Source organism: Anser cygnoides, chromosome 1 (genome assembly GCF_040182565.1).
Source record: "Anser cygnoides isolate HZ-2024a breed goose chromosome 1, Taihu_goose_T2T_genome, whole genome shotgun sequence".
Lineage (NCBI taxonomy): Eukaryota > Metazoa > Chordata > Aves > Anseriformes > Anatidae > Anser > Anser cygnoides.
Window position 1 is genome coordinate 194,245,499 of NC_089873.1, and position 72,089 is coordinate 194,317,587.

The following is a 72,089-nucleotide window of genomic DNA, read 5'->3' on the forward strand; positions in this document are numbered from 1 at the left end:
GGAATTGCTGCAAGACTTCTAAAACACCAGTGTTGTTAGTGCTTCTAAATCTTAACCACACATCTTATTTGCTTATACTCAGGCCCTGGAAGCTCCCACTTTCTGTGCCAGCAAATGATTTGTGTGGGAAGCAGGCTGCAGCGTAAAATTTGATGTGGTGTTCCGATGTGTTACGTGCTGTGGTTGCGCTAGTAAACACGAAACTGTGCTTTGAGGGCTTCTTACTTCTAAATAGCAATTCATTCCCTGTGCTTGTTAAACGATGAAGAGAGTCTGGTAATTAAAAGTCTTTTCCTGATTCCCTCTGAATAAAATTTGGGTTTATTAATACTCACTGATGAAACATTTCTTTAAAACAATCACAATGAGAGGTTGGCACTATAAATCGGTATTTTAAATTCAGCATTCCTATTCTGTGTGTATTCAGACTATAGTGTATTTAAGGAAGATCATTGTCAAAAAAGAAAACATTTTTCAAGCCACTTCAACAATGAATTTCCATAAGAAATAAACAAGTAAAATGCGCATTTTTTTGGTATCTTCACCCAGAGACACAATAAATTTGACTGACTGTGGAGATTTCAATCAGAGAACTTCAAACTTCAGGAGAGAAGTAAATTTGAGAAATTCTTTGTGCTGTTCTCACAAATAGTAAACATTTCTCAAAAGGCAATAAACTGAATAAACTAAAACACAGAGCTTACACAGCTGAACCAGGGCTTACCCAGCGAACAGCACTTGTATGATGCTAAAAGGAAGAGATGTCTGAAATAGTATTGGCTGTGATTGAATGTTCTACAAATATGTCCTGTATCTTGTGTATTTATCCACAATGCAGCTTATTTCAGCCACCTTTGGAAGCAGTTTTAACAGTCTTACTAACGTCGTGCTCAGTCGTCATCTGTGTTGTCTGCATTAGCAAATTAATCCTGTAAAACTATTCCCTGAGTGGATTTTAGGGTAGGTGCTTTGTAAGGCTAAAATTTGCCATCAAAACTCTACTGGTATATGCAAAAAATAAATAAAAAAAAAAATGACTTGGGCATGCAACAGTTGTTGAACAAAGTTGGCCCTGGTTTTTGTGAGTTGACATTCAATGAAGGTTCTCCATGTTCTTGGGGGGGTGGGTCTTGGCTGCAGGAAAAACATTTTTCTTAAATCATTCTTTTCTGGTGCTCCCTCATTCTGCTGGCATCTTTAAAACAAAGTTCATTCAGACATTAAATTCAGGAATTTGATACTTCAGAGCAGTTACGGAGAGTGAAGTACGGCTCTTACGATGTTGCTGCATGACTCTGTTTATTGCTTTTGTTTAGTATCTTTGCTAAATCTCCTTGACTTCTCTGTGTCTTTCTGTGCAGGTTACAAAAGTACGATCTCTTGCAGCCCTTAGGATAGGAACGAGGTAAAGATCAGCAGAAGACCTGGGGTCTGCCAAGGCCTGCCATTGCGCTTCTGTAAATCTGGACAGTTTACAGCACTTTAAATTAGGTGCTACCTGGTCCACGAAGACTTTTCTGCAAGGACCAGGAAGTGCTATTAAAACATTTCATTAATGCTTGGTTCTCTCTGATCTCTTTAAATCCTTCCTTTGTTGTCTTTTCCTGGGAGAAAATCCTCTCATCCTCTCTTAGAAGTACTTCAGTTGTTGTTCTCCCCCGTAAAACAGGAACTGACACTAAGCTATCAACCTTTAACATGCGATGGGACGTGTTAGAGCGAACGGTGGTGTGACCACTTCGGGGATCCTGAAGGCTTGGACCACAGATGACACAGTGTGGGAAGCCTGCCTCTATATCCAGCCTGGGTAAAGCGAAATGAGAGTAGATACTTTCCAAGTTTTATTGGTTTTCTACACAATTTCTAATAGCCTTGATGGTACATGAACAATGTCAGGTAACTTTTTTAATGTCAAGCGACTGATTTAGTATGTCTGTACATACATTTCCAGTGTAAGATCCTGTTGCTACCTGCCTTTTTGTACGCTATTAGAACGTGCATACTGTGTATACGTAACTGCAATGAATTGTGCACCCTGCACAAAAGCCTGAATAAATGGGTTTTAATGTTAACCTGAAGAATCACTATTTTTTCGATGATCAGTCTTGCTAATTGTTAGACTGTGCCGTTTTTCATTTCACTGGGAACTTTCAGTTTGTGGTACCAGTCCGTAGTGGAGTTTCCATCTGTGTGTTTTGTGCTGTGGTCAGATAAGCCGTGAGAGACTGGATTTGCAAAGAGTGAATCACTCCTGAAGGAGAAGATGGGGAGTGGTAAATAAGGCACTTGGTAATTAAGCTGATGGACAAGTGCATTGTTGGGAATATACCAAACCTCGACAGCATTTGTGCTGGTCACGTTGCCTTCATGCACAATGTCTTCCCAGACTGAGAACTGTGTGGGTTGATCCCTTGGAGGAATTATCTGATCCTGTAAAAAGTGTAAAGCACGGGTCTGAAATTATTGGCCAAAACTGCCAAGCGAGGGAGCTGCCCCAAGGCCCACGAGCCTCCCGTTAAGCCTGGGTGCTGTCTCGGTACCTGCACTGTGCCTCGTGGAGGCAGCCCGTGGGGGCGGTGTGCGACCTCCACCTTCACCACCAGCTCAAGCAGGACCGCCACGCGCAGCCCTTGGAGCACGGGGTTCAGGCTCAGGACCCTGAGAGGGACCTGAAACCCTGCGCGGTGGGATTTCAGCCTCTGCTGTGCACATTCAGGCCAGCACTGGGGCCTGGGACCTGCTTGCCCAGCACCCATCGATTCCTTTAAAACCACTCCTGACGCCTCCCGTTCTCTGTGTGGCCCATGCTGGCGATAGGGATGTTCTGGGGCTGAGGGGAATCAAGGCACAGCAGCCTCTGAAATACAGGTAGCAGCAGCTTTATTTCTCAGTTGCCTTCTCTAAGAGGGCTGGGGGGAACACTCGTGTGCACATCTCAGCTTTGTTGTCTCTGAATTTTACTGCGAGCCAGACTTTGTGTTTCTGCAGTAGCTGCACCTGGGAACAGCCTCCTTCCTCTAAGTTGTTTACTTCAAGTTTCTAATGGTGAAAGGTAACGAGGCACTTTCATGCAAATGCATTTCAGTACAACTGCAAAATGTTCCCGAGGATTTTATTTACCATTACGTTGCCTTTGCTGATCTCTGCCCACAGCGTTTCTTGGCTTCTCTTGTCAGTGTGCAGGTTCCCTGGTGGATGTGCTGCGGAGAGGGAATTGTGCAAGATGACGTGTAATATATTTTTAAGAGCTTGATTTAAAAAAAAAAAAAAAAAAAAGTGATTTTGACATAATGAAAGCTTTGGGCTATTACCGCTGCCGATGGCTTTGTTTGAAATGCAGCAGCTCTGCCACAGCTGTAGAGGCTGCCTGTTTGCCAAGGGCCGGCAGGGCTGGACGCTCCTGGGCTGGTGGCTGCAGATGTGCAAGGTGAAAAATGATGCCTGGGGTGAAGACCACAGGACGTTTCCCATTTGGGGGTCAGGATTTTGCCCCGATGAGGATTTTGCTATTGCTGAATTTAGCAGGTGGGAGGTTACCCCTCGATGCAGGTCTGTCTGAAGTGTCTTTGTAGCGGATCTGTGTGACGACAAACGCTGCGTGTCGGTGATGGGGTGTCCTGCGTGGACACCACACCCGTGGATAACCACCGTGCGCGAGCACTGCCTGCTCTGTAAGGCACAACACAGCCTGACCTAAAGCCGTGTTCTCCTTCCTTCTGCAGTCCCCGTGTTTCAGACCTCGGCTGCCTCCATGCTCGGCCTGGGCAGGGTAGCAGCAGCAACCTGCGTACGTCCGTATTTCTGTATTTTGTTCCGGTCTCCGTGTGGGACAGTTCCCGTTTCCCATGCAGCCCTGGCCAGCCCCCCCATGCGATGATGGCTCCTCCAGGCCCCAGCCGAGGGCTGCAGTATCAGGTCACCGAACGTAGGGCAGCAGCCCTGGGTCCGGGCCGCAATCGGGGGATCTCTGTAACGCGAGCCCGGCTGACGTAAAACACCCGCCGGGCTAGCGCTGATCGCCATCTCCTCATCCCCCTGCTCCTGTTGCCTGCGCTTCAGCAGCTCATGTAAATTAATAGCGGCGTTTAATTTCCCCCGTACCCACCTGCTGCTCTTGGCAAGCTCGTCCGTGGTGCGGGGGGTGGAAGCAAAAGGCCAACCCTCGCTTTGGGGGCTGTTAACCGGGGACGCCAGCAGGAGCTGCAGTGATGCCGGTCAGGCTCTTTTTAAAGACACCACGGGATGCAGCCGGAGCCTGGTAACAGCTTTTCCCAGGTAGGTTTCCCAAGCCTACCTTGCGTGATGCAGACGGGCGGCTCCTCGTGGGAGAGGGCACCCGAAGACCTGACTGCGCCAGGGAAGCTCCTTCCCGTGGTGGGCCCCAGGGAGAGCTCGGAGCCCTGCAGGGGAGGCCTGGGGAGGCCACACGAGCACCAGCAGTTCTGAGGCTTGAGCCGAAAAAAAAAAAAGGCTGGATTTGGCATTCTCGATGGTGACTTAACTACTCCCCTGGGCAGCCTGCTCCAATGCCTCACAACCCTTTCAGTAAAGAAATGTCCCCTAATATCCAACCTAAACCTCCCCTGGCACAACTGGAGGCCATTTCCCCTTGTGTTATCACTTGGTGCTGGGGAGACGAGCCCGACCCCCAGCTCCCCGCCCCTTCCGTTCAGGTAGTTGTAGAGAGCAACAAGGTCCCTCCCGAGCCTTCTTTTCTCCAGACTAAACAACCCCAGCTCCTTCAGCTGCTCCTCACAGGACTTGTTCCCTAGACCCTTCACCGGCTTCACTGCCCTTTGGACATGAAGGTCCTGGTTTTCCTGCAAACAAAAGACCTCTGGGTCTATTGTGTGGAGACACAAAGGAATCGATTTTAGAGAACAACTTCAAACACGTGGCCAAACCACCGGCCAGCGCCGTGCAGCTCAAGTACACGGCCAAGGTGACCCGGCCTTGGGTCACAAGCTGTCTCCTCTACCAAGTGGAGGCAAAGTCATTCACCTCCACCCGGCCCTCTGCTGACACACACAGGGCTCAGGCTACAAGCATTGGTTTCCTGAAAAGCAGCAGTGGGAAGCCAAGAAACCATGGTTTATCCCGTGGGGCACCCGCCTGGTGCAGAGCAGCCGGTAGTGCCCCGCTGACGGAGCTGTGGACATCCGGGACAGCCCCACCCTATCCTATCCCGGTTTCAGACAATAATGAAATCAAGGTGCTTGCAGTCTAGCAGCAGCTCAGGGAAAAAAAAAATAAATCTGTACAAGGTAAAGGCAAAACCTCGGGGAGGTTGTGAGGTTGCTCAGGAGCCAGGCGAGCACCCAAAGGGTCACTTCCCCTCCCCTTGTGTAGCATTAAAATTGCAGGGATTGGGGGGGGGGGGGGGGGGGCGGGGGGGGGGGGATAAATTAGGCTTTTCCATCACAAAATGCTGGTTCCACTGGGATGGAAACATCAAAGGGACCTTTCCAGTTCCACTCCAGTGCCCCTGTTTGCCCCGAAAGGAGGCAAAGCCACGCGCTGCGCTCAGCCCGGGTGCAGTGCCACAGCTGATGCGCACAGCCGTGCAGAGCACTCCCATCAAGCGTGTTACCAGTGGTCACAACTGATTCAGGGCACCGCTACGGCATTTCTCAGGCCAGCCACTGGCTCCATCTGCATCCACCTCAGCCCTGCCTGGCGCCTTGCTCCAGGGCTGGCAGGACGAAGGAAGGGGCCCAACAAACCCGGCACACTGACCCCCGCCAGGCAGCCGAATTCAGCAAAAAGCCAGCTCGGCAGCCCCGTGCCTTTTCACGTCTCTTTCACCACAGCGCAGGGCCTTCTGTCCTATCTTTGCATGCACCCAATAACTTTGCAGTAGTCTCAGATAAAGCACTAGGGTTACGCAGTTAAATATACAGAGATGTGTAGCAGCACTTGACCGGAGACCAGCTCCGCTGGCACAAAGTCTCCACCCACATTCTGCCACTAAATGACCGGCGTTGCTATTTCACCCTGGAGTTTCAGTCTTCTCACTAAGGGGAACGGCTGGAAGGAGCCTACTAAATATCAATTACTGCATTAAAAATGAACTATGATCATTTTGTGTGTGTGAACCTCTCAGTCGTGGCACTGTCATGCAAATTTACCCCAAGTGAGAAGATTGCTGTGCAGGTAAGGACACGAAGCTCTCTATGCACTCACTGCTGACTTCTGCGCTGCTCGAGATTTTTACTTTATGAAACAAAACCAGCCCATCAGTGAGGAAAATGTATCTTTATTGTTTTCTCTAAAAGCAGAATCTGAGGTACGTTTCTTTTTTTTTTGTATGGTTTAGACGGTGGTTTTAAGATGTGAATTGTCACCTCACAGAAACAACACAGAACAACCAGTGAAGGAACAAGGAGCAAGTCTGACAATTGCTTTATCACGTAGTCCAAACATGACTTTTAACTAACGTTTTTGCCAGAGCTGGCTTCAGGACAATACTAAAATCTCGCCTACTCAGTACAAGTACAGAGATAATGAGGGGAAAAAGAACTACAAAACACAATTATTGCTGCTGTATCTGCATTTCTGTTTCCTTGCACGATGTTCTGTAATATGCTGGTAAAACATTTCTTAAATACCAGTATAATTAAGAATGTTGTTCATATAAAGTAACCAACCAGCCAACCTCACTTGTTAAATGAGACTTCATCAGAGAACAACAACAAAAAGGCTGTCTTACAAAAATGGAGAGGTTTTTAGGAGGTGTAATTGTTACACCTTTGAAACAGTGAGGATGAGATGTGCAGAAATGGCTGAATAGATTTTGTTTTCTGCGTGCTTTCAGTGTTGGCAGCAGCAGTGAGACCTCACCTCTGCAGGGCAGCAGGCGTTCCCCAGCTGTTCCCGATGTGCTCCTCAAGGCCCTGACTCCTCCAGCACTTGCACACATGCCCACCTTTATTCGGGCCTTCTCCAATTCCACCAAAACCAGCCAATGCAAGCACTCGTGCTGAAGTCAGGCATGTGCGTAAGCACTCAGGAGATGGGGCCCTCAAACGGCAACTAAAGCTGAGCGAGGGGAGGAGACCTACTGCAGCCACTTACACTTTAGACGTGAACAGATAGGCAGAGGAATAAACAATTCAAGCACGCATTATGCTCATCCCTCGGGACCTGAAAACAGAAGATGGAAAATGATTTGCAGCACGCTCACAGCTATCAACAGCTCGGTGTATTCGGTAGTGCCTGCATAAACAGCTCCTGTATTTCCCAGACACCAGCGTACCGCCTGGTAACGCGCTGCACAGAAAACCCAGCGTACGGGAGTAGGATCCACACGCGTGGAGACGTTCTACGTGTGATAGATCACGACACCACCAGCTCCTGGTGAAGCCTTAAGATATCCATGAAATGTATGAAATGCATGCTAGAACATCTGAACGTGAAGTCTGAACACAGCTCGCGTTATCTACCGAAAGGTTAGCTGGAACAACCGTTTCATCACACAGATGATTTTGGGATTAGTTACACGGTTAGTCTGAACAATGCACACACACACATTGAATTCCAACAAAATTCTTAGACTAAACTTCTCTATAATTTACAAAGTATATAAAATGCACGATTTGACATTTAAAAAAACCTCAGCCCTTTTGTAAGAAAACAAAACAAGGCCATAGGGTTTTGTTTTGTTTTAAACTTTAATCTGTTGTTTTTTTATTTCCAACAGCTTAAGTTCCTATGCTAAATAAAAAACATAAACGGCACTCCACCACGGCCTTATAATGCAAGGAATAAATTAGCAAGAGTCACACTGTAAATCAAAATAAATAATTTCTAAATTATTTTTATTAAAAAATGGTCTCTTTAATTGCACAGTATTTTAATTTCTCAGTAGCAATGCAAAGTCAGTTGGGTGTTGTATTATTCTAAATGCTTTAGACAGTACAAAAAGCATCTCGCTTTTTTTTTTTTTTTCAAGCTTCACACGTCAAAAACATCAAAGTTGGTCAAACCAGCAACTGATAGAACTGACAAGGGTTTTGGTAGTCTCGCGAGGTGCTGCGGCACCTCTCCCCCGGGCACTGCGTCCTCCCTCTGTCACCCCGCGGGGACAAGAGCCGCCGGCTTCCCGCTCCAAGTGAGGTACTCCGGTTTGCACTGACGGGTTTGGTATTTTTGGAGAAGTGTTCACCAGTAACTACTACTTTCACAGCAGAAGGTCGGCAACAAGTCAGCAACAGTCCGCATACTCAAAGGCTGCAAAAGTCCCCTTCAAGGGCATCCCCAGGCTGGCACTCCTCCTTTTTGGGGTGTTCCACGAACACGGCAGACTTCTGGCTCTCCTCGGAGCTACTCTGCAGCGGAGCACCGAGCGACAGTTCAGACATACCACAGACAACGGGACACCTGAAAGGATGTGGCCTTACCTCGGAGCATTAGCGGTAGTTGGCAAGTGAGTTTAAGGTATTAAAAAACAAAATAACAAAACAACAACATGACATTTCGGGATTTTTTTCAAAAAAGACCTCTTAGTGATTAACACTGTCGCAGCCCGGGCACGTTGAGCTCAAAGTCAGGTATCCACGGGGCATTTTAAGAACTCTAAATGTTGGCAACACACTTCATACACAAAACTGTTGTGGGCAGATGCCTAATGTCAACGTGCCCTCAAAACACCGTGTATCTACACACCATTACTGAGGGAGCTATAATGGCTTGGATTGTATTTAAAAATACGGAATTTCTGCTAAGTATCAAAACAACTCTTGAGTAGTGAAGACAAGGGAAAGCGCTGCCCTCTTTTTAGGGGTGGGACAGGCCTAACTGTGCTTTATTCTCTCTAACTCCAGCACTTGCAGCAAAGACAATGTTAACGAGCCACCTTTTACTGTTTAAGATGCTACGGTTCAGTTATTTGCATCAACGCAACTACACCAACAGGCGCGGTACTGACCAGTACCATTGCGTTCGTGCTTAGCACTGGTTTCCTCTCTACAGACTGATCTCCTCCTGGAGGGGGAGGTCACACACACCTCCTCCTTCCCTCTGCTACTCACAACAACAACAAAGGAAATACCAAGGCCAACGCTTTGTCCGCTGCGTGTTTTCTTTACCCAACATAAGAGCCTAAGGGGAACTAGCACATCATTGCACAACACTAAGAACCACCAAATATCTCCCGTTCTTATACTTTTAAAGCATTTTCAGTGCTTCAGCACAAAGCACAGAACGTACGGCAAGGATTCCCCCGCCACCACCACGCTTCCGGGGGCTCGACACCGCACGCGGCGGCGCCACTGCCGGCAGCTCCGACCTGGGCACGGCGGCGCTGCTCGAAGCCTTCTGAGGCTCGCGTGACAGGGAGGAAAGATGAAACGCCTCTTCTACACGCACACGCTTCTGTTCGCGTTTAAGGAATTCATCTTTTGGCAGAAATGAATTCCTACATAAAAATGAATGTAGAAACTCATCAAAAACACAAATACAGTAACTGCAGTACTAAAACAGCTGCATCTACACTATGGTGTAGTACTTCAGTGTAATTCAGTTTTTAAAAAATCTTAGAGTACAACTGAGATGAGACCCATTTACCACTCCAAACCTCAGCGCTAGCGCTGCACCAACGTCTACGTTCAGACATGCTCTACAGATAGCGACCCACCAAACCAAGGGAAAAACTACTGTCAAACAGACAACTCAGGCTAGATTATGTACAGCACCTCCTGTATTGTCACAGGGACAGGCGAATGCAGATCCCACGCCAAATCAGCAGTAAAAGCCGTCTGGAACACTACTTCCTGAATTAGTTTGCTGAACATGGTTCAGATTATTGGATATGTCTATAAGCACAATGCTCTTTAGAAGCATTTACTGTATACCCAAATCCTACTCACCGCAACACACGGTGTCGCGCAAGTAGTGAAAATGTCTTCGTATTCAAAGGTGCTTGGACATCATTTTCAGGCAGCATTTTACCTTTATTTTAGTGAGTTTACACTACAAAGATTTTAGAAGGAAGAAGATCCCAATAGTTTCTTTCTTTCTTTTTTTTTTTTAATATGTTAAATTGAGACAGACACCTAAATAAATATCTATTTTTACTCGCCTAAGTCTATTCTATGTCTGAAAACTCTAATTTTCCAATAAGGGATAAAATGTTGCCCAAAAGACTATAGTTATACGTTTGTGTTTCTACTAAATCTACAAATCAAAATAGTTCTCAGTTAAAAAGATACAATTTGTATCAACAGTAAAAGGTACTTTCTGGTTCTTCAGGGCCTTTAAATTCCAGCAAGTGTACCAAAATTATCAGCAGTAATAGTGTAAACTAGTGGTTTTTTTAACACTGAAAAACATTACAACGGATGGAAACCTAAAACTGTAGGTAACTGACTATGTCACGTTAAGTACAACTGACATCAATTGCAAGATCTATTTCTATTTTATATATATATATATAAAAGCTTACGAGGTGCTAGTAAAACCCATGACTTTAACCAGAAATATCCCTTACTAGTACTAAAACAGACTTGTTTTGTCTGTTTCTAAAACTACACTATTTGTGGCAAGAATCAGGCCTCCACGATGCAACAGGCCAAGGACTAACCTCAGGAACACATACAGCCTCTTCTCTCCCCGCGACCCTCCCTCCCCAACCGAAACAGAAAAAAGTTTAAGTTATTATTTTGAGCTACAATATCATTACCATAGTGCAGTTAATAAACGTTGCATATCCTCAACACACAAACCCTTTTCAGGCCAGCCTTGATAAATAGCAAGAAAAAATCAAACAGTATCTTAAATACAAAACTTGCATTGAGATAATTAAATTCATTTAAAAACAGGTAAATATTTTATGAAAAGCGTATTTTATCCAGTACACTGGTGCAGCAATACAAAGAAAAACACATAAAACAACTAAACAGAACCCTATGATTTCAGGCCCCTTTCTACTGACCAGGAGTACACAAAGCTGGAAAACAGCACATGGGAATTGAAACAAGGTGGCCTGTTTTTAGGAGGTACTGAGTGTTTGCAGTTTGTGGTAGGTTCAAAGGGGGCTGCAAATTCTCAGCACCTTTGAAAATCAGGCAGTAAGGCTTTCCACCTTATCCATAAATTAGTAAAAAATAAAAATTATAAGAAAAAAATTGTCCTCTGATTGCATTTGATCTTACTAATCAACTGCATCAACAAAACATGTAGCTATTTAAACAAAACAAAGAGCAATGAAAAGTGCCATACTATAAATTACTAATATATCGTTACCCATTTCACCGTTAACTGGTAACTCAATTATTCGTTTAAAAAATAAAGTCAGTGCTGTAGTAAATCTTTGTTTCCTATAAATATGATTATAGCACACAAAAAAAAAAGCCCACAAAAACAAACAAACAAACAAACATGGTGTTGTAAAAAGTTCAAAAACTTGGCTTGAAAATTGTCTGCTGGAAGAAGCAAAATCCTCCCTCTGCAGGTCGTTTTGACACCCCGCAGCCCAAGGACAAACATCCAGCAAGTTAAAAAACAAAACCGAAAATCGCAACAACATGTAACAAGGATAGAAAGTGCTGCATATAAACCCCTGATGCACCAAAGATTATAACGAGAGACGACAGATTTTTTTTTTTTTCATATATATATATATGTATATATTAATTTAAACTGGAGCATCCTCCAGCCATGAAAATAGCCATTTAAAAATTTTCAAACTAGAACACAAAACATACCGGGTACTTCGGATGCATGGGGCTATACATACAGACTCCATGATACAGTATTTCACATAAACGGATTACTATATAACCTCCTTGCTGAGAAGGAGATCCCAAATGCTATTGTAGCAAACCTCCCTCAGCATTAGAGCTGAGCTGAAAAACTACTAGACACCACAAAGATGCATCATCTCTCAATAACCTAGCTGAGATTTCTCCACTAAGATGGCTGCGGCGAGCTGCTGCGCGTCCGTCACGTGAGGGTTTTTTTTCATGACAATCCTCACAAGATCGGGGGGGAAGATGTTGCACAGGTTTATGTAAACCTTCTCCCTGGTGTCTTGGTGCCTCGGGGGGTCTTGAGGGATTCCACAGTAAGGTACGCGCCAGGTCTGCTCCTGCTGTTCGGGCAGGCTTTGGAAGGCAAACTGCTCGTAGCACGGCTGCGTGGGGTTACTGGGCAAGGAGTAGGTCTGACGGTAGCCGTAGGCATCGACCCCGTAACTCTGCCTGTCCCAGCTTCCAAGCCCGTCTTGGCCAGAAAAAGGCTTCCTGTGTCTCAGTGGAGAATTATCGTACAAGCGCGAGTCCGAAATGCTGTCGATTCTGGTGGACACGAGGGCTCTGCCCAGGTGCATGGTCTTTGAGTGCGGCGAGCTCTGAGACGCTGGGTAGTCGTTTGGGCAACTAGAACGAGCACCGACTGCTGGATGCTGCAGATGCACAGCCATGTACGGAACTGGAGGTTTGTGGTGATGCTTTGGTTCTTCGTGACTGTAACTCTGCACTCGTGTTAGAGGCTCGTGGTAGCTCTGTAAGAAGGGCTGAGAGTTAAGGCGGCCGTGGGGGTGCATGTGCTGGCACTTCAAGTTCTCCTCCAGCTGCGGGTCAGGCGAACTCATGTAGGAGCGGTCGCTGTAACCCACGTAGGAATCACTGCTGCCACAACTAACGCTCCCTTCACTGCTGCAGTCAGAAGCCACAGAGCTGATCCTATAATCTGTGTCCAAGGAGAAGCGCCTTTCGGGACTACGTGGACCAGATATACTCAGATTTGAATACGCATTCAGCATAGAGTAATACCCTACATCCACGGGAGACTCACATTTGGGATACTGGTCGTAAGGCATTGGCGTTCCGTGATTTTTGGTTGCCATCATCACTGTAGGAGGATATTGTCCCTGTGGTCTTTGATCCTGAGGTGGGAAATGGACTCCGGATGGAAGGCCGTTGGTTAAAGGTGCAGTACTTTGGGGTTTTGCAGCAGAGGAACTTGGTATGCTAACTAAGGAAGGTACAGACCTGGTTTCCAATTTGTTTTTGGTGGGAAGCTTTTCCTCCAAGTCTTGATAGACTTGAGTCCTTATACTAGGATCCGATTGCCTTTTCGGAGCGGCACGCTTAAGTTCAGAAGTGCCATCATTCTTAGTACTACAGGGAACACTATTGCTTTTTACCAGTCCTCCTTCACTTGTAGTTTTGGCAGCTGTGCTTCTAGACATGGCACGAAGCTCATCAGCTACAGATCGCTGAGGCTGATTTCCTCTTTCTGGATGATAGTATTTGCACTTGTGTCCATAGGTACATTTCTTCCCTGTTAACACAAACATAATGAGATTAAAAACGTGCAGTAAAATCTGTTAACTGTTAATGAAAATGCCTCTCATTTAAAGTTTTGCTGACAATTTGAAAGATTGATCAGAGGGCTGCAGCACCTCTCCTATGAAGACAGACTGAGGGAGTTGGGGTTGTTTAGTCTGGAGAAGAGAAGGCTCTGGGGAGACCTTACAGCAGCCTGCCAGTACCTAAAGGGGCCTACAGGAAAGCTGGGGACGGACTGTCAGGGAGTGTAGTGATAGGATGCATGGGAATGGCTTTAAACTAAAAGAGGGGAGATTTAGATTAGATATAACGAAGAAATTATTTGCTCAGAGGGTGGTGAGGCCCTGGCATAGGCTGCCCAGAGAAGCTGTGGATGCCCCATCCCCGGAGGTGTTCAAGGCCAGGCTGGATGGGGCTTTGGGCAACCTGGTCTGGTGGGAGGTGTCCCTGCCCATGGCAGGGGGTTGGAATTTGATGATCTTTTAAGGTCCCTTCCAACCCAAACCATTCTGTGTTTCTAAAAGGATCGTGCAAATGGTTTTGTGTGACATGGAGAGACGCTTAACGCCTTCTTCGCCTCTGTCTTCAATGCCAATGATGGGCTTCGGGACCCAGGGTGCCCTGAGCTAGAGGACTGGGACGGTGGGGATGACAAACTCCCAACCGACCCTGAACGTGTGCGGGATTTGCTACTCCACCTGGATCCCTACAAGTCCATGGGTCCGGATGGGATTCATCCCCGGGTGCTGAAAGAGCTGGCGGACGTCATCGCGGAACCTCTCTCAATTATTTTTCAACGATCCTGGGAATTTGGAGAGGTCCCGGTAGACTGGAAGCTGGCAAATGTTGTGCCGATTTACAAGAAGGGTCAGAAAGAAGACCCTAGCAATTACAGGCCTGTCAGTCTCACGTCAGTGCCTGGTAAAATCATGGAGAAGATGGTTCTCGAACTTATTGAGGCTCACCTGGGGGACAAAGCAGTCATTGGTCCCAGCCAGCATGGGTTTGTGAAGGGCAGGTCCTGCCTAACTAACCTGATTTCCTTTTATGATAAGATCACCCGTATGATGGACCAAGGGAAACCAGCTGATGTGATTTTTTTGGACTTCAGCAAGGCTTTTGACACGGTTTCCCATAGGATCCTACTGGACAAAATGTCCACCATACAGCTAAATAAAAACATCATACGATGGGTGAGCAATTGGCTAACGGGCAGGGCCCAAAGGGTTATGGTAAATGGGGCTGCGTCAGGCTGGTGGGCGGTCACCAGTGGGGTCCCTCAAGGCTCCATTTTAGGGCCGGTACTTTTCAATATTTTTATAAACGATCTGGATGTAGGAATAGAAGGTATTTTGAGCAAGTTTGCTGATGACACCAAACTTGGAGGAGTTGTGGACTCGAATGAGGGTGGAAAGGCCTTGCAGAGGGATCTGGATAGGTTGGAGAGCTGGGCGATCACCAACCGCATGAAGTTCAATAAGAGCAAGTGCCGGGTCCTGCACCTGGGACGGGGAAACCCTGGCTGCACATACAGACTGGGCGATGAGACGCTAGAGAGCAGCCTAGAAGAGAGGGATCTGGGGGTCGTGGTTGACAGCAAGTTGAATATGAGCCAGCAGTGTGCCCTGGCGGCCAGGAGGGCCAACCGTGTCCTGGGGTGCATCAAGCACGGCATCGCTAGTAGGTCAAGGGAGGTGATTGTCCCGCTCTACTCTGCGCTGGTGCGGCCTCACCTCGAGTACTGTGTGCAGTTCTGGGCACCACAGTATAAAAAGGACATGAAACTGTTGGAGAGTGTACAGAGGAGGGCTACGAAGATGGTGAAAGGCCTGGAGGGGAAGACGTACGAGGAACGGCTGAGGTCACTGGGCCTGTTCAGCCTGGAGAAGAGGAGGCTGAGGGGAGACCTCATCACAGTCTACAACTTCCTCGTAAGGGGGTGTCGAGAGGCAGGAGACCTTTTCTCCATTAACACCAGTGACAGGACCCGCGGGAACGGGGTTAAGCTGAGGCAGGGGAAATTTAGGCTCGACATCAGGAGGGAGTTCTTCACGGAGAGGGTGGTTGCACACTGGAACAGGCTCCCCAGGGAAGTGGTCACTGCACCGAGCCTGTCTGAATTTAAGAAGAGATTGGACTGTGCACTTAGTCACATGGTCTGAACTTTTGGGTAGACCTGTGCGGTATCAAGAGTTGGACTTGATGATCCTTAAGGGTCCCTTCCAACTCAGGATATTCTATGATTCTATGATTCTATGATCTAGGATCTCCTTTCTTGTATTGTCAGTAAAAGAGGCAGTGGTAATGTGCTGCAGCAACTGCTGTAGGAATACAGACCAACACCACCAGCCACATTTTGAGCTGAACACGATGCCATCTGCATGTATGCACACACTTGCTGTATTGCGCTAAGGAGATATACAAGTGGGAAACTTAACATGAAAATCATAGAGTCATAAGAGCAGCAAACGTTCAGCTCAGTCAAGATGCTGGTGTGCCTGTAAGGAAGGCGAGTACCTAAACGTCAGGCAGCTCAATCCATTTTCTGGCAGAAAACTTAGATGTGCTATGGACAAAGCACATTATAAAATGGCTTTCTGGAGACTGAGGAATTTAGGTGATGTTTTGGATCTCTTCCTACCAATGATTAATGAAGTTGCTCCTTTAGTTCAACTGGTACACAGAAATGTTCTTTAGCTAGCACATGTAAAAAAATCACTAACTCCAGTGCTCAGCTCTTCAAACATTCTAAGGCTAAGATAATAATCTAAGAACCTCTGTTTAAAAGTTTTATTTTTGGCAGCGTTAAAATAAAGCAGGAGTTCAGTCCCCAGTCCCAGCAGTACAGAAAGCACATGAACAGAAAAACAAATTACCATATGGACAAGGTTGCTTCTTATGTTCTGGCACAATAGGCTTCTTCCTAAGAAAATTGTCCAGACTTGGGCCATGGCGGCCAAGAGGATCATCAGGAGGCATAAATCTGTAAGGCAACAAAAAGGTATTATGGAAGCAAATGCCTTTTCATATTCCTCATGCAATGATCAAGAACCTCACGACTGCGTCCCACACCGTAAGCTGCCATGCTAACATTTTTAAGCCTGGGTACTTTCAGAGCTGCTTTGAAATCAGCTGCAGCTCTTGACGTCCCTGTCCTGCAGCGATGCAAGACCACCTTTCTGCTGCGGGTGCTACCTGAGAGACCAGTCACACAAACAGACTGTGTGGACACCCCTCGTCTGCTTCAGGCACCTCTAATCTGGCCCAGCTGACTGCCCTGCAGCAGGGCAGGGCTGCACACAACCCACCCCTAAACCAGTGCAAGGGCAGCAATTTCTTAAAACAGCACGACTAGATTTGCAAAACTGCTGATTGTCAAAGGCTTTTTCATCATTACTGAGGCACTCAAATACAAATGTCTGCTTGGCAGAGGACTGAGATCTTCCCACTACAAGAAGACACCAGTATTAATTGCAGGTGACACTTAGGCCAGGGGTATGAATTTACCAGAGATGGATCTAAGTAGATGGTTCAGCTAGAGACCTCCTGAAGTCCATTCCAACTTGGGTTGTTCTATGACTTTATGATTTAGGAAACTAACCATAGGTACCCAAAAATGCTGGCTCAGTACATCAAGAAAACTGAGATACTATACTGTAGCATACGTACAATATAGCATTTACATTGGCATACACCAGAAGAGGCAAATAATTTTACAATATAAAGATATAAACATATTGCCATAAAAAGGTCTGGCAAAAAACAAACAAACAAAACAAACAAACAAACAAACAAAACCAAGTTCAAGTACTTTTATTCAGAACACCAAATCTATGACAAACTATTCCTTCTATTTTCCTGCATCTACTTTAATGATTTTGGTGGAAGACAAATTTGTACAAGTCTTCACACTGTCGTTTCCTCATTTATTTTACTTAGTTATTTAGTTATTTTAGTTTCGTTTTAGTTATTTTTACTTTTCCTCAGTTATTTTACTTAGAAGGATAGAATGACTTACTTGTCATTAACAAATGAATACATCAGCAAGCGTTCATCTATGAACTTCTTCCATTCGGGCTTCTCATTAGCTAGATCCCTGTAGTTGTCATTAGAAACAATGATGCCATCTGACTCAAAGGCCAGCTTCACTATGAACCGGTCATCGTAGCATACCACCCTTCTCCCTTGCACTCGGCGGGACGGTGTGAACACAAGAATCTTCTCTTTTTCTAATTTACGCAAGATCTCTTGATCTACAAGGAATAAGAATCAAAGGTCAAAAAAAAATAAAAAGAAAGTAAAGAAAAAGATGTTTGTTTCACCTCTGAAGACATTAGATTTTAGGAAGAAAACCCAAGCATTTAGGACTAACCATGTCTTAAAAGGCTACAGCCCTGCAGAAGATGTGTGATGTGTGATACTTGAAGTTACAGGCAGCAATCAACCAGCAATACTTTCAAAACCAAACCAAAGCAAATGAAAACCTTTCGCTACACAGCATTTCTCTAAGAGCAACACAGGGGACCTTGTTCACTTCGCTGTGGTTAAAAGAAACACTGCTTACCAAAACTCCTGTGAAAAACCTCTCTGCTTAAGGGAAAAAAGTCTTAAATCTTACTTAATGTCCGTGATTAGGAAGGTTACACCCAGCTACAGCCAAAGGTTTTCCGTAACTGAGCTCTGTGGTAATGATACAACTCTTCCATCCTGTTGTGGTACCCCGCCAGCAAGAAATATCTTTTGCAACAACTTCGGTAGCTTAAATTAATGGAACTGCCTCATTAAAGTCTCTCCCCATCATGAGAAGGGTACTCCTAGTACCCGTAAGGACTAGAAAACCTATGTTGTGTACAGACATTCAGGCTCTCCACAAATTTTAATAATATCTGCTAAAAAGACTTCTGATGTCATCTTGTAACCATATAAAAAAAGCAACAGAATATTTACTTATTTTTTTACTGCCAGTATTGGCTCAGAACTTATCTTTCACTGAAGTGTTTTCAATGTTATGTATGAAGTCTTACCAAACCCAAAAAGGTTTCTCTTCATCCTGCTGAGTAAGTGTTTAACATCTGATGTAATTCCTTCTTGTCCTACACAGTCCTTCAGTCACCCCTCCAAAAGCATTCTCTCTTTCTTTTTATTGAACCCGGAGGCCCTGAGGAGCTCAGACTACCAAGGAGGTGACCTGGACTAAGACTCCAGGCGTAGCACCAGTGCACCTAGCGCTGGGGCACCCCTGCCTTCTGTTGTTCATGCTAGCTATCACTCTCCTCAGAGCAGACAAGCTACAAAAGAAAAATAAGCAGAAAGCTAGGCAACACCTACAACTGCAGAAGACACTTGCATGCTGAATATGAGTCATGGCTTTTAATAATGGTTTAAATCTCAAATAACTCAGCTCTTTTGTAGCACAAGAAACTCGACAGGGAAGATGTTCCATCCAGAAAAAAAAAAGACTCCAATACAGCACTAATATTACAAATATGCAATATATTTCATGCAAGCATTTATCTGCTTACTAGAAAAAACACAAGATTAGAAATGATTTTCTAAGGAGCCTTTTTGTAGGCATTTTTCTCCCTGTGTGGTAGATGATGAGTGAGAGTCTGAAGGAAAGTGATTTTTCCCCATTAAGAACAAAAAATCTGCCAAGTCTAGATGAATGACAGGTAGTAATAAGAAAAATTCAGTCATTACATAGTCCAAGAAGTTTCTTATAAATATGGACAGTCTAGAACCATTAGTTAGTCATTTGAGACTTTTTCAAAATTCCAGATGGCCACGTATTTCAGATACATCTCTCCAGAAATGGAGTGTCAGCACAATGTATTTCGCAAGACTGTTGGCCAACAGGCTCCCTGCATCCTGATTAAAATTTTGTTTTACAGAAGACACAATAAACTGCTTTGGTTTTCCTCCCATTTTCAGGGTCCATGATGACACGCAGGAAATTAGTTTTTCATGGTAGACAACTGGTCAACTCTAAGACTTCCTACTTGCTTGAAACTCCTTTCAGGGCTTCTAGGCCTAGCCACAGCTCCAGCAGATGTTATATTTCAATTCTACATAGTCAACTCTTTATTACTTAGCCAATGCTCTTCTCATACCTCAAACACTAGTACAGTGAAACAACTTGATCAAGACCAGCTCTTATGAAAGGCAATATATCTTCTTTCTCGGGGTATGGTTTTCTGTATTATCTTTGCAATAGCCTATAGCAAACATTTACCTGACTACCTTCAAGAGAAAGGCTCCACACTGCCTCTGTTGAGGGGATGACAACAGCTTTCCAAATGCTTTCTTGCACTAACATTGCATGCTCTTGTAGCAATAGGGCAAATGAAACGAAGAGTTGTAAAGACCTTTCCAGCTCTTCAGAAATGCACGTGCAAATCAAAACATGCTTCCATATTATTTTAGAAATCATAGCTACTATTCTCATAAGCTTCCCTTCCTTTGCACCAGGGGAGGTCCAGGTTGGAAATGAGGACACATTTCTTCTCAGAAAGAGCAGTCAGGCATTGGAACGGGTTGCCCAGGGAGGTGGTGGAGTCACCATCCCTGGGGGTGTTTAAGGAAAGGTTGGACGTGGTGCTTAGGGACATGGTTTAGTGGGTGACATTGGTGGTAGGGGGATGGTTGGACCAGATGATCTTGGAGGTCTTTTCCAGACTTAATGATTCTGTGATTCTATGTTTAAAATGAAAAAAAAAAAGGCAAAAAAAAAAAAAAGCCCTAATTCTCCTCTGCTTCAGCTTTAGGGCAGAAGTGGGACAACTCTCCATACTCCATACAGAACAAAGAAGCTGGATAAAGAAGTAAATGCCTTGACAGCTTTTTTTTTTTTTTAATAAGCACATTTAAAACAGACATTTTCAAAAGCTTTCTCACTTGTTAACAGTAGCGTTCAAAAGGAGAACTGTTCCCTTTCTGCCAGGATCATTCCTCACTCCCGGCGCAGGGCAGAGTGACTCACCGCAGGTGACTGGCAGACAGGCCAGGCTGGCAGCCTGCTCACCACAAGAACCATCTCTTGGTGAATCACTGCCTTCAAACCTTTGCTGCCAATGCTACATGGTTGGAACAGGTTTAAAAAATGGCAGTAATGTTCTTGAAGAAGTAAGTAGCAATATTAAGGGAAAACTTATAAGGCGAGCAGAAAGGGAGGACTTGGTGATAACATTACTTTGCCTTTTTCCTTCCTGAAGATTGCCATGAAGTTGCTACACCAAAGATACTTTCTATTACAGTCTTTCATTTTTTATGATCTGTTCATTTGTGCAGTAGCATTCACATTGTACAAAGCATCAAACAAACCATTAAAGGCAGAACAGAGCTTACCTGTGATGAGAGCATCGGGTCTTGACTGTTCTTTCCTCCATGCTGGCACAAACACTGTAACATCCTTATGGCCTCTTTCCAAAAACCAGTCTACTGCCAATTTGATTCCTCGACAAGAAAATACTTCTTTATTCCCGTGGCTGAAACACACATTAAAATTCCTTGTTATATGACTTTGCTTTTCTGTGAGCGCACAAGGAACACAGCGAAACACAAATCTCCCCATCCAGGATCATGTTGTTCACTTGTTTCAGGGTTTCTAAAGGCAGCTGGGGGTCAGTCTGAGACTTGCCCAAACGCTGCTATCACTTGCAAAATGATATGGCAGAGGGACAACGAATCTGCTGAGTATTTTTAATATCTCTAAACAGATTAGACAAATAGGAAAAATACAAGCACAGAGTGTTAAAAATCCTCACAGCCCAACCAAAAATCTGTGTATAACAACCCCCACAGAGACTTGGTAAGGGAAGGCTGAAATACCCCATGAAAGAGCGCAACTTTTTGAGGAAATGCAGGCAATGAACACCGAGCCCCTGTGTGCACGGGGCCTGAAGGGCCAGCAGGAGCTCGGCGAGCTCCCACCTGAGCAGAGGAAGAGGAGGAGGACTCCTAACCCCAGGGGGAGGCAGGAGCTCTGCAAGACAGATTAGGGCAAACTGGAGACTAAAGTCAACAAAAGAAAACTAAGAATTTGCTTAGTGCTGCACTTAGGAAGGTGAAATTAATTGTGTATTAAAAAAAAACACAGAGAGACACAAGTTCAGCAGAATACGATCAGACACAAGCAAAACAAAAGATGTGCGTCCATTGTGCAATAACTGTCTGAGGTAAGGCAAGGGATGCAATTATTTCATTTTCTAAAGGCAGATGAGTCCTCAGCTGACTTCCACATCCAATTTCAGGCACTGCATATTATGAAAGATAGAGAGAAACTGGAGAGGATCCAAAAGAAAGCAAAACGAAACCTATGGGGAAAGGCTGGAAGAACTTCATGTAGTTAATCTGGGGAAAAAAAAAGTCTTAATACACTGGATGCAATCGAAACGTAAGACAGCAACCAACCACTGGGCCTCCATGGAAAGGTTCTAGTCCGGGGAGGCCGCAGGGCTGGCTGCTGTGAGGAGAGGTCAGAGGCTCCCCATGCTGGATACAGCTGATTCCAGCTTGCTGCCCAACAGGCCTGTCAGAGAAGCTGGTGGTACCTCTGTGAAAATACACTTAAGAAAGGCCAAAAGCACGGCACAGTCAGAGGAGAAGGTAATGAGGGACCCCCAAGGCCAGAGGAGGAGGAGGTGCTCTGTGGGAGAGCAGGTACCTCCCTCAGAGGGACTGCGACCAGGGATGGGGCCATGCTGGAGCAGGCACAGCCCCGGAGGGACTGCGGCCTGTGGAGGGCCCGTGCTAGAGCGCAGGAAGAAAAGCATGAAAAGGAAGGAGCAGCACAGACAGATGTGTCCTGAGCCCAACCCCCTACACCACTCATGGCCTCACGGAAGGGACTGAATGTAACCTGGGGAGGAGAGGTGCCTGCAGTGAGCGTGGGGATAAGGAAGCAGGGAGGAGAGGGGGCTGACGTGAAGCGAGTGTGGAAAAGGGAAAAGAGAGACATTTTCCCTCATGTATTTTAATGTTTGTCTTTTTTGTTTTCCAGTATCTGAGTAAGTAATTAGATAATTATTAACTGCTTATAAACTAAAATAAATTTCCCAAGTTGAGACTTTTTTGCTTGCATCAATACTTAGTGAGTCATTTCCCTGTCATTATTTTGAGTTTTCTTGCTGGTGTTCCTCCTGTTTTCTCCCCTGTCCTGCTGTGGGGTGGCGGTGAGCAAGCAGCTGGCTGGGTGCTTGGCTGCCAGCTGGGGCCAGCCCATCCTGGTCCCACTGGGTAGGGACACAAAAGTCACTATAACGTGTGTATGGAACAGCTAAGCAATGCACTAGAAAAATCTTTCTAATCAATTAACGGGACAATCTGCCTAGGGGTGTTTTGAGATCTCCTCATGGGACACGTTTAAGAACAAGCCAGATGGCTCCTCTGGGGCTGGTCCGAGCTTTGTCCCCACACAAACAAGAAGGCTGGCAATTTTTCTAAGGTCTTTCCCAACCCCACAGGTCTATGTAGCAGAAGAGACATGCGGGCACAACAGCAAGCCACCAGCTTTCGCCTGACATGCTTGTTGCATACACTGCATCACCTGCTTTTCCAGAAAGGTAGGAGACAATTCATTCACCGAGGAGCGGTTTGCGACAGGGACAATATGATGACACACCTAAAAGTTCTTCCTACTTTCAAGTTGCTAAGTAAATATAAACACAAGAAAAGTTATTAAAAAACTTTTTTTTTTTTTTTTTCAGTACAGCCATTCTAAAGTATCCTTTCTAAACCACAGCACTGCCCTATGTTCCTTGGTAGTTTGAGGAAACTTGAGTAACTGCACACTGGATGAAGCGCTACAGGAATAATGAGGAAAAAAATTAGAAACTGTGTTCAGATTCCAGAAGCCTGCACAGGATGTGGCCTACACCTTCGTATGTGTCCGGGGGCTGAGAGATGTTGAATCGTGGCTAACACCCTCACAAAGAACCATCCTCAGCAGAGGCTGTGTTGAAGGTCACAGGCCCCACAAAAGAAGAACAAAAAAAAAAATAATAGAAAAAAAGAAGACTACCACATTTCTGTTTTAAGGAAGTACTTGCATTATTTCCTCTCCAATGATACTGGAAACAGGACCTGGGAACGTAAATCAAGATATTGCAATTGCTGCAGACTGCAACAATCAAAGTTTGCGGGTTTTAGCTGGCACAAGGAACTCTCTAAGGATTGCTTAAGTCCATCTCCTTGCCTACAGGGCTATACTAGGAAGACTGTAGGGCACAAGAGATTTATGTACCTTCATAGACTGTTTAGCTATGGGTAGAGACCTCTGCAATAGTACATTCCTTGCTTTGTACATTACTGTAATGTAATACACTATTACATTGTAATAACACAATAATAATAAACTACATACAATATTTTTTCTAGGCATCACTTTATATCATACAATTATTCTTGCATTTGTTTAGCTGAAAGAGCAGTATGTATTTTGTAACTTCCCAGGAATGGGAAGCCAAACCATGCACAGATGCATCACATTTAAAATCCACACATATGCACAGAAAAAAAATGGCCAAGAGTATTTCCAGCTATGGCAAATGTAATTACACCCCCCTGTGATAACACACATGCAGGACTCCTGGGTGTGTTCAGGGGGCAGGCCAAGCACCACGTTTTTATTTTTGCTGAGTGATGCAGGGTTTCTTCCCTGCATGCATCAGTCAGCCTCCCTTGTGGAGCCTGATACAAGAAGTTACTGCTCGTGCTATCAGCAGATCGTGTGCAACCACGCACATATTGCAATCCATTTTAAAACAGTCAGGAAGGGTTTCTTCCAGCTACTAAATTCCAGTGAAATCACCGTGCTGATATTACTCCAAACAATCTCCATGGTTTCAAATGGATAAAACCACTTTTCACTCCTTACGGTGAACCAGCGTTTTGTTAGAGAACATTTTACTAACAGTATGAACAGTATGTTTCTCCCCATAAATCGGATAAATCACTTCTGGAAGGAAATCCTGGCCTCTCTGAAAGAAATGAAAATTCTTTCCTGCTGCTCTCCGCTGGGTTGGAATTCAAGCCACACTGTTCAAGGCAGAGCAAGGATCAGGCAGTTCAGCTCCTCAGCTTTCTCTTTCCTAACACAGACCATTGAAATATTCTCAAACAGAGCATAAATTTGAAATATACTTAAACTCCACATAACAGAAATGGGAAATATATTACAATCCATACAAGCTTTTCAGCATTGCTGAGCAAGTGGATTTACAGCTCACATAAGTCTTCACATTTTTTTGCTTCTCTTCAAAGGCATGCCTAAGCTAGTATCTGAACCGATAAAAATTCCCCCCCCAAAAAAATTTGAATTATTAGTGAAAAAGGCTGAAAAATGTGATTAAAATTTGTTCTTTTTTTGTTTTGTGGTTATGCAGATTTGACACTCTCCTTTTTGTGATCTTTGTGCTTCATCAGCTTTATGATATATCATGATGAAAAGACTGAAATCATGCTTCTTCCTCTTTCTTCCTTCTGATTATTTGTAAAGAGAAGAAATATTTGTATTTCTTTGTCAAGAAGCTTTGTTTTTTTTAAAAAAAAAAGAAAACTCTTCCAAATATTGCAAGTATTTGGAAGCTCTGGGCAGTCAGGATAACAGCAATAGCAAATTAGTGTATTCTGCTTTGTTTCTGTTTGCCGACTGTATTTGAACTACTGCTCCAAGTTAAAGGAAAATAAAGAATATTCCTCAAGAAGTATCTATTACTCTTTCATACCATGCATGAATGATTTCTTTTTGTTACTACCTTCATGTTTGGCCTATCGATAGACGTGGTTTTATTTTTAAAATAAAAAAAAAAGCTAGTAGTACTACACCGAACACTTCCTGAGCAAAATCAGTCAAGCATTTTCTAGGCTGACAGAGTTAGTAGAAAAGTGGTAAAATATCTGATGAGAGCATTTTCATTTTCTCGGTTACCTTCCTAGCCCCTAGATTAGATTTTCAAGCGATTAAGTGATGGAAAGGAGTTATGGTATACTCCTGAAACACTGACTAATAACAATAGTTGCAAGGCTTCTGCCATGCTGTAATCCAATATTCAACCCAAAATTTGGCTCAGATTTTGAAAGCTGCAGAATACAAACTAATGACATTAGAGCTGAGAGCTGTAATAAGGTCTGTGGCAATTCATATACAGGCCTTTATCTAAGTGAATTCTGTACACAACAAATAGTTCACAGATAAAAGTATATTTATTAAAAAACAAGAACAACAAAACTAAAATGTTGATCAGTCTAGTACATTTAGAGGTGATTTTCTTAAATTTAGAGGATTTTCTTCCACCATTTCACGGTGGGGAAGCAGTCCACCAGAGAGATAAGAATTTCCACCCTGGATGAGTGACTCATTAGCCTGGCAGGCTGGTTTTATCACTAACCTCATCCCTCCTCGCCCTCCCTTTTATTATTATAACGAAATTTAAAATAATAATAAAGCTCCACCAATTTCCTGACCAGGGTAATAATTTGTTCCAAAGCATTTCTCAGTAACCAGAGCCTTCCATCCTGCTTCTTATCTGCATTTTGGTGCAGATGTGAAGTGGATCAAACAGTTTACATTTTCTTTTTTTTCCCCATTAGTCCAAATGACTCCAGTGCTTTGAGGTCTCTTTGAGGTCTTTGAGGGAAGAGGCCTTGTATCAAAGGTCTGTATGAAAACACCACTTCAGCTGCAGGACTTCCAGCGCTGGGGCACTCTCAGGAGCACGGGAACTGCTGGCACCGGCCAGACACGCATGCGGGTGCGTGACCGAGCCAGAGTCACGCACTCAGCAGTCAGAGTTCAAAACAGACAAAGAGAAGTTACACTCAGAGCTGCCAGTAACAGGCTCCCATCCACATGATCGTTACTTGTTGGAAAAATATTTTTATCTATTGCTTAAAGCGGCTTCTCAAAATACTGTAAGAAACAAGTCAGAGCACGGAGAAAAGGCTGCTTTAGTGCCATGTTAGTGCCGGTGCCACTGAGGGATGAACGTCACAACCAGTGTTCTTGTGGCTACTGAGCTCAGCAGCAGACAGTCTGAGAAGAGGCTAATGCAGCTGAATTGTTGGTTAATTATCACAATACATAGCAATTTAATTGCTAGATGGAAACTACATCTGGCATATAGGAGACAAAACCAATCACCCTTTGGTCGACACTGCACGAAGATTTGCAGCTGTGGAAAAACTATGTAGTCTGGGTATCAGCAAACCCTTTACTACAGCCAAATGACCTGCATCGTGATTAACACACGTGGAGAGGACTCAGATACCTAAAGAGATGTCCAGTGCTGGCTGAGCCACCTTTGGGTATCTCCTGCACATCCTCCAGCTGAATGCCCCTCCTGAACAGCATTGGTGCTGTCATACCTGCCAGGTGTGGACGTGCATTTCTGATACCGCCGAGCGCCTATACCATCCAGCTGGAGGCAAGGCTGGGCACGAAAGCTGTAAGAAAACTGTAAAAGTTGTGCCTTTCTGAAGTGGGAGCGCATTTAACTAAAAAACAAAAAGTCAGCATCTTCCTCTCCCAAATAAAAGTTAGGTATGCAATGGACATCTCAGGTGGCACTGTCCTTGTGCAAGGATGTACCACCAATACGGCTGGGGTTTTCCAAACGGGGAAGCTGAAGTTCAATGCCTACCTCGTCTTGGAATACTAAGGGCGAAGGTTTCAGAAAAATCTAATTATTCAGAATAAGATTCACTGATTTCAACCAGAAAACCCGCATGACACATGATCAAAACTTCAGTTCTTTCTCCTACGTAATTCTGAAAGTGGTTGAATAAAAATTCTAATACAGCCATTACATGCTTACCATTCTTGTCTTCACATTGCTTTCACCATAAGCACAGCAACAAGGTTCAGACTTTGTTTATATGTTTTCAGCACAAAGTTTTATGTACATTTACGTAAAACCTGTAATTCATTGTCCCTGTCAGTAAAGAAAGTGAAGGCACCCACAGTTGCCTTGTAAAGGTAATAAATATGGGACAGAAGCACATAAATAACATAGTGAAAGTTTTGCAATTGTCTTTGTAACTAACAACACTGTTTCTTACTCTGTACTCTTGCTGGCAAAAGGCTGACTTTGATTCCAGCAAAGAAAAGCATCGCAGCAGTAACTAATTTCAGGCAATTTTCAGAGTCCCAACCTTATCCTTGAAAAGGACAAGCAAAGGAAAAGGACTTTGTCAAATAAGCCACAGCCTATTTTCTCTCTTCAGAAGGAACTCTCTGAACCTCTGCAGTAAAGTCTTAAAAAGAAAGGGCAAAAACCCCTCAAATCCTTGTCTCTGCTGCCTCGTGGAGAAACAGGACCTTCTCCCCTCCACTCCAGACGAAGCAGCCTGGGATGCACAAAAAGCGGATCCAGGACAGACAACAGACACAGGGGTGAAGAGGTGATGATCGGTAGTTGCTAGATAGGCAAAGATTACCTTCTTTTGTCTACCTCTGTTAAGTAAATGGAAAATTTAAGTTAGCTTAAAGGTTCAAATGGGGATACAGAACTACTGTGTACTGAAAGGTGTTATCTGTATAGTATCTGCTGCGCAGTTTGCACTAAGTAAGGTGCTGAGTATAGTGCTTCTGTATAGTGGCCAAATGCTTTTCTTACTCTTGTGGACTATGGTTCTAAATTACAATTTTGCATTACAATGAATACAATCTAGAACACTGTTCTGCAGCACAGTTACATCTACACAACTCTCTGCAATGTCAGTGTACTTCGCTGCATAAGTATGGTACGAGTGAATCCCAGGTTTCTACCCCGCAGTCCAGCTTCACTCTCAGTTGTAGTGAATGTACAGCAAGTGCTCTACACCTGCTCTAAGGGATTATCCAGTCTACTCTTCAGATCTAATTTTAAATTAGGTACACGCACACACAAGCCAGTCTCATCTGTAGGATTGGTTTAAGAAAAGAATGTGTGTGTGTGTGTTGAAAGAGGGGGGGAATGTTGCTTTGTTTTCACACTTTAACCAATTCATATTCTTTAGCCAATATTGGAGCATTAAAATATGAAATACACAAGATGCATCTGATCAACTGTTCTCAGTTTAAGGCACAAACAACAAGCAATGCCACCTCAAAGTATAAGAAAGATTTTCCAAGCATTAGTGAATGTCAGGAAGCCCACTACAGTAAGAGAGTTTTAGCAAGCTTGCTAAAGCAGCTTGTCTGGAACGGCAGCCACCGGACTAGACCGGCACCCAAACCAGCCAGAGTGAGTTATTCTGGCCCAAGCCTGGATCTATGCTGCCCTTTATCCTCAAGGGACTCACAAATCTACCCACCATCACTTGGCTTTACGCAACCAGCTACACAAATACGAACATCCAGCCACATAATCAGACAAGTCCTTCCTCCTTTGTTTCAGACCTAGCTGTTCTCCCAACCACCAAGACATCTGGTTTCATTTACAGGTCTAATGGAAAAAATAACCCTAATTTAGAAGAAAAAAAAAAGTCAGAAATGAAGCTGAATCAACTCAGCTTGCAGCTGTGCTGTCACCAGATAAGATGCAGAGAGGGAAGCATCACTTTCAGGCTCACCTCTCAGTGCCAGGAAGTCACCCTGTGTCCCTCCCTGGATGTGCTGTGAAACCACATCCCTAGACACAAAATGGAGACAGGGCAGCACGCAGTCTCTGATGCTTCCAGAAGAGGACAGCTGTCTCGCCTCACTTGTATTATTGGGCATTGCTCACCTCAACTTTCACCAGAATACCTCCCTTCCTCCCCCATACACCAAATTGATCCCTTAAAGGAAAACAAGCAGTTCTTATTTAGAGTAATTATAATAGTAAATCAGTATGTACATGTCTTATGACAACAGAGGGATAAGAAGTCTAATAAGTCTACCCGTTTCTGTGAGAACATACAAGAAAACTTCCAAGACTAGCTATGGTCTTGCTTTTCCTGTTAGCAGCTCCGAAGTGGGCTAGTTGGCAACAGCTTGGAAAAGCAAAGAGGAAAGAAAAACAATAGACTGTGACAGTTCATAGGTGTTAGGTACTCATAACAGTACCCTGGACGTACACAGATACAGAAATTTGAATAAGATGTCTGAACTGCAGGAGAACTCCTGTATCTTACATGCAAACCAACAACATTCAAAGCAGTGGGAAAAAGCTGAACTCCTTCCTTTTAAGTATTTAAAGTATTTATTTACTATTACCTATTTTCTCGAAGGGGAGAGGACCTATCCTGCAGGTAAACTGGTTGCATAGCTAGTGTCAGCAACAGGTGCACACATTTTTTTACAAACATGGTACCCTCTTCCACAATCAAGGACTGATCTCTAGCTAAACATGGAATCCACTTGGCCAAGCAGAACGAACACATCTTTGCCAACTGGCTGAATGAAAGCAGAGCAAAAGTGTCTTTGAAGCAGAGCAAAACCCAGAAGTTTCTAGAGTGCATTGATGACAACTTCTTAGCATCGGTGACTGAGGAAACCAACATGGGAACCTTGCTGGACCTCGTACTTACAGGCAAGGAAGAACTGGTCAGGGATATGAAGGTCAGGGGCAGCCTCGGCTGCAGTGACCTGAGTGGTGTTCAGGAGCCTTCAAAGAAAGAGCAATGGAAAAAGCACAATCACAACCCTGGACTTCAGAAGAGCAGACTCTACCCTGTTTAGAAGAATCCCATGGGATATGGCCCTGGAGAGAAGAAGTAGGTACCTTGTCACAAAGGATGTGAGAAGGCTGAAGGTACTCAATGCTTTCTTTACTCTGGTCTTTACTGGAAAGATTTGCCTTCAGGAATCTTGGTCCAAGGAAAGTCTGGAGCAAGGAAGGCTTCTCCTTGGCAGAGGTCCGGGAACACTTCAACTGGACATTCCCAAACCACTGGGTCCTGACAGGATGCATTCAGGAGTGCTGGCTGATGACACTGTGAGGCCATTCTTGGTAACCTCTGAAAGGTCATGGTGAATGTGGATGTTCCTGAGGACTGGCAGAGAAACGGGCCAACAGGAACCTCAGCAAGTTCAACACACGGAAACGCCAATCCTGCAGCTGGGGAGGAATAACCCCAGACATCAGTACAAACTGGGGGCCACCAAGTGGAAAGCAAGTCTGAAGAGAATGACTCTGGGGCTTCTGGTGTGCACTGAGCTGGCCATGAGCCAGCAATGTGCCTTTGTAGCATGGAAGACCAACAGAGTCCTTGGATGCATTTAGGAAAAGCGTTGCCAGCAGGTTGAGGGAGGTGATCCTTCTTCTCTGCTCAGTCCTTGTGAGACACATCTGGTGTGCTGGGTTCAGTGCTGGGCTCCCCCATATAAGAATAGATATGGGCATACTGGAGCAAGCCCAGCGAATGGCAACAAAGATAATTAAGGGACTAGAGCATCTGTCACACCAGGAGAGGCCGACAGGGCTGGGACTGGTGAACAGAAGGCTCAGGGAGATCTTATCCATATGTATAAATACCTTATAGGGAGAGAATAAAGAAGACTGAAACAGACTTCTCAGTGGTGTCCAGTGACACGACAAGAGGCAATGAGCACTAACAAAAATACAAGAAATTTTGTTGAAACATTAAAAAAAAAAGAAAATCAACTTCCTTATAGTGAGGGCATTCAAACACTGGCCCAGAGAACACGTGCAATCTCTATCCTTAAACACATTTGAAACCCAAATGACCATGGCCTAGAATTGACACTACTCTGTGCAAGGGGGACCGGACTAGAAAACCTCAAGAAGTCCCTCCCAAACTCAATGATTCTATCAGATAAAGTTGGTGAAAAAGAAGTAAAGAGCTGTTAATTATGTTCTTAGATACACACTAAATCAGTTAATATAATAGTTTTTCTACCTTAAGGCCCTGTAGCATGCATAGCATGGACTCACCTTTGGCCCGTTTTATGTAGGCATCAAGGAAGTAACTGAGAATAGGAAGTCATATCCTTATTACTTAAGGTAATAGCTGAATAAAAATCAGGGAAAAGTGACCGGTCTGGAGCTACTGGAATCTGTTGGGTGCAGTTAATGGGAGTAGGGCACCTTAAGTTCAGGCATCACATTTAAGCAATGCAAACTAACTAACACACAAGTGTTTTGGATTTCTGTAAAAGGCAGTTCAAATCCATTTTAGCATCAGAATAGTGTTTGTTCAACTGGACAAAACTCCTTTACAACTCAAGTTGAGCAAGACTACTAATGACTCATCAAGTACAAAAAAATACGAATACCCCATTTGGAAAGAAGCACTAGAGAATCACAGAATATCCTGAGTTGGAACGGTCCCACAAGGACCACTGAATCCAACTGAATTCCACACAGGAGCACACAAAAATAAGACCAGACATCTGTGAGCGTTATCCAAATGGTTCTTGAACTCCAGCAGGCTTGGTGCCATTACCACTGCCCTGGGGAGCCTGTCCCAGTGCCCGACCACCCTCTGGGTGCAGAACCTTTCCCTAACCCCCAGCCTGACCCTCCCCTGCCCCAGCTCCATGCCGTTCCCTCGGGTCCTGTCGCTGTCCCCAGAGAGCAGAGCTCAGCGCCTGCCCCTCCGCTCCCCTCGTGAGGGAGCTGCAGGCCGCCATGAGGCCTCCCCTCAGCCTGCTCTGCTCTGAACAAACCAAGGGACTGCAGCTGCTCCTCATACATCTTGCCTTCTAGACCCTTCACCATCTTTGTAGCCCTCCTTTGGATACTTTCTAATAGTTTTATGTTCTTCTTATATTGTGGCGCTCAAAACAGCATGCAGTACTTGAGGGCGAGGCTGCACCAGTGCAAGCAGAGTGGGACAATCCCTTCCCTCACCTGGCTGGCAGTGCCATTCTTGATGCACCCCAGAGTATGGTTGCCCCCCTGGCTACCAGGACACACTGCAGGCTCATTCAACTTGCTGTTGACTGGAACACCCAGATCCCTCTTGTCCCCCACTCTGTACGTACGGACAGGGTTGCTCCATCCCATGCACAGAATCTGTCTCTTGCTCTTGTTAAACTTCATATTGTTGGTGATTGCCCAGTTCTCTCATTTGTCAAGATGTCTCTGCAGGGCCTCTCTACCTTCAATAGAGTCAACAGCTCTTCCCAATTTAGTACCATCTGCAAACTTACTCAAAACACCTTCAAGTCCTCCATCCAAATCATTTATGAAAACATTGAAGAGAACTGGCCCTAAAATGGAGCCCTGGGAAGCCCCACTAGTGACCTATAGCCTTTATCCCGGAAGAGTCTCGCACCAACTTTTATTGCTATGTTAATATAACCACATCGATTCATTAGGAGATGAAAAACGTCCTTCTAAACTGTGCTGCCAGTAATCAGATAATCCCTATGAATTACCTAATTAGTTACTAATCAATTTGTCACTTAATCATTTACATAGCTGTAAAAACCATCTCTGAGCATCTCTCTGCCATTTCCTTCTCTCTAATCACTGAGGAAGTATGAACCTCCTGCCTCCCGCCAGACAAGTTTCTTGCTGTGCACCTAGACCAGTGGGGTCAGAATGGGTGAATGCTGCAGGTAGAAGCATCACCCACAGGCATGTAAGTGAAAGTCTGAAGATGCAGTTATCTCAGGATTTAACAACAGTAAAGTCTAGCTCCAAATCTGATAACCAACACTCAGATTTTACTGATAGATCACTTTTCATATGAACCTACCAAGGAAAAGTATCCCTTAAACCACTCTCTTCTAAGTCACTTACTGGTTTATAATCTTAAAGAATCTTTGCTTTGACCTCTTGTATGTAACCGGATACAGCAATTACTTGTAGCAATGGTGCCTAATAAGGATTTTTTAAGTATATCAAAGTTAGTTTACTATTAGACTGGCAGTGGGAAGGAGAGATTTGATAGCTGTGTACACAGGGAGATTGACATAATTAACCTATGGTTATTTTAACAGCAAGTACAAACCACTGAACTCTTACAGACCTCTAGCCTGATTACAAGATCGGCATACTGTGTGGTTGAGGAAGAAGCTTGCAAGAGAACCTGCATACAGTTTTAGACAATTATACAGAACATCAGTGCTTGAATTGGTCAAGGCAATTCTGTTTCCATTTAAAGACAAAAGCAAAAGCTTCATGGTCACATACCTCATTGCAACATTGCTGCCATCAATAACTATTGGCCTCAGGTTGTCACCATCCTCCGTCACATCCTCCTGCAGCGGAGATTCTGACCTCTGAGACTCTATGGAAGACGCTTCACGCATTACACTAGTGTTAGCATTAGTTACAGACTGATCAGTCTCAGTTTTATTCCCAAGTTTGACAAGTTCTCCCAAAATATCGTTTATTAAAGCATCAGTACCAAGTTTATTTAGTACAAGTTGAACCTGCTCTTCAGAGTAACCCAACTTAAGTGCAAACTCCAGTTTGGTTTGATATTCTTTCACCACATCAGGGGGCTTTTTGACTTCCTTCGGTACTATCTGAGCCTCTTCTATCCTAAAGTCTTGCAAGATCTCATTTCTTTTTAGAATATGAGGCTCTAAGCAAGGAGATCGGCACAGCTGTCGGTGAGTCTTAGGCAATAAATGTGATTCTGATGCAGAATTATTCAGTTTCTCTGAATCATTATCGGAATTTGTGCTTTCTTCAGAGTCACAACTGGAGCTTCCTGAAGTCTCTTCAGATGCCTCCTTGTCTACATCTTCTTTCCTAGAATTAACCTTATCCATCGTCGGCTTCTCCGCCATCGACCAAGGTACAATTGCATTTATTTGTGTGCCAGTGCTCCCCACATAAAGATGGCCTAAGTCATGCCCCAGGTGATCCTTCAAGCCCATGAAGCTGCTGCATGTACTTGACTCCACTTTGCTGTTTTTCTTGTATTCCTGAATATAAAGTGTTCCGTATTCCTGAAGAGAGAACAAAAACGTTGCAACTGGTTACACATCTTACTTGTTTTGTATTTTCTTCCTGCTTCCTTGGAACTGCATTTATTGTCTCCCAGAAATGAAATATGACTTATTTTTTAAACACAGAAAACTTTTTTCGGAAAAAACAACAACAAAAATTAATAAGGAATAAAAATAGGTAAGCCGACTAACAACTGTTTTCCAAATGTATGAAATGCTTTTACTTAATCATTTCTAGAAATATGAAAGAATAGGAAAGTTCATATAGTTTATGAAAATAAATAGTTTAGGAAAGAATACGAAACCAAATGCTACAAGTTTGTTTACTGTAACTCAGAACTCATCAAGACCTAAAGGTACCAGGTATTTCTTTTAACTTTAGACAATACTGCAACAATAAAAGAAAGATGCAGCTATACAATACAAGTACTATAAAAACCTTTTAAATTAAGTAACTTAGGTTCTCTGTTGAACAGAAATTAGCACAATACTAGATTATCTGGCTTATTAGGCAAATATAAGATGCTATCATAAACAAAAGTTATTAGTAACATAAAACGAGGAAAAACTTACTGGCCCTAAAATACACTATCACTCAACCTATTTCTGAACTCTTTCATAAAGTGATAGTTAACTGAAGAAAGACTAATTGCTCTCAGAGTACTGCATTACTAACATATATAGGATGCAGAGGCATGGATTGATCTAACGGTCAATAAAGCCAATGGAAATCCTTGCACTGATCGCACCAGGCTATTCATCAAGCCAATAAAGCAACAAAATTAAATGCTAATGTCAACTCTTGGACTTGACTTGTGCAAGCCTTTTCCTGGATCAAACTAAATATATAGGAGGAAGTCACATAGGAAGAACAGAAAGAGAAAAGTTGCAGTTTTCCGGACTTTGTACACTTGCTGCACCAGTTTTTCTGGAGAACTTTTGTATAATGGCAGTTATACAGAAGTTAGCTACCCATTTCATCACAAAGATTACTTTCCACAACCTATACTTCTAAAGACAGCTTGCTACCTCTTTCCCGTATTTTGTTCTTTTAGATGGGATTTTTTTACTAACTGCTTCAATTAAAAAAGTAAAAGACTTCTCATAAATGACAATGGTCAACATGAAGCAATCGTACTGCAAGGTTACGATAAAATAATAATAAAAAACACCAAGGGAAGACTATGAAACAAAGAGTTCTTTCACATTTCCATCTTACAAGGCAAAATATAAGAGTAAGATGTAGATCCAAGGGATTTCACTTGAACTTGACAAATACAGTACTGACACAAACTTCATCAAAGAAGTTACACTGAGAAAAAAACATTATGCTAAGCAGAATCCCTTGATCTACACTAATACAAGTTACAGATACGTCCCACAAAGAGCCAACATCTCTGACAGCAAGTACATTAACTCTCCCATTACCTTACAGGAGAGCATTTAAGAATAACCCAGTATTTTTAAAATACGGTGTATGTTCCTCTTCTGGGGATAAGGATCTGGGTGCACATGAGCAATTCATCCAGGCTGCTCTTAAGACTTAAGGGAATCAAGCAAGAAAACTGGTCCCTGATTTAATAACAGAGCATCCCATAGGCACTTAATGCTAAGATATCATCGCTATGGTGGAGATTTTATCAAGTGAATAAAAAAAAAGTTTACCTGAGAGTTTTTACTTAAAATAAATAAATAAAAATCATCAGAAGCATTTTTTGTATCCAGTGCCATAATCCAGTTAAGACTGACCACTAAAAATATTCTACTTTGAAGTTTTATTTTGATCTGACTGTTAGAAGAGAGTAAGGCCATAACATTCTCCCAACAGCTTATCAAGGAATATTACATTCCCTTAACTTGAAGTTTTAGGATTTCAAGCCATACCACAGACTAAACAGAACAAGAAATTAAGAAATGAACCTTTCCACCCAGTGATTTACTAACTAACGTAATGCACTTGATAGCACAGTGCTAGTAACAAATCACAGCGATATCCCAATAAAAGAATACAGTTAGAAAACCCAACGCTGTGGCCTTCATAGAACTGACCCCCCTCCCAAAAAAACAACAACAACAAAAAAACTCAAACAAGAAAAACCTATTGGAAGCAAGGCTGCTAAGCAACAAGCCCTTAGTTGCTAGGATGCACTCCTTTAACATACCATCATGAATACTAGCGCGGCAAAAGAATAATTTGGTATGAACAAAAGCCCATGAAAAAGAGTGGGACTTAAGTGCGTCTGGTTTCCCCTCTGAGAACAATGCAGCTGCCAAACCAATCTGGAAGGCCCGACATCATTGTTCCCCAGCCGCAATCTGCTCTGACTCGAGGAAGTCCAGTTAATGGGCAACACTGAAAAGTTGAGCTGGCTCATGTACCGCCGCCGCAGAATGCGCTCGGATAATGGGTCGCTGCCTAAACCCGTGTACTGTGAAATGTCATTTTAGCACTGAGCTAGGAGAGAGAGGCTGGGTTTTGTTTTTCCTTTTTTCCCCCCCCTTGGAAGTGTGGGGGGATGAGGTTGGATATTAACAGCATGGCATAAAGAAATCTTGAAATGCCTCGATCACTAGGAGGATTTTGTTTGCTTAGTGTTAAAATAATACTTAAGTTGTTTTCCAATTCCTTCTTCACTGAAATCTGAGTGCCTCACAGCAACTACAGTCATAACACCCTCCAGTGTGATTAAAAAACCTCATTGGCATATGAATATATCTGAAGATCAGACCTAATACGGAGCATAGTTGAGATGATTTGCACATCAACTACATACAAAAAGTGACCACAAGTTGAGCTTTGTGCATTGTTGGGAACATATATATCCCAGCCTCACATCCATCTGCTTTAAGTCTCATCAGCCTCTCAAGGGTAGTTAAGATGAGGCATCTACTGCAAATCCCGAACTGAAAATTTCTGAAATAGCTGTGCTTAATAAGCAGTATGCTATTCCTGGCATTTGGCCTATACCCTGCATGCAAACTGTACTTGTTTTCAGACCAATTTTTGCAACATCTGTGAACTTTGCACACTGTATTTGTGGTCAGCAGCATCTCTTAGAAATGCTGGACTTGGGAGCTCCCAAGCTGATGTCCCTTACAAGAGCCCTTGGTTAGAACCGCGAAAATCAGACGTCACTGTTAAGTGCTGCTGGAGTTGATTTATTTTATCTTGACCTGGTTAGTGAGGAGCACTATGCCAGAATCTATTTATTTGGAATTCAAATTCATTCAAACACTAGTGTACCTAGATATAGGACAACGAAGGTCAAAAAAAAAAACCACAAAAAACAGAAAAGGTGGCATTTATTCAAGGAGTAACATCAGATATGAAGAACTCCTTACATTCTTTATTTACACAGAACTCTCATTATGCACATAAGGTTTTGAAGTATGCTTGCTGATACAATGCCATATAGATAACAAAAACATCCACTATGAGTTCTGACTTGACTGAGTGCCAAACAAGCAAAAAAAAAAAAAAATCAAAAAAATCTTGTCAAGAAAAGTCTGCAACTTTTGGTTATGCTCACAGCTGAGTAACATAACTTGCTTTTATGTGTAAAGAAAAAAAAAATTGTCCAAATTGGGGGTTATCAATTTCATTATACTTACAGCAACACAACTTTTAAGAACAAACTACAGCCTGTTTGAAACTAGAGCATCTCATACTGGGTTCACTGATAAAGGCCCAAAATATTGTATTATTGAGTCACTTATGAAGTATAAACGTAGTATGTTGGATGAGCACTGTGCTACTACATCGTAGAACTGCATTCCTTTTTCTTTTCCATTTTCATCCACTATTCTCCACTAACTGTTAACAACAATCAACTCATTAATTCACAGAATATTTCTATTTCTCAGAGGAATGTGGGCAAAGAGATCATCTAATCTTTTAATGCATATTCTGAATATTATCCACTTACAATTGAACATACGAGAAGTAGTTTAATGCAAATTTTGTTCATGGAGGAAAACAACAAGGAGCAAATGGCATGTCTTGTGGCAAAGTACCAGAAATTGTGTATTCTCAAAAGAATTCAAGAGTTTCTGAAGATACATTCTACAGTGAAATAGATCATCTTGTTTTCACGCAGGAAGTTTTTTTTTCTAAATCTTCTAAAAAGAAAATGGGAAATATTGAAATCACAGTTTGTTGAAACACTGTAATCACTTGTCACAAAGAAGTGCATAGCTGATAAGAAAAAATGAATGTATGTTACTCAAATCGTAAAGATACTGCAACAATGCAAATAAAATAATGAATATGTAATAAATACCTACTGCTGTAGTTTCTATGTATTTAATTACCATTGTATTTCAGCGAGTGCTGTTGTCTGCATCATTCTATCCAACAAAGGAAGGATGTCCCATTGAACAGATTGGTTAATGCTCTGGGGCAACAGATGTCTACTGGAACTGCAGGAGACCAGCAACTGGTGGCCTGCCCATCTTCTGAAAACTTTCAATAGACTCATGCATATGTTCACACAATAGGGCATGTGGTAGAAATGCAAACCTCTTTTTAACCCTTTTATATGCTCTCTTTCCCTCCCAACTCATATATGAAGGTCTTTGGTTTTTTTTTTGTTTTGTTTTGTTTTTTTTTTTTCTTTACAGGATCCTTGGAACACAGGCTCATGGAGTATATAGCGCTTGTTCTTCAGTCTAACATCTGAACTCAAAACATAAAACAAAACAGATTAGAAACTTTATAAAAATAACTATGCTAGATCCGACACACTTCTGAATAGCTTTCAGAGCACAAAAGCTTTGAATGGAACACGTTTCCACCTGAGAATATCCTAATGCTCTCACAATACAGTATCTCTGCACAGCCCACAATGGAGCTCTTCCTATTTTCACAAACAGAAAAACTTACCCATTGTATGGTACAAAGTAAAAGTTTTCTTTCTTCTTCTAAAAGCGTTTTCTACCTCTCAGAAATTAAAATAAGCAATAGCCTACTTGCAAAAAGAATGTCAATACCCATAACTCAAGGTTGAAACCTTCCCTTCTCCTCAAGGGGCTAGAAGAAAATTTGTTCTACTGATGGCTACTGCCTACCATTTTCAGGTTCTTGGAAATGCACTGTTTCTAGTGCTTTTAAAAGTTCCTTAATAGAACGCACTGAGCTAGAAGATGACTCTTTAATATACTTAGTCTTCAGATAGATTTTTTTTTTTTTTAAAGAGATACCCAGAGTGTGCAAACCTCAGCTGACGCATACGCTAGCTACGTTGTCAGAGCACAAACTGACCTGCCGGAACATCAGAAAGGTGAAGCGTCCCATTTCTGCAGAGAGAAGCCCGTATACTTACGTTCGCTGGAAAACACACAGACATTGGTTTCTTGTAGCTGTTCCAGAAGCAACTCCTTAACACGATTTCAGCTGCAGACTTCAGGCAAGCAAGCAGAACAATGAATGGATGAACAGATGGACCCGCAATGTCTTTGCTTAACCTATTACTGAGCGGAAGAGGAGCCAATCACAACCCGCAGAGCTCACAATTAGTTGGCCAGGCAGATGCAAGGCAACCTCCCCACCCTGCATCAGGTTTGGAGGTTTCTAAGATAAGCAAGTTGATGTCATTCGCAGGGTCTGCCCCGGGCAGCATGTGTATTAACGAGGGGTATGCAGCAACAATAGGCCATACAAAAGAGACTAGCAGGCAGCTGCTGTATGAGAGCCAGAGTCATTAGGGAGCAGGCTGCCAACAAGAAACACCTGGCTTGGGCAGACTTCGGCTTCTCCTCATTGTTTCTAATTCATGAAACAAAGAAAGGAATTATTTTTTAAGTAGTAAAAGTTGTGAGTTCCTATGAAAAAAATCACTCCTGAGGAATATAATCTCTTCTATCACAGAAACTAAAAGTTCTTTTTTTGGAAAAATTTTGAAGAGAAATAAATCCATCAGTAGCTATGTGCGTTCCCCTTCTCTTGTTAGCAAAATTAATCATATCGGTACATTGTGCAAGGAGGTATGAAAGGGGCCCACACTAAGCACTGAAATGTATTCAGAAACCGCTTTCTGAATTTCCTGACACTTTTGTGCATCAGTCAATAAGTGTAATAAATTTGCATTTATACACAGTTATAACAGTACTTGTGGGTATATTTCAGTTTCAGCAGAAGGCAAAACTGATTAAACTAAACTCACATAATATTTATACGCGCAATAATGCATATTTTTATGCAATGGCAGTGAAACATTAGGGCACTTGATAGAAAGGCAACAAGAAGCACCCTTTTGTTCTGGCACCACTCCTATTTGTTTGTAACAGAACTTCTCTCCCTGTTATTTCACATGCCTGTTCTAGATGTCAAGATCTTCCTGCTTCTTTGCAGTGATGAAATATTTGAACAAAAGTCAGGAGCTAGGCAATAGCCAGCTTCTCTTGTTTTTATTTTGATTGAGGTAAGCCACACAGATACCCAAACCCAAACTCCAGTCCTGCTCCCTGCACTTACCAACATTTCCAATACAACAGGCCCTATAACAGCAGCAAAGTTTGATGTCTGATTAAAAAAAGCAGAGTCATACGGCCTTTCAAATAAGAAGCTGCCACAGCTGGTAACTTTAACACAGACAGCTCAGTGCAGAGAAGCACACAGCCCTGAGGAGATTCTATGTTTGCAAATATTCACCTGAATGACTGCTAGAAAAGCGAATTTACTGACCTTCAGCATCTGCACGTGGCTGAAAGCACTACTGAAAACCACAGGGTCAGCTGTTCTCGTCTGCCTGGGAAGACAGGCGACCTGCTGGGAAACTTCAGCTGTGATTTAGAAGAAGTAACGAATGTGAATAGGTTTGTTAGACCTCTCTGGGTGATTTCCCAGAGCTTTACGTGGATATTAGTGATTCAAGACTGTAAACGAAACCACACGCCATCACGCTACTACCTGATGACTTTACCATACGTCCAGATACAAAACCGAAGATCAGGACCCCCAAGTTTAGTTCCTCTGCACTGTCCACTAAACACTCCCGAGAACAACAGCTAGCACCACTATTTTGGGGCTTTTGAGTCGGCGGCAGGAGGAGACTCCTCACTAATTTCTGCCACCGTGAACACAAAGACTGAGGGAAAGCTACCCACGAGCACAGTGGGAAGCCTGATCTCCAGCACTGGATTAAGCCTCTTTGCAAACAGCGAATAAAAGCAGTGATCTGAAAAAGCTAATCAGTCCCTGCTGTGGTATTTAGACTACCTCAGTTGCCGGTATTGGATAACGTTAAGCATGTTAAAACTTCTGTAGACAAAATAAGAAGCCAGTCCAGTTCCCCTATGCCCAAGAACTGCCCTTAAAAGCAAGCAGGATCACTTGGCTAGTCATTAGTTTAGTATCTCCCTGATTAGAGCCAGGCACTTCTTCCGTGATACCAGAAAGGCCTGTTCTGGCAGAGGGCAAGAAAGATACCATTTACATACAAACTGAGAACTTCCCAGCACATAAACGGTGTACTTATGGCTGCACACACACAATTAGGACACAATATGATCTGGCTTGAAAACCTACCTTAAAAAGAAGGGTGTAAGTTCTGCAAGTTTACTTGCTAAGATGGGTCCCCTCAATGTCTTCTGCAGTAACAATAAGTACAATAACAAACAAAAAAAACAACACACGAAACAAACAAAAACCCTACACTACAAAGCAACTTTCCATACTGCAACTGCGTGTCTTCTGGGCACCAGGTCTGAACGTCGGCTGCTGATAAATCTTCATGCTAACGCCACGCTGCAGCCCTGACTGTGACTAAACTCAGAACAATCTCAAGACTTGTGTTATATTGTTTCATTTGCATAAAGTATTCTAACAAGCTGCAGTTGCATGAATTAAGAAAACATTTTTTGCATGATGTCAGTTACGTAAAACAGCTGCCTGTACTTGAAGAATTTTCTCAGCTCGCCCCTGAAAGAAGTTGTGCTGTCGAAGGTTTACAAAATGTCAGATCATCCTATTAAATCATGTTTGCAATGACAGCAAAGCATTCATATTAAGGTTTTAACCAGTACACTAGGCTTCCTACTGGGATTGAGGAGGTCAACAAAGAAACCTCAGTAAGAAACAATGTGGGTCTCCTGTCACATCTGTGACGGGCTACAATAGAATCACTCGAAAGTACACAGTGCAAATTAACAAAGAGGGCTCTACTTCTTTGCTAAAACCTGCAAATCCAATAACTTGACTAGCTCACCAACCTCCTATTACCTCATTTAAAATACAAAGAGTCACGAAGTTAAACCCCGTCACCAAAATACAGCATATGGCAGTTCTTCAAACTTCTGACCTTTCAAGATGGGGAAGCTCCAAACACCTACTTCTCGTGGCTCCCACAGATCCCACACTGCATACAGCGCTCATCGGGTCTCTAACACCACTTGACTGAGCAGCAGGCTAGCCCAAAATTGTGAACTGGCTGGAGGTGGTGGGTTAACTCGGACTCAGAGGCAGGAAGAGACTTGAGGAGAGCACAGAGCCAGGTGTAGGATGCTGTAGGGGTGCAGCCTGGGGTAAGCCCCTCAGCTGGGCAAGGGGTGGGAAGCAAAGTGTCCCCTCCTGGTCACTGCTGCACAGCCAGGTCCGAAATGCACACCTGGGAGGGTCTGAGGGACCACAGAGACAGAGCTGGAGCAGCTGGAAAATCTGGACTGCCTAGGCCAGCAGTATTTGGGAAGTACTACTATAATGGAAACTGGGGGACAAAAAAGAAAAAAGTTAAAAGTCGTCTTCTACTTTCAAACAACCCTTGTCATTTCAAGCATGAAGACAAAGCCTTTAAAAGAAGAAATGATTGTATGCAAGCATACAGAGTGGTCATTCTGTAACTCCAGGGCTACGGTTGCAGCAATTAGATGATCTGCCTACTAAAGCATTTCATTATCTTTTATTGTAGAACTTTATGCTAAGTCTCCAGTAATAACCGATGTATTCACAAGAATAGACTGTACAAGTTAAATCAAGCACATAACACTGCATTTACGAAAGAGAGACAAAGGTTGTATACTAAGACAAAGCTCACATTGCAAAATATCCTACATTGACTATTGTACTTGGGAGCTACAAGGGAAAAGCTTATATTCCAAATGATGAGGTGGAAACAGGCGTTCAAGACCAGGCTGGACGAGGCCCTGGGCAACCTGATCTAGTGGGTGGCATCCCTGCCCATGGGAGGGGGCTGGAACTGGATGGTCTGTAAGGTCCCTACCAACCCGAGCCATCCTATGGTATGATGCTATGAAATACAGCAGAAATTCCTCTTCACCAGTCAGTATCTTGAGTGATGCCAAGTATCTCAAGCTCAGCACTTTGAGAGAAGTACGCTTAGTTTGGAGAAATGGTTAAGTGGCACTCTAGACTCTATCCACATGTGGTCACAAAACAAACAAACAAAAAACCACCGCCACTCTTACAGCCACGCAGAGGAGAGAACTAACCGACCAGTAAAAACTCCCTAGAATTCAGAAACACAACTGATGTTATGATAAAGATGAGTAATCCTCTTTCTAGAGAAAATAGCTACCCTTCAAAAAAATATTTTTAAAGTATCAATTGCATTTGAAAGTGAAATGTGATTTCTCCATAGGAAGATATATAAAACCACTTCCAAACGCAAAAAGCGGAGCGGCAAAGAGTTACTTCAATTTTGGAAAGACAACTAAAGGTGCCTGTAGTTATCCTTAAAGTTTAACAAGGTAGAGATGCACTTTCCACCAGGCCATCACCTTAAAAGAGGTCAACAAGTTCCCAGTATAAGCCTATTAGATCACCGGTATTGACAGCATACAAGACTTGAGCAAGCTGTTGCTCAATTCATCACATCCTCTAATATGTTTTAAAGAGGAGAGGAAAAACTTCAGCTTTTTCTTTTCCAGAAGTAGCAATTATTTCTTTGCTGACCATGCATATGAACAGCTGCAGTCTTTCCTCATCTGTGGGTAGACAAAGGCCGTGACCACAGGCTCTTTGCCATGAGATGACATGGTGCCCACATGCAGCTGCCCCCAGCTACAGCCTGCCTACTTAAGGAGGCCGACGGGATCGAGCTCCATCAGCCAACTGTGCAGAAAGCACAGAGCAGAAACACTGCAGTCACCCTTCAGCATCACACCGAGCAACTCCTGAAATGAAGCACGTTTTCTTGGGCCAAGAGCTTCATTCTGACAGTGAATAATTTTGATGATGTGACAAAGGAAACAAACAATCAAAACACCACACAACTAAGAAGATAATGGAAAGGTAGTTGCCTCAGCCGCACAACTTCAGATATCCATTGCAGGCATGGATCCATAACCAGTGCTTCTTCCAAGGAATCACAGCATCACAGGTTGAGGTTGGACCTCTGGAGGCCCCTGGTGCCACCCCTGCCCAAGCAGGGACACCCAGAGCAGGCTGCCCAGGACCACGTCCAGGAGGCTTTTGGAGATCCCCAAGGAGGAGACCCCACAGCCTCTCTGGGCAGCCTGTGCCAGGGCTCCGTCACCCGCCCAGCACAGAAGTGCTGCCTGGTGCTCAGAGGGAGCCTCCTGGGTGCCCGGCTGTGCCCATGGCCTCCTGTCCTGGCACTGGGCACCGCTGAGCAGAGCCTGGCTCCGGCCTCTCTGCACCCTCCCTTCAGGGATTGAGGGACACGGATGAGATCCCCCTGAGCCTCCTCTTCTCCAGGCTGAGCAGCCCCAGCTCTCCCAGCCTCTCCTCACAGCACAGATGCTCCCAGTGCCTTCATCATCCTGGTGGCCCTGCCTTGGGCTCTCTCCAGTATGCCCAGGTCCCTCTGGTACTGGGGAGCCCAGAACTGGACCCAGCACTCCAGGTGTGGCCCCACCAGTGCTGAGAGGGAAGGATCCTGTCCCTTGATCTGCTGGTTCAACTTTGCCTGATACAGCCCAGAATACCATTTGCCTTCTCTGCAGCAAAGGCACGCAGCTAGCACGAGGGTTTTCCCATGTTTAAGCAGATGCTCCGACTGAAGCATGGTTAAAACCAGGCACAAACAACCAAATTACACGACCACACCTGCACAAATAAACCAGTGCACGCACACACAGAGGACATAGCCACAGAAGTCCTGCTTCCAAGAAGAGTAAGTCAGGTGACCAGAAATTCTTGGTGTTTTGGGGAAATAGACACACAAGAGCAATCCAAACTGTAACAGGAAAATGTTCTTTTTTACAGGATGTAAATGAAATTTCACCATTCCCACTCGAGGTCACTCAAGGTTTGATTTTGAAACTATGTCTACGTCTGTAGAAGAAGATACTTTCACTCCCTGTTGAGATACAACCCTGAGCGAGACCCACCAACCCTGTAGACCTTCTTTCAGGATCGTTCCCTCAGTTACAGTCTCCCGAGGGAGAGAATTCCCCCCCCCCCTTAAAAATGCAAATATCATGGAAAAATACAACAGCTGCCACTAGCACTGAGGGTAAGTTCAGAAGCTTTCTTTAGAAATGCACTGTAATCTAGTATCTTATATTTATTTCTGCTCTTTTTGGTGATGCAAGAGCCTACAATATGTTGTTATTAAGAAAATTACCCAGATTAAAAATCCTTAAAAAAAAAAAAAAAGACAGAAAAATCACCTGCCGGTGGTTATCAAATTCCAGTCTGTAGCCACTTACGGGTCTATCCTATTTTTATACAGCTTGCTAAAGAAAACCAAGAGAAGCAGCTTCCAACCTGCGCCTTCCAGCTCTACTACTAAGTTTTTCCTTCTGATTGCAAACCACGATGTCGAAAGCCCATCGTGCACAAGGGTGGCTGCTGATCAACTGCTCTCATCAACACCAGGGCAGCGCGGAACATGCAGATTTCCGCCACAAACTAGATGACGACAATTAGTTTAAGATCACTGCCAGAGGACATTGTTTCATTCCTTCCTTATTTTTATTTATTTCCTCATGAATCGAGGCAGAGACACTGACATACAAATCGCTCTAGAGACAAAAAAGGAGTTTCCGGCGATACACGTTGGATTTGATCTCTTCCCACTTCCAGAATGAGTCACGGTGTCTGGGTGCTTTCTGAACATGAAAATCTGAACTGTCTAATTAACTTTCCTTGTGACAATATTGGGCGGCCAGACAATGCCTACAACTGTACAAAGTGTACGCCGTCATGCTTAGCAAAGTACTTTTATTCAAATTTGTTCTGTCAGAAGAAAATCCGCTAACAAAACTAACATGGTTAAGTGGAAAAAAAAAAAGTATTGTCTTCATTTAAATACAAATTTAAGAGACTTCACTAGTCAACCTAACATCTTTTATCTGTGCCATGCTATTATTAAGAGTTTGAAAGGAGTGTCGGAGGAAAATAGGCTTCTCAAACTGTCTAGCGACACAGGCAGGTTGTGTTTCAGGTCATGCTGCTGGCAACAGAGCTCCTTAATCTCCAGGGTTCCTGGACAGAGTTCAAGGTGTTGGTTGGACTCTGTGTAGCCCTAAATGGCTTCACAGGGCTATGCTTATTTGAGAGACAATTCCTGTGCCTGTACCACACTGCTGCAGTTGTCATTTTGGACTGGAGCCTTCTCCGAGAGAGCTGCCAGCAGCAGATTTTCTGCAAGACTTTCAACTTTACAATTCACTCTCTACAGGGATGAAAAAGCCAAAAAAAATATGTTAAGGTTCAAATTTTTACTCAGATTTTTAAAGTAAAGAATTAAGAAAGAGACAGCAAATGCAGTTTGCTGAGACACACACAGTATATAATTCTTTCCTGCTTTCTGGGGAATCTTTTAATAGCACTGACAAATAGTAACAATAGCCAGATCATATAGTAAGTAGGTTACTGTAGCTGCAAATCCAAGCTCAAAAATAAATAACGAGAAAATAGCTACCCAGAGGTCGATTTGATTACCTGTCATCTAGGTACGGGTTTTCTTCAGATTGCTGTATCCCAAAACCCAGGAGAACCCACCGGGAAGTCCACACACTAAGCTATGCGCACCAGCCTTTAAAATCCTAATTTTACATATTAATAAAACAGTTTGGCCACTTTTGTTTAATAACCTAATATATCAAGAAGAGACAAACCATCTGGTAGTGATTTTAAATAACCTTTGTAGGTCTTCAAAGTTGCAGATTCATTTCGTTCTAAGCTCAGAAGGTTGCAACTTTTAAATTAGAAATGAACATTGCAGACCAGATTTCCTCTATGTTTAGTCCCCACTTTATCATTTTATTTTTAAAGTTGGAATGCAAATCAGATTTTTGTCCTGTGAATGAATACCTGTACATAGTCCTCCATTAAAGTTAATACATTTTGATTCTTTTTGGCTCCCCGAGCTCACATTTTCCTTTCCTGAGTTCCACCTTCATACACTGAGTGATGCTGCATTTAGAATTAAATAATTTAGTTTGGAAGGGATCTCCAGAGGCCAACTAGTTCAACAAATCCCACGAAACTCAAAGCAAGGGCAGCTACAGCAGGTCGCTCGGCACCTTTTCCAGTCAAGCTTCCAGTCAATTTCCAAGACTGCAGATCCCACAGCCTCCCTAAGTGCCTGCCCCAGCGTTTAAATACCTTCACGTGGAGAACATTTTTCTTTATGGCCAGTGAGAATTTCTTCACTGTGACTTGTGACTGCTGGCTGCTGTCCTTGTGGTCCATACCTCTACATGGAGCATTTCTGTCTTCTCTACACCCTCAGGTTATATACCTGAAGAGAGCCATAAGATTCCCCTGAAACTTCTCTTACCAAGGCCAAACAAATTTGGGTTTCCCAGCCTCTCCTCATGCGTGATGTACTTCAGCCCCCTGCACATGCTTGGAGCCGCCCTCTGGATTTGCTTCAGCAAGTCCATGTCTCCTGTCCTTCAGAGACCAAACCTGGGCACGGTGCTCCAAGGGCAACATCCTGAGTGCCAAAAAGAGGCGAACAATCACCCTGCGCATCTGCTGGCTGCACTCTTGCTATTGCAGCACGCTTGGCCTTATTACCTATTTCTGCAACATCATCTTGTGCTTATCAGGCGGTGAGGCTTCACTTTCCACAAAAGCCTTCCACGTCAGCAGATGAACTAAACTCTACTCACAATGCCTGCTGGAGGCATCTGCTTCCAGTGCTCCCCCAGGCACACCGATGAGTGCGTCCAAGCTGCACACGAGCAATTCAAACCGCTTTCTGCACATAGAGGGCAGAAAGATCACATTAAGATGATGACACTTGTTCTCTTGTGAATGAGTTTGCTTACCTGAGGCCCTTCTTGTACATGTCAAACGGTAACCGATTTGTAACATGCTACCCTCTGAACCCTAGCAACGTGTTCTCATCAGCAGAGAAACGAAGCCAGAGCCACCTCTGCGCATCTGCACCGCCTTGATGGAATCAAAAACTCCAGAGGCTGGTGTTTCATGCAGTTCCACGTGAGCTACAGACCGCTACAACGGCCTCACGAAACCTTGGAGCTGCCAGCTTTATGAAACAAATCCGATGGAGGCCCATCACCAAACGCTGAACAGAACCTTATGGAGAGGCCACACACGGGACTAACAAAGCCAAAGTGCAATTATTCTGAGTCGTGGAAAAAGGCTGGCTGCCTAACTCCACAGTGCAAACACACGCTCGATTTCCATGAGGAACTACAGTTTAATGTCTCATAAGTTATCAGGCAAGGGAAGCTTACCAAGTTCCACTCCTAACACAAGGGATGGCCCCCTCAGAGAAGAAGGCAGAGTTCAGAAGAAACAGCCTAACTTTGAATGAGTTTTGGAATTAAGATCAAGCTGCAGCTACCGGGCACCACACTCATGAGCCACACAGCCTCTTGCTGGAACCAGATGAAAGCTCTGCCAATGCACACACGATATCAGATGTTAGTTTCCAAGCGATGGCTACCATAAAAAGCTATTAACAGACAACTGATCAAGTGGCTGGGGAAACAACAGCTGAAGCAGAAAACTCTGATTTTAATCTTACAGCAGCAGGACCAACACGCAGCTCGGCTGGCAGCCCAGCAAGGGTAGCAGCAACAATCCCAGAGCAGCTGCTATAGAGACTCACGAACCCAGGTGCACTGCCCTGGGCATTTGTAAATCACAGCCCTTCCCCAGCCAGAAGAAACCATTTCCAGAGGTGCATCTGGCAAGACAAACCTTATGTATTGGAATTACGGCTGACGGAGAAATTATCTCAGGTTTTTTTTTTTAACTCGGTTGAGCATTTTGAGCTGGGAGGGCCTTTAGGGGATGTGGCTGCAGTCTGTGAGCTCTCAGACCCTCCACTTCGATAAAGTGGAGATCTCCGTGAAAGCGCTGGTGGCACTTTACCAGGGAAACGTCTCTCACCGAGGATGAGGCTATGCTTCGATGCTCTGCGCAGGAAGGAGTAGGTAACTCAGTGGTTCAAGTAACTTCACAGATGATGAAGGATTCGAGAGCCCTGTCAGAGACAGGGCACCAAACGTAACAGCAACTAGGAAAGCAGAGAGACAAGGGTTTATAGATACCAGCTACTTGTATAAACAGAAGCTTGCAGAACAAAAGGAAGCTAGAAAAGTAGTTTCTATTAACAGAATTGCAATCTGTCCCTTCTCCAGCCAGTCTTAGCCAAAACCACCAAATTTAATTAGTCCTAAGATAAAAGGACTAAGTGACAGCAGAGCAGTAATTTTCAACTCATCGCAAAATTTCAAAGTTTCACGGCATTTTGCCTCGAGAACTGATTCATTGATTTCTCAACTTAACACATCACTTTTTATAGCTCTTATGGGAGGATGGCTCACAGAAATGGTCTTTTAGGAGCTATCATGACAGTTTTCGTCAATTACTAAAGCACTCAAGGATTTCAGACTCTTGCCAGCCTCGGAGCTTTAGCTGCTTGCAGCAAGCAGACTGCTTTTCAGGTATTTGCAGAAACTTGTGTCACATGTGCTGTTGAACACCTCCAGCTTCACTAACTTCCCCAATCTTTGGCACCACTCTGCAACTTTCAACCACCTCCTAAGACATTCCTTTCATACCAAAAGAAATTGCTGTATTTCTTCCTCTGGGAGGATTACTAATGACCACTAAATTCTCCTTCACTCCCAACCACTTCATGTCTTGCTTTGTATCTTCCTCGCTTTTCCCTGCTTTTCTCAAAACACCATCTTCCAGAGAAGTAAAATCCCTCCTTCTGAGCATAGCTTTACTTTTCTCTCTATCCAGGCTCAATAAAACTATTTTATGAGAATGCATTTTTAGTTTGTACAATCTTGCTGAAGTTTTATGCGTATCTATCATGAAAGAACTCAGACCCAAATCACTTTGGGTTAAAACAACGGTATTGGGAACTGTATTTCCTGAGCATGTATGATGTTTCTACATTTAAAGGACAACAGACCCTGGGGATGGTCTAGCATTTTGTTCTTCATCTGTATCTACCTACATGTATACATAAACAGACACCTCTCCTCCCAGGGAGGAAGCTGACGAATGTGAAATCTTCAAGTGGTACACTGGAATCATAAATCAAGAAAAAACAACCCCAACACAGCCAGGCACTCAGGAGAGGTAGTCTGGAGCGTGACTGTGCGGTGAGCCTGGCAGAAGGAATCCTGCAGTTGCAGAGGGTGAGCTGCTTTTCTCCCTGTGGCAAACTTCAGAAAGGTTCTTGTCTGGACCTTTCCAGTTGGGACTACAGATGCACAAGTCTGAAAATTCAAGTAGTCTTTCGAAACATTCTCATTCTGCAGCTGTGATACAAGAATGAATAGAGCTGGAGTTTACCAAAAAGCTAAAACAACTCCTTAACCGGGGAGCACAATATCCTTGCAGAGTGGCAAAGTGTCAAGTGTCAAGTCCAGCTCTTTATGCTAGGCAAAATACAGTTTGAAGTTTTGGTAGTGCAAGTTCAGCCTTTTTACACAAGAAATGTGATACAGCCTGAAGTAATCAATCCCAAAGCAGGTAAAAAAGGGAAATGCCTAGTTCATCTAAGCAGAAAGCCCCAAGGTTATGAAAACCTTCATCAGTTTCTGCTCATCAATAAGCAACATGTCACAGAACATGCTTTTTGACAGAGCCTCAAGATGCTATATAACAGTACTTAAAGATGCAGAGCTTTAAGGGAGAAAACATCCATACGGTATTTTCCCCCTCTAACCCTGCAGAGCTGCCTATTCCACAAGATACGTAGAGGAAAAACATGGAGAGAGGGGAAAAAAAATAAAAGGAGAAAAGGAGGAGGGGGAAGAGAAGGAAAATTTGAGAGATGCCTCATAACTCTAGCAGGAAGGCAATTATGAGCAGATTACAATTGATTTTCTATCTGCGTGCTAACTGGAAATGAGCAGGGGGGTAAGAAAAATGACTCCACTTCTTGTTACACCATCTTACCTCTGCTCTTCTTATACACTACTTTCAACATACAAATTAGTAACTAAAAAGCAGTAAGTGTCAATTCTTTCAAGCATAAAAAAAAAGAGGCTTGTTCAGCTAATGGGTTACTCACTTCAAACATATGGCAGTGGTAGTACATTCACTGTAAATATTTAGCATGCTTGAAGGTGGGAGGCATTTTAAACATAACTACGCAGTACACAGTAAGAAATATAACACATAACTATACAATAACTTCAGTCCAAGGACTGAAACATTTCAGTCTTTTCACAGAAACAGCTCACTACGGTCTATGTACAACATCTGTTTCTTCTGGTACCTCAGATATAGTTTCCAGTATCACAAGACACGAAAAAAGAAGTGTAACCACCTTCATCACTAATAAGGCCACTGGGCAGCTGCCATGGCAACAAACACTACGGAAATGAGTGAACAAGGAAATATCTCCTGAATAACAACAACAAAAAAACCCACCCCATCCACTACTTCCTAGCTACATGTGGGACACTGCTTCACCGAACAGCAAAAGCAGCAGAATAATATTTACAGAACAGGAAAAAGGTAAATTTTACGCCATAACCTTACATATCCCATTTCCAACCTTCCCTTTGATTACTGTAACTCTCTACCCCCACCCCTTTTACTACTGTCATTCTTTTTCAGGTAGCTCAGCTTTTAAGAATTAATTAAAATACAGGGTGAGATCCATGGTTAGTAGCTGAGGCTAGAAAATTCAGATTAGGATCTGTTATAATTAAAAAAAAGCATAAGCAGTGAAAAATCTACAGACTTGAAGTACCGAAGGGGGTAGATTTTTTTTTACTATTATGATTTTTTCCAAAGTATTCGTTCAAGCCAGAAGTTACAGAGCTGATGCAGAAAATACTGAACAAGATTGTGACTTTATTAACGTAAGAAATTAACCTAAATGACATGTGCCCTTTCTACCAAGCACTGAGGTTTTTTTCCTTTTTTTTTTTTTTAATCTGTAGCCATTTCTGAATACAACAAAAACCGACCTGAGCCAAGCAAGTTCCTCATTTCACTTCAAGTTGACTTTGAATTGTCCTGTTTCAGCTTGCTTAAGGAGTATTTTCAGCTGCATGTAGGATATGTAAGATGTCAGTGAAGAAAATCTTGTAAGGTTTTTCACTTACCTATGTAAAATTAAACAGCAAATGGTTTCATCAAATACTGAACTGAGTCTCCAGTCTTTTCAAGTCTCATCAACTGCTAGCCTAGTTTTCTTCAAAGAAATAAACAGCTCTGGAATACCAATAACATTTTAAACACTTGGTACAATCCAGAAAAGCGAGCAGTGAAATCACTCCAGTGGACTGTTACTCAGCTCAGTGTTCAGCCTAAAATGCACAATATACACAGATGAGTCAAGTCTAGATAATCCTTCATGCTCTGTCTGGTTGAATGTATAGGGCTTGCTTTTAAATTGCATACCTTAAATAAACTCCACTTTTCTTTGCATTTATATCAGAAGACCACATTTCTTTAAAGCTTCTCGAATTGGAGATGCCTAAAATTTTTTTGGGAAGTTCTATCTACCAGGACCTCATAAATTATAACTGTTTTTCTAAAAGGATCAAAAATGGTAATGTTTATTGTAAGACCACTGAGTAACTGCTGTCCTATAGATGTCTAGTTTAGTAGTAACAGTGAAATGGGCACATTGGACTGAAACCATAAACACAGCAAGGTTTGTAGGGGGATGAGATACCTTTAATTGGTTCAACTATCTCCACTAGAAAAAAAAAGTTTTTGATTTCTCAACACTAATCATTCTAATTAATGAAAAAGAAGGGGAAGGGAGAAGGAAGAGGAAGCACATTTACCTGTAAAAGTAATGTAAGCATACTAAAATAGCTGTGAACTTGTTTTGCACTGAGATAACAAATTCTCTTCAAAACGACAGCATGCTTGAATTTTGATCTGCTCACTACTTTACACTTTGTTGAGGTGGAATCTCATCTCAGAGCATCCTCATACAGAAAAAAAAAAAAAAAAAGTTTGTTAAGATTTATCTAATTCTGTCCCAGAAGAGGGTTATAGTAAGCTCATTGGATTGCTCTATGGGCACATGCCAGGTGGCAACGAGACAGTGGAAGAGGCAGCATCCCGGCACTTTGCAAACCCAGACATGAACGGTTTATTTTCTTTCCAGATCAAATGTACACCCAGCACTTTCTGAAGCACATTATTAATTGTGTAACACGAAGATTCCCAATTACGAACTACAGCTCCACTTTGCAAACACAGACCAAGAGGACAGGACACAGCACTTTAACGCTTCTCCTGGTGGAGAAGCGAGACCCAACGTTTAGCGGGATGGCTTGACTGGCTGAAGCCAACTTTCAGCAACAATATCTAACGTGGGCTACCTGGCCTTACCACAACCACCAAGCCGTGGCCAGGCACAGGACTGCCAGACGGGACCGGCTGCTGTGGGTGCTGCACAAACACAGCAGCCGAGTTTCCTTGCCGGAGGGCATTGTAAAATAACGTCACGGTGCCACAAATGCAACTGTACATGCCCGACGTTACTCATACCCGTCTGCAGAATGAAGTCCAAAACACACAGGTGAATGGAAATTATTATTTTTTTTTTTCTAAAGAGAAACTGCACCTGGAAAGGCTCGGCTGGACCTGGAAATGATTCAGGCGGTGCTCTCAGAGGTGGCTGCCTACCACGGGGGTGGCTACACGTCCTGCACAGCCCACAAGCGCGGAGTGAAGCCCCCCGCCGCCCTGACTTATTAAAAATAACAATAAAAAAGGGGAACGGCGGGGCGAGCAGAGGACCCGATCCAACTTTCTAATTCCCTCCGGGGCTCCGAGCGCCCGCCGAGCGGGGCAGGGGCACCCCGGGACCCCCGGGCCGGCAGCGCGGGGCCCCGGGGCCGAGGGACGGCGCCGTCTCCTACCTCCACCGAGCTGCTCCTCCTCCTCCTCCTCCTCCTCCTCGTCCTCTGCCGCCCGTGCGACCTCAGGGAGGCGCCGGGGGCAGGGCCGTGTTTACCCGCACGCCGGCCCGGCCCCAGCAATGGGCGGCCCCGGGGCCGCCGCTGCCGCCATGGCCGCCACCGCCCCCCCGTCCCCCCGGCACCCACCTGGCCGCCATGCGGGGCGGAGGCCGGCCCGCCCCGCCAAGGTCGCCGCCACCTCGCCCACCGCCACCGCCCGCCTCATGGCCTCAGCCCGCCTGGCCCCCGAGCCCAGCCGCCGCCTCTTCCTCTTCCTCCTCCTCCTCCTTCTCCTCCTCCTCCTCCTGCCGGGCGGCACCTGCCGGTGAGGGACCGGGCGAGGCCGGCGGTGGGTGCCATGGTGCCGCCCCCGAGGCACCCACACGTTACCCCAGTGCTGGAGGGGGGGCTCCGTGCTGAACCCCCCCGGCCGTGGCAGCGGCGCGGCCTGGGCGTGTGGTCCTCCAGGCCCGCCCGGCTGCCATCGGCGAGGTGCTGACAGACAGAGCTTTGCGACCGGAGTCTCCTCGTACCTCACTGTCCTTGGCTTTACAGGTGGAGGAGCAGAGACGGAAGAGCTCTTTGGCAAGGACCGCAAACGGAGTCTGTGGCAGAGTTGGTACAAAGCTCAGTTTCCGTCCCATGTTCTAAATAGGGGGTGTTTCCTCCCACCCCGCTGTTACTTGTGTGGAGATGAAGTAATCCATCTACCTCGCACCAGCCTACGGTGCCTTCTGTGTTCGTGCAGACGTGGCTGCGCGCCAGGAAGGTGGTTAGAAGATATGAATGAAGCGATGATGTTGCGGTTGTGGCTTGCTAGCTGACTGAGCGTATACACGATATGACATAAAGCCATCGCTACTCACAGGCGCAAAGTGTGTATGTAATCGATAGTCACTCACAGAATCACAGAATCGTCTAGGTTGGAAGAGACCTCCAAGATCACCGAGTCCAACCCCTGACCTAACACTAACAAGTCCTACACTAAACCATATCGCTAAGCTCTACATCTAAACGTCTTTTAAAGACCTCCAGGGATGGTGACTCAACCACTTCCCTGGGCAGCCCATTCCAATGCCTACTCATATCCTACTACTGAAGTTTGTAAAGAATTCTTCGGGCACCCAGCAGAAAATGGGCTACATTTCTGAATTTTGCATGTAATAAATCCTATGCAGAAATATCAGCCTGAAATGCCGTTCTGCAGGTTTCATTTTTCCAATAAAATGTGATAGATTTACTTAGAACATTCTAGAGAAACAGAGCCGTGTCACTTTCCTATATATATTTCAATAAAGCTTCCCTCATAGAGCTGACAGAGTCTATAAGCAGGATGACATGATTTTGTCTATTCTACTATTCAGCACAAGATTTGCTCAGTTTCTCAGTGTATCTCATCCCCAGTTTGCTTGAGCATGATTTGGAAGATTCGGCTCGGTGCAAGAGGCTATCTGTGGTTTACTCCTTGGCTGTGCAGAGTTTGAGACCTCTACTAAAAAAAAAACAATGCTTGTACCCTTAGTCCCAGACATGCTGATGCTGTTTCAGAAATGTCAGAGTGGTGTCCAAATGCAACTAAGAATATTAATTTAGAAGAGGAAATTAGTGAAAGCAAGACTAAAGAATTAGACACTTGCAGTTCCACTTTGCTGCTTATTATGGAAGGCTTTGCTGGTGATTGAGGAGTGTATGAGTCAGTTAAAAGCACTGCGGCACTGAAGAAAATGATTCGCAATTATCAGAAGAAGAGAGAGAGACTGGAATTGATTTTGAAACTACTTAAAGTCACAAGAGAGTTTCACATTAACTTTTTTCCTTAGTGAACTCTAGTTCCCAGTGAGTTTGTCTAAAAGATCTTTTTGACCTCATCTCCTGTTTCAGATTATGTAAACCTCCAGTACCTTTGTAACTGATTAAAATGTGCTCATTGTAAGCGTGAGTTAAGTTTGCTCAAACGTGAGTTTAAATGAAATGAGCTGCTTGATGTCACTGGGTTGCTTATTGGCAAAATCCCATTTCCCCTCTATTGACTTAAGTAGCAAGTTGCTTCCAAATTAAAATAGAAGTGTGGGAGTCGGAATCCAAGATTTTTCTGTCCCATGATCGCAAACCCCAAATATAGCAGCAGTACCTGGAAGGGAACGTTGTAGGAGTTAAAAGTCTTCCTCTTGGTAGGACAGTCAGGTGCTGGGAATTCATACGCCTCCAGAACTTCCGATGCCTCTCTTCTCACTCTGAGTTTGCTTCCCCATTATATGTTCACTGTTCTTCCCACACCACTGTTTTTCAGGTTTTGCTGAAACTCAGGACTTCAGTAGCTCGTCTGGGACTTTCACATGTTGCACAACCCTTTCCTGGTACGTAAACGGAGGAAAAAGTTGTTATTAATAACTGACAGTGCACTCGTGAGCATAATCAGTGCTTAAAAAAGAAGAGGGAAAACAGGACCCGCTGCCCCGTGCTGGAACCAGAATCTCCTTCATTTCCAGAATCTGTACTTACATCACTATAATGTAACAATACAGAATCAGATAAGTTTATAAACAGTACATTTTCTCTGAAACCATCTGTCTTCCTGTACATGTTAACTCTAATTTCCCTTGCCTTCTTTATGAATCTCTGTTAAGTCAGGTTGGCTTTAGCAACTTTGCATCACAGCTGCCTTTTTTTTTTTTAAATTAAAAAGTGCATATTAATATTTTCAAAGTTTGTTTACTTTCTCAAATGTGCTGTGCATTTATTCTGCCATGTCTGCTCTCCCCATACTAGCTACAGCTTTTTTCCATGACTTGAATATTTTCTGCCTGTTGGACAGAAAATGCCTCTTTTATTCCTGCAGTTGTCCAACAAGCTGCCCTGTAAGTGAACCTACTCACCCTCTTGTCCTGGGAAACCTGTGTTAAGCGCCTTCCTCCACACCAGTCCACTTCTTTCAGTTAGTCCTTGCTCAAAACTCTCTTGATCCGGCTTGTTCTCATCAGATGTGCCAGAGCAGATAATGGATTTCAACAGAGCGATTGTTAGTGCTTGTTGCCTTTATTTTATAACTGCTGCTTTACTTTAAGATCCTAAATGGTAAGTCTATTTCCCGCTGGCCACCTGCTTCAATATTTTGAGTACCTTTTGCAAGTAGACCCTCATCCTTTCCTTTTTTTTTTCTTCACTAAAACACAATTGTGGTCCCTGGTTCCAAACAGGCATCCTTAAAACATCTAGATGATTCGTCAGCTCTTGCTTTAGCCTCCCACTGTCATTATTTTCCCTTTTCAGCCACCACGTTTTGTCCAGTTACTTTTTCATCTCAGATCCTTGTGCTGCTTCTGCCATGATTTGCGTAGAAAAGCCTACATACTTGCTATGACAAAGCTGCTACGACAATGTACATTTTGTTAATTTATGTTACCACAGCAACTGAGTCATGCAAAGATGTAATGTCACGTTGTTTGATACTGTACCTTGGTATGCTCATAGAAAGCTAGGGAAACGGGGTCTGTGCAGAGCTGCTATGGAACTGGGGCTGAAAAAGTTAGATAACCATACCTACAGAGTATATGTCAAGGGTTTGTGTCAAAATGGATGCACCACATAAGATCCTCTAGGAATCTAGATTCGGTTCTGTTCAGTTCTGGGAGGAATTGCAGACATACTGGAGGAGGGGGGTAGCGTCTTGAGAAATACAAAACTGGTCTAAAAAACAAGGCATAACTTGTGGGGAGGACAAAAGCAAGCTGCTTAACTTAGGCAGGTATTAAAAATTGCACAAACTCAGGAAGAAGAACAACTGGTGAAAAAGTAACCATTCAGAAATAAATCTGGAGTCTACTGTAAGCCATAAGTTTAACATGAATCAGCAATGTGCTTTTGTGGGAAAAATAGTAAACATCCCAGGAAGATGTATGTGCAGGACGCGATCCATGGTCTTTGCAGTATTGGTAGGATATCAGCAGAAGAGTTGGTTTTGTGCACCATAGCCCAGGAAGGATGGGAGCCAACAGGAGACAGTGCAGGTGGCAACAAGAACAAGCAGAGGGTCAGGAAGACGAAAGGAGCTGGAGCTGTTGGACTAAATAAAAGAGGGCAGGGGAAAGACATGCTAAGGGTCGTCATGTACTTTTAAGTACATGCCGTTGCAAAGAGGAAGGGAATAATCTATTCTTGGGTAGGTAGAGTAAGATGTAATGGATCTAAATTGCATCACGGAGGAAAAGCTTTTTTAATGGTAACATTAGTGAGGCACAGCTTTATGTTATGGAGGGTGTAGTAGTGTCTCCATTACTGGATGTCTTTAAGGATGTGCTGGACAAGTAGTAAGTACTATTGATCTGGCATTGGAATTGGAGGATGGATTAGGTGACTAATCCAAGTCCATCGCAGAGGTATTTTTCTGTGATTACACATACTCTGAGGCTCCTCATTAATCACCGTTCATTTATCCAGTCCCATTGTACATTCTGTTTTCTTTTCAAGTAGGATCCGCAGTCATTCCTGTGCCCATTGGAGGGCAAAAAAATGTTTTGTCCCATTTTTCTCTTGAGTATAGTCAAAGACCCAAGCTTTTCTCATTTTCTTGGCAGCCCGCGAGAGACACGGGTTGGTGACTTGTACAGCAGTTAGCTGCTGAGGTAACTGATAATTTCATGTGAGTCAAACATGCAATAAAAATTATTTAGATGACTGTTTCAGTCTATTCAAACACGTTCAACATAAACCCTACATAATGTTAACATAAATCTGATGTTCTTTGGACATATACTAGATAGAATCACTCCATTTGTAAAATGTTATTGGTATTCCAAACCTAGCTCATGCACACACTCCTAAATTCCCCTATTTTCTCTGCCAGGAGCTCATAGGAGTTTTTAATGGAAACCGTGATGTGTTACTTGTTTTCTAGGTAGCATTTTCTTTTAAATTTTAAATTAAAACTGAATTACAATTTAAAAATGTAGTTTAATACCCACTTACACATTTCAATTTAACATAAATAGCTTATACCAAGAACAATGACCATTTGTTTACTTGTTAGATCTGATCAACAGAGAGCATGCATGATAGGTTTGCTATTTTCTGACCAGGCTATCTAGTCTAAGTAGATATTACTTGCTTCTACAAACTTTTGCTGCTACAGCCTTAAATTAGCATGTCTGCGAGTGTAGACCCAGGCACATTTTGGGCACCCTGGAATAAAAATGCTATTGTGGTAAATGCCAACGCTGAATACATCACTTATGGAGCTTTTAAAGACAATGTCCATTAAGAGATTAAACCTACATTTTTTCCCATTAAAGATAACTTTGGAAAATTGGATGGCCATTTTATCCTTTCAAAGAACGGAGATTTTCTTTCTGTACTTATTTCCTGCTAAAGATTAAAAGTGTGCTTTTCTGCACAGAATATGTATTGCCCATTTCTTTTACCTGCACAGGTCTGTGTACTTGCACCTCTGCTGACCACCGTATTTGTAGCAATGTGGAAAAAGAAGCAGGGGATAAAGGGGAAAAAATTCCATGATCTTTTTTTTTTGAGGTCATAAAAACTAAAATCCAGTGAGGAAGAACTATTGACCTCATGTGAGGCAAAGGACATTGGGGTTATAATGAACACGTCAGTGTTCAACAGTGGCTGAAAGAAATCGGTATTAAAAAAGAATAAAAACCAGAAAGCATCATTATGCCACTGTACACGTGTATGGTGCTCCAGGGTTTTGGATGCTCCAAGCAGTTCTCACCTCTGTATCTCAAAAGAGACACAGTAGAAGCAGGGGAAAGTGATGCAGATGGTCAGGGATGTGGAGCAGCTTCTCCATGAGGCAACAGGCACTCTTCAGTCTGCACAGGACACACAGCCAGGTGAGGGTATGAGAGAGACCTGTGAACCATGGATGGCATGAAAAACATCAATAGAGCGTAACTATTTGTTGTCCCTCTTCATATAGGAATTAGGGAGCATCAGATGAAATTGTCAGATGTCAAGTTTCAGAGTAACAGAAGGAGAAATTCCCTGAAACTACCAATGTTTTCCAAAAACAAGCAGAGTCATTCATGGAATAAAAATCCCTCTAGAGCTATTGAAAACCGAGGAGCAGAGAGCTCTGTTTCAGCAAGTCCCTAAGACAGCACTGAGCCATAAGCTCCCTGCTGGAGCTTTTTATGTTTGTTTGGTTCTTGTGCTTGGCAGAGGACTTCATCAGCTGGCTGCTGCCAGAGAAAGATACGGGGCTGGGCTAAGACCTGTGTCCCAGCGCAAACGTTCATCCTTTAATGTTTATTAGCCTGTTTACTGGGAAAGGCTCTGAAACACTTCGACTTGTCCAGGGCTGTGCTCCTGCAGCCTTACAGCACTGTGGGAGACAGTGAGACTGGGAGGTGATCAAAAGGATAATCAGGAGGCAGAAATCTGCCTTTGACGAGTCAGCATTTTTTTTTTTAGTTAAAAAAGAAAGAAAAAAAGGCTGCCTCATACATCTGTGGATGCAGACAAGCGTGGCCTGCATTATCACCTTCCCCCTCATCGTGAAAAAAACAAGCAAAACCCTGAGGCTTTTTGAAGCCACGAGATGTGTCAGTAACGCTGGGGTGGGGGAGCCAGAGAAGTAATTCCCTGGCTGTGCCTGTGGGAGAGTGAACCGAGCAAATGCAAGCTCCTTCCTGCAGCTGGGAGCCATCGCTTGGGGGATCCCTGAAGTGGGTCAGGGCAGGTCAGAGGCGCGGGCTGCAAAAATTCCACAGCACCAGCAGGAAGGAGAATTACTCACTGTCAGCGTATCCAGGGGCATGATTGAAAACCGAGGGGAATCTTCTTCCTAGCAGAGAACAGGAAAGCAGGAATCTGACGTTCGGAAAATGCTGATGGGCTTTCGCTTAGCAGGATGTGAGCACGTCGGCTTCTGGAGCCCAGAAAGGACAGGAGGCACCTCGAGCTTGTTGGGAAGCTGTGAGGCACGGCATAGCCAGAGGAACATCGGTGCTGGGGGTGTTCCTCATGCCAAAGGTCCCCTTTTGGCTGGGGAGAGTGCTGGGAGAAGGTGGTGAAGAAACCCAGTGTATGGGGTTTGTCCTTCCTTTAGGAAGGGCTTTATTACCCCATATATTCGTCTGTTGCTTTTAATAGATAAGGCAAAGAAGGAAGATGGGAGAGTGAAATGCCTTCATCCCATTTTTTTTTTTTTTTATTTTGGGTGTCTGTGTATTGAAGCAATGCAAATTTGAACAAAAACAGTTGCTATAGTGTTTCAAGTTTGGAGTCAAAATCCTTTAGAAATGGAGCACTTTTAGATGGAAAAGTTTTACAGAATTTTCGTTATGTAAAATAATTTGAGTTTCCATCTTTATTTGGGCTTTTTGATTCCATGGTTAGGAGAAAAAAGAATCTTTGAAATTTCCTTTAGTTTATCTTAAAATATTTTAAACGCCCAAAATTAAAATGAACAACTGCTTGAGTGATAATTTTCAGATAGTCCAAAGTCAACTAGAATTTCCAGTGAAACTAAACCTGCTTGTCCCTATAAATTCTGTCCAGGACTGGGCTCTCATGTCAAGGAGGTTTGTGCACCAACATCCAGATTCTGTAAAAATAATGCTATACTTTGGATTTCATGTGCAGGAAACTCAAGTGCCCAAACCAGAAGAGGGCTGTGTCTTGCTCCAGCAGCTGGTCCTTTGATTCATTTAATTGTGGCATTAATATTTTGGGGCGTACTGCAATTGTGGCTTTCCTCTGGGGTAAACATTGCTTATGGGAGGTGGGGAGAGGAGATTCACCTGTCACAAGACTAGGAATGTTTTCTGAAAAGCATGTAACAAATTTGAAACTTGGTATCTTTGAAAGAAAAATCAAATCGAAGTGTCCCACTGAATTTGTAAGTAAAATTTTTCTATTGGTAAATTTGACAGATGGCAAAAACTGGCAGAGTGCTGCAGAGGAACAAACTTTTCTGTCCTTCTGCAGCCTCTTAGTCGTCTTCTGTGGTTTCACCTGACAGTATTTTTTATTGTAAGTTTTTTAGCTCAGTGCTGTAGCTGGTTGGTGCTTTTACAAGTTGAAGTGATACAATTTTGTTTCCTTTGTTTTGCTAAATTCTGATCTTACTGACGCAAAAGAAGAGTCAACGCTAGCGTTTTCTTTCCTGATTTTTTTTTCCCCATGTATTTTTCTGCTTCACGATGGCTCAGGGCTGAGCACAGCAGAACAGTTTCCACAGGCGAACAAAATGGCTTTTGGTTGCAGTGAGAATTTATTTTTTCAGGAACTATGCAATTTGACCAAAAGCTGCTAAATACATGATGTTACCATTTTCTTAGTGGTTTTGCCTATTGTTAATGAGAGAGCAGTAGTATCTTCTCTCTTCGTAGTTGCTGTTCTTTATGCATCATCTCCTGAGAGGTAAGAATCTCTACTTCCTTCCCTCAATTTAAATAAATGTTCTGCCCTTTTTTTTTTGAAAAAAAAGTTCTGAAAACAGGCAAGCACTCAACCATCTCCATATTTATATACTTATTCATTGCATTTGAGATGGCAATAGCACGATAGCTGCAACTGAGCATCCAGGTTCTCAGATCCTCCTCTGAGTTATGTTCGCTCTGATTTCTCTTTGTAACAATTTTTGAACTAATGGAACAGTTTCCAGCATATATAGATTGCTCAAGAGGCAATAACAGCTTTATACGTTCACCTTTTTAATGCTCTAGTCTTTGAGCCTTTTGGGGTCTATTACCCACATCTTTGGCCACCTTTGTACATCCTTATGTGCAGAATCATAGAAATCACAGAAAATAGGATGACAAGAGACATCATTTGCCCCCGCTTTATGCTCCACAGCAATATCATCTTCACCTAAATTAGTTCTAAATGTGTTTGTCCTAGCTCTTCTTGAGAACATCTGGTGACGGAGATGCCATACACTCTATAGACAAAATGCTCCAGCACTTACTTGTTCGTACTATTAGAACCATTTCCCTGGGAATTTTTCAAATACTCAGCATGGGATTAATTTTCTAAAACGTAGAGGTCTCCAGGTATATATCTACAAATACTGTAGGTTTCTAAGTTTCTGCTGGAAGTGGAGATCTGGAGCTTGAGTCAGTTGTCTACAGTATGGTGTTTAGAGCTGAGCGGGACAGACCGCCCCTAAAGTCTAACCTATATCCAAAGCTCTTTCTCTCTGTCTCATCTACAGGACATGTATGGTAAGCAGTTTATTCCTTTCCTGTTTGTCACACCCTTTACCCTTATTTGATATTTGTCATGCCGTCTCTCATCTTCTACTGGCGAAACAAGCCCACTGTTTCCTTTAGCATTGTTTGTTCTTAAATCATCCTTTTTGTTCCTCTTTGGGCTCCTTCCATTTGGTTCATGTAGTTCTCATAATAAGGAACTTGAAACTAAGCATGTGGTGGAAGAGAGACTACATAGCATTAAATGTATGCTGTGGGAACCCCAACTTATCTTTTAGGACAGTGAGTGGGGAACTTAAGCAGAGGAAAAGCCCTCTCCCATTACATCACCACCGGAGCAAAAAATTGAATCACACCCCACGCAGCTGTGTGCTGTAAAGCTTGGCACTGGATGTCAGAGAGCCACAGTGCCTGCACAGAGAGCATCAAAATCAGCAAACACCACGTCAGCAAAAGCGTGCTGGTAGATCCTTGATGATATATACAATTATTTAAAAAGAAGCTCACAAAAATAAGATGCCAAAAGTGCTGTTAAGAAACCTACTAGACTGCTAGTTTAAGAAGGTATTGCCTTCATTCTTGATGTGGTGGAGTAAATTTTCAAGTTCACGGGTGGGGGAGGAATATTGAGAGGATTTTTACATATATCTAAAAAGCAAGTGGATCTAAAAATGTACTCCATTGTAGCTCAGTGTTCAGAAATATTACTCTTTTCAGTTCTATTTTTATAAACTGCTTAAATGCTTTATAATAGTTCCATAAAAAATTCATTATTACTATCATACATCTTGTGGGGGATAATTGTTTCTGAATCTTCCAATTGTTCATGTGTCAATCTGTAAGAAACTCAGAACATTTTTTTGATAAAAACGGAACAAACTTCAAGAGGGGAGAGCTGTCTGAGGCCGAAGGTAATATAAAGAAAATGCAAATGACCAAACTGACATTAGGGGTGTGGGAGAATGCATGAGTGTCTGCAAACAGTGCTTGTGTTTGTGGTAATCCATACCATTTTGATTAGTCCTTGATTTTATTAGTGTTATGATACTACTAATACCATAGTTCACATGTAACCTGAGACACAATTCTTCTGCTTCTTCCAATTATTTGATTATAATTTGTTATTTGTGTTAATATTATGCCTACAAGCTTATCAGTGCGAGATCAAGGACTTGCCGTCTGAGGTGTTGACAAACACAAAATGCAGAGAGGATCTGTCCCCTTCATACCTCCTAATTTAGAACAGGTGAAGATAGATGGGTGCCACAGTCAGAGACATGTGATCTGAACAACCATAGATTTTGGAGATCTGAAATGCAATATTTCAAGATTTATATGTAGACAATCCCATTTTTTTCTCATTTGAAATGACTTTTCTACTGAAACTGGATGGTGAGAAAACAAAATCGTCAAAAATGAATTGAAATCTCTTTTTAAACCCAAGTCATTTCATCTTTTTTAAAAGAAGACTTCTTATCCTGATTTGGAGTGGAGAATTTTTTTCAGATCTTTAAACTTTTCCCCAGGAGTCAAAACTGTTTCCCATCTGCCTCTTCCCCATCAGACTGAAGGCTCTTTGGGTCTGATGGCCCAGCCTGTACTAGCACAAGGATGCATACCGTAAACCGTACAGTTCATTTTCATGAACATCGAGCAGTTTTCTAGCCAATTTCCCTGATTTTGACTTCTTCCAAGTAATAATTAATAGCAATTCTAAGTATGCCACTAGTGCCTTTCAAAATTTAGGGTTAGCCATATTGTAGGTGGTCTGTGACAAATGACAGCTTTTCTCTAAAAGCAGCGAGAGGCAATGCTTTGAACAAACTGAAACCATGGCGCCCTGCTTAGCATTTGAGAGCCAGGATGTGGAAAAGGCCCTGACACTGGTTCCCTTTTTCTGTCGTGAAATGTCAGGTTAATTTTAGTTACCGCTGTTGCTTTTACTTGGTGTTTGTTCTATTTGTAGTTGGTCTGAATTTGCTTGAGCATTTGAGGCTGTTGAACCCAAGGCAGAGTGGCATCGAGCAGGCTTGGTTCTGTGTTATTAGAAGATTTGTTACTGTTTAGACACACTGTTGTCGGGTGAAATCTCACCATCTATTAAAAAGCCACAGGGTGCGAAGATTAGCACATTCAAGAGGCATAATGATTTCCAATCTGATTTTTTAGTATGCTCCACTGAAAATTAGCTTGCTTGATTGCTGTGTAAGTGACAATGTGCAATTTGCAAAATTACTTATGCAAAACACGTTATGAAAGGGTGGCATCTTAGGTGGAGGTTAAAAGACAGCTGAAAAGTCCTTTCCTAGCCCAAATATACTTGCACTGTGCTAGACCTACCCTAAAAAGGGTGATTAATTATGTAAATGTCTTGAACTTCCCCCAGATATTCCTGTATTTCAGTGTCTACACACTACATTAACTATAATATATTGTGACCACCATCCTGGTTCAATTAAAAATAAAGTTGCCATTTTTTATTACAGTCCAAAATGAATTTAGCGCCGATCTGGAAGAAGGTACGTAGTGCAGGATGGATAGCAGCCCGTCTGTCAGCAGTCACATGTGGGTTTTCAGTAAATGAGGACTTTGGTGATGTTTCAGCCCTCACAGGTGTCAGGTAAAAATGATTTACACTTGTCCATAAACATGTGCAGCACAGGAAAGGCTCTTCTGCCTCGCTGCTTGTGGCAAATGGAAATGAACACTATTAGGGCCACCATTCTGGGAAGTGCTGAGGGCCTGCCGCACTGGCTGCACCAAAGGCCCCAGGAGCGATACGCCTTCGGTGTAGGCCGCAACGCGGTCTGACTAACAAGTGTAGCCCCAGCTTCCAGAGGTGGTGGAGTTCAGTGAATTGCTGAGTGAAAATGCCTGAAAGAACTCCACAGATCGTGGTGGAGGTTCCACCAGAAACACCCACACTGTGTCCTAACGAGATGCACGTTGGTAACGAAACATTAGCGCAGTTATGGACCCAGCAGGAGTTAGGGAGGTGGGGAAAACAGTCAGGGCCACGTATCTGCCTTCGGTACCAGAACACTCGTGTTCCTGCTTTTAATGAAATCCTGGCCAGTTTGGGACAAGCCTCTATTGCGAAATCCTCAAGATCCAGCTCTTGAAGATGAGGCCAGGCTTGACTTGATGGGGTCTGCTGGGCAGGAGCTATGCTATGAATCCCTTAGCCTATGGTGGTATGTAAATAGGTGCAGAATCTGCTTCTTTTGACTGCAGTTTTTGTTGCTGACTCATTGAGTTTGGATGGATTTGTCATACTAGAGCCGAATCTATCTTGGTGTTTGCTGAGAGGATGAATGCAGAGTCACTTTCCTCCTGGGACAGATGGAAGAAATAGTGAGCTTGGTGCCACAGATCCACATGATGCTACAGGCTGCTTATACTTGAGGATGGCAGGAGCTGCCCAATTGCATCATTAACTTCTTTGATTTCAGCTCATGTCCATTAGTGGTGTTTGGCTCTGCTAACTGTCCTGTGTTCTGAGTTCTGGCATTCAGGGGCTCTGCATGAGATTGGTATTCATATCCTTGAGACCGGTGCTTTGTATCCTCGGGTAGCTGCACTCTCCTGGGAGTTTGGTTGGCAAGGAACTGAACTGTGCTGGCTTGTTGAGCAGAGGAATGGGTTTCTACTTTGGAAAGCCAAACCTTCAGGCTGCTTCTTAGAGCTATCACCTGTTAGAGGCAGAGTGGTGTGTTCCTGGGGCAATCTAATGCCATGTTAGAGGGAACTGAGGGAGTCCGGGGAAGAAATCACAAGGCTTCCATCTTTGCCTTCTCTAGATCTTACTCAAAACAGAACCAGTTATTCTTATATCTAGTGCTTTTTACTAGGTAGTACTGAGACTTTCAATCAAGAAACAGTCATTCCCTTATCAGTCTGGCCATGAATTTAATCTTACCTCTTTCTGCAAGAGATATTGCCACTCAAAGAGAACCTTGCAGTTTGGGCTCAGCTTACGGGTCTTGTTAACAGTTTATAAGCATCTTGCCAAAATATTAGCATAATGTGTACCATGACTGGTTCTAGGCATATTGCTGCATGAACCACGCCTCTTTGTTCACTTCTCTAAATGTGCTGCTGAAGGCTACGGTTGCAGGAGGATGATACTCAAGTGATGGTTTGCATAAGGTTAAGTTTCATCCAGTTATCTGAAAGTGCAAGCCTGAATGAAACTTGCTGTTCTTGCCTCATTTTTTGTTAATACGTTTTCAAGATCATCTGCTAGCATTACTGCATGTATATTTGCATCATGCTTAATCAGTATGATTAATCTGCTATTTTTGCACAGGCAGCAAGCTTCTATATTAGGAAAATGCCGGGTCCTTGCCTTAGATGTCACAACAGCCTTCCCTGCATCAGTCCTTATTTTGAGGGCTAGACAAAATTTAATTTAAATTTTGTCATACCCTGGGATTTACCATCTTTTTTATTTGAAAGCAGACGAATGCTTCTTTCCTTATTGTGATTTATTGTTTGGCTGGCTGAGAGTTATGTTTCCAGAAGCAGGCTGAAGTTTAAAACATCAAGTAAAAATGCAGACTTCTGTTTGATTGCTTCTGATCCAGCTAGGGCAGAAATTTGTAAGATACCTGGCTTAGCTGTCTCTAACTGGATTGAGAACATGGCTTCACTCAGGTTCATAGTAGCATCTCTGAACTGGTTTAAAACTAGATCACTTAAGTACCTCTAGTGGTTTCCATGTGCATGATGCCCTGTATGAGGGGTGAAACCTGATGGTTTGGCTTTGGGGAAACTGTAGTGGCTCAGAGAGTTTCCCTGCTGTTCTGCTGCATGCCACTGAGACTCACGTGTGTTTCTCAGCACACTGCTGGATACCTGGACTCTCTACTAGTGCTCCAAGGAGTATGAAGGGGAATTGGTCTTCTTCAGGATCAATAATAATTCTGGTATATTTTTACCTCTACTTTTCCAGCTACCCTAAAATCACTCATAGTATTATGAGCATTATTAGGATGGATATTGGTTTTTTTCCCAAGTAAAAATAAAATTTTTAAAAACCAACTGTATTGCATGAAAGTAGATGGAAGAAAGTCATCTCCATGTTTAAGGTCAAATACACAGAAACACGTGAGGCTCTTTCTTCTTCCTTCAGACACAAAGCTCTCAGGTTCTTTGATGAATCTTACCTTTGAATTTTACTGTTTTGAAATGGACTCTGATTTAAGATAGAACTTATTCTTATGCGCCCCTATTTTTCCAGAAGCCTTCAAAGAAGATTTCAAGGAAGCCCTCAAGGGAACCTCCATAAAGCTCTGTGTGGCCTTTTGGAGTACAGTTTAAAATTCATTACACAGTCCTTCATAAAGTAGCCCATGAAAATGACATTTTATATAAACATTTGAGTATCATTTCTGAGACAGAATGTTTACATTTATAAAAGAATGAAAAATATAAGTGATTACTCATGCTTCACTGAGAAAAGTTTTGAAGGTAACAAAATGAATCTGGGAGCCATAATGTATTGGTGGTAAACGTCTCCTCTCGTTTGCTATGCTCCCTCAGGTCTGGCTTTCTGACACTTGGGATACCACGATGTCTGCCAGAAAGCTGATAAAAACTCATTTACTTCTGTGCTGTTGGTAACTCCTCTGATCATTGTACGTGAAATAGCATTTTACGCTGAGTAGATGCCATTGCAAAATCTTGGCTTTGGAGGTGCCTGGTTCGACTGAAAGCAGCTTCAGGGTGCAGCCTCAGGGCGTTGTTTCCTCTTGCAGCAAAGCTGGGCTGAAGGGTTCACACCCTCCTGTGCCTCCTGCCGCTCGTCCCTGGCCCGATGGCACTCTTACTTCACTGCTCTGTTGGCGGAGATGCGTAGGAAACTGAGCCTTTTGGGAAGTTTTATTTTAATTCTGTTATTGAAAGCCACGATAACTCCAGCTGGTGCTGGAGTAAGGATGTCTTACGTGTGCTCATGTATTTTTAAGAGCTCCAGCTAATGCTTGCAGGAAGTTTATATTTATATATACATATATAAAAATATAAATATAAAAATAAACACTCTCTGCATATTTATCTCCGAACTCCTTGTTTTATTCAGTGAGTAACATTGAAATCAAATAAACTATGTTTTAAATGTCTTTTTTTTTTTTTTGCTGGACCCCAACATCCGTGAAATGTCAAAGAGGGTGGCATTAATTACCCATACTGTGCGATGTTCTGCACCTGTTGTTTGTGCTATTTCTTCCTTTTCATTCTCAGGAAGTACAGAACTTAACAAATATTTAAAATAATTCATTTGTCCTGCCAGATTTTCTCTCCCTTTGATGAACATAATTTCATCAGAAAAGATTTCAATAGAGGTTTATTCTGCCCCTCTGCTTGGTGGTTTTGTGCCAGGCTTTATGAAATGCTGATCAGTTTTTCTGTACAGAGAAAGCTTTCGACGATGGTATCAACACTGAAAGAAATGATGGCTGGTCACAGAGGTTACACTCTCTCTGGGAGTTATGGAAAGAGCCCTGTTCACTTCAACTGCAACAGCTAATGGGTTTTACATTAAACTAAAACAAAGTTATGGCATGCTTCTCTTCTTGCACTTACAGGAACTTGCAAACCAGCCAAGGTTGTGTTTCTGTTAGTTCTGCACCTGCACTCACTGCAGAAAACCATTGCTATAACCCGGCAGATCATGGGGCTTACAGGACCTCTTGATGTGTGCTGATTTTGGATAATGTCTGCAGGCCTTATTCTCAACGGCTGTCTCTTTTGGTGGCATTGCCACCTGTGGGCGACCACTGTGGACTCACAGCAGTGTAAATGCCGGTGGAATTGGTGGTGAATGTCTCCCAGAAAGCTCTCCAGAGATGGACCCAGGACATCCTTGGGGATCTCAGAAGTGGAATTTCTCCAGTTTTGCCACTACTGTTGCTGTGGCTAATCTCTGAGGCATCCTTTGGAGTATCCGATGGGACCCCTTAGAGGCCCTTTGTGGCTGAGGGAGGTGAAGTTAGCACAGCCCTGGGCCTGCAGGCAGTTTGGATGAGGCCACTCAGTTTTATTGGATAGAGGCCATCTACATGGATGCAAGCTGTACCGTGCCAGGTGGTCAGATAGGGGTCCCCAAGCTGTTTTGTATATTTGCACAGATGTGGTATAATGGATAGGCTAATGGGCCTCACTATCTATATTTTAGTTATTCCTCCAGCACATGGATTTAGAAATACTTTCCTACATCACAGAAGTGCTTTGAGAATAAATACATTGAGAAAAGGCCATGAGATGCTCAGAAAATGTGGCTACCAGGACTGCTTAAGCACTACTGATCACATTGGAGCACTATGTTTGATGAATCTCTGCTGTTTCTTTTCCTACATAAAAGTTTTTGCATGCTCAGCATAGAAGACAGTCAGAAAGCTCAGAGAAGTAAACGCATATAATAAGCCATCATCCCCAAAGCTAATGATAGGAGAAAAACAAAATCAACAAAAACCAGTGCCATCAAGGATATGTATCACTATATCACAAAGCATGTGAACGTTTTAATTGCATTATTGCAGTTGGGAGTGAGCAAGTCTCCTGTTGTTTCAGCCTGTTCTTCCTCTTTGTTTCCCTGTTTGACAGAAGGAAAAATCATTTGTAATCCTCTCTTTAAAAATGTGGCAGCATGCTGGTGTCTGAAAAGCAGTTTTCCCTCTGCTCTCCTCCCTCCCAAGGGTTCGTGTTGGTCTCTCCTGCAGGGCTTTTAGCGCACAGCCGGACTGGAAGCGCACCACGTGCTGCTACATCCCTGCTGTCCCTGGCTGTACAGACAGACCAGGCTGTGATGTGCTGTGTGCTGGAGCCCTTACAGCTTCATTATTATAACTCATTAGGTCTCAATCAGCTTAAAACAACACTCGATTGTGCCAAGTGACAATGTTTTGCTCCATGACTCTTCCACTCTGTATTGTCCCCGCTTCCCATACAGTGTGTGGTTCAAGGGCAGTGTCCTGTCAAAGCCCTTGTGACACCAGCCTGAGCTTCCTGAGCCCCTGCTGACCCTGAGGCAGCGATGTGCAATGGAAGCTGTCCTCAGCTGGAGGCCGTCCTGGACTTGTGAGGTCCTGTGGGTTCCTTCCCGTAGCCAGGCTGCACATCTGGGACACCCTTCTGCAACGAAAAGGATGACCACAGGTCGAGCCATCGTCGCGCCTCAGCACCCAGGCCTAGAGAAGTCCCTGCCATGGCACCAAGCTGCTTCCCCTCCAGGCTGGGGAAGGAGGCCCTGGGGAAGTCAGGTAGGTGGTGGCCTGACTGCCCGAGGTGGCTGTGTCTCTGAAGGACATGGGCAAAGCAGCCAGCTTCAGGTCTTCCAGCCTTTTTCTCCAGCTGCTTCTATGCTTCTCTCTGGCTTCCTCAAGGTCAAAGGCAGCACCACGGTCTGAGAGAGGAATATTTTAAGCCCTGAATATCGTGGAACATGTTTAGAGTCAGAGCTGCTCTCACACGCTAGCAGCTAAATAAATACCA

The 72,089-nt window shown here is 43.4% G+C and overlaps 1 protein-coding gene across 20 annotated transcripts; it reads right to left on the reverse strand.

Annotated features, from left to right (window-relative positions):
• Positions 1-6,291: 6,291 nt before the first annotated feature.
• Positions 6,292-56,737, reverse strand: ZC3H12C (zinc finger CCCH-type containing 12C). 20 transcript variants are annotated; one of them, XM_066989813.1, is made up of 10 exons: positions 52,606-53,284; positions 49,223-49,541; positions 47,826-48,251; positions 41,645-46,715; positions 40,802-40,899; positions 33,353-34,119; positions 20,634-20,773; positions 17,308-17,542; positions 16,166-16,272; positions 6,292-13,281 (listed from the first exon to the last, which is right to left on the reverse strand). In XM_066989813.1, the coding sequence occupies exons 5-10, from the start codon at positions 40,808-40,810 to the stop codon at positions 11,882-11,884; spliced, it is 2,658 nt and encodes an 885-aa protein (XP_066845914.1). In that variant the 5' UTR covers positions 40,811-40,899; positions 41,645-46,715; positions 47,826-48,251; positions 49,223-49,541; positions 52,606-53,284; the 3' UTR covers positions 6,292-11,881. The 20 variants fall into 20 exon arrangements, with proteins under 20 accessions (XP_066845914.1, XP_066845910.1, XP_066845911.1 ...); XM_066989809.1 differs by lacking the exons at positions 40,802-40,899; positions 41,645-46,715 and adding an exon at positions 53,296-54,072 and having other exon boundaries at positions 52,606-52,809; XM_066989810.1 differs by lacking the exons at positions 40,802-40,899; positions 41,645-46,715 and having other exon boundaries at positions 47,826-47,984; positions 48,068-48,251; positions 52,606-53,285.
• Between the last annotated feature and the right edge of the window lie 15,352 nt (positions 56,738-72,089).

Excerpts from the sequence above, each read along its gene's own strand:
- ZC3H12C (XM_013188199.3), bottom strand. The coding sequence starts at position 55,067 with ATGGGACGGAAACTGAGCTTTGTACCAACTCTGCCACAGACTCCGTTT. Across the intron at positions 34,120-54,956 it reads GTAAAGCCAAGGACAGTGAG|GAATACGGAACACTTTATAT; the intron begins GTACGAGGAGAC and ends TTCTCTCTTCAG. Across the intron at positions 13,282-16,165 it reads GAAGCAACCTTGTCCATATG|GGAAGAAATGTACCTATGGA; the intron begins GTAATTTGTTTT and ends TTGTGTTAACAG.